At 45.1% G+C, this 72,089-nt stretch overlaps 4 protein-coding genes across 4 annotated transcripts; 1 reads left to right on the top strand and 3 right to left on the bottom strand.

Annotated features, from left to right (window-relative positions):
• Positions 1–9,226: 9,226 nt before the first annotated feature.
• Positions 9,227–10,285, bottom strand: OR1G1 (olfactory receptor family 1 subfamily G member 1; the record flags this gene model as incomplete). The annotated part of the gene is made up of 1 exon (XM_081162035.1): positions 9,227–10,285. The coding sequence occupies one exon, from the start codon at positions 10,283–10,285 to the stop codon at positions 9,227–9,229; it is 1,059 nt and encodes a 352-aa protein (XP_081018161.1).
• An 8,690-nt stretch (positions 10,286–18,975) lies between these two features.
• Positions 18,976–19,905, bottom strand: LOC308568966 (olfactory receptor 1A1-like; the record flags this gene model as incomplete). Its single annotated transcript, XM_081162286.1, has 1 exon — positions 18,976–19,905. One exon carries the CDS (start codon positions 19,903–19,905, stop codon positions 18,976–18,978), a length of 930 nt encoding a protein of 309 aa, XP_081018412.1.
• Positions 19,906–40,652: 20,747 nt separating this feature from the next.
• LOC308568830 (uncharacterized protein) lies at positions 40,653–70,425 on the top strand (the record flags this gene model as incomplete). Its single annotated transcript, XM_081162034.1, has 2 exons — positions 40,653–41,605; positions 69,435–70,425. The coding sequence occupies 2 exons, from the start codon at positions 40,653–40,655 to the stop codon at positions 70,423–70,425; spliced, it is 1,944 nt and encodes a 647-aa protein (XP_081018160.1).
• Positions 47,734–48,681, bottom strand: LOC308568958 (olfactory receptor 3A2; the record flags this gene model as incomplete). The annotated part of the gene is made up of 1 exon (XM_081162266.1): positions 47,734–48,681. The coding sequence occupies one exon, from the start codon at positions 48,679–48,681 to the stop codon at positions 47,734–47,736; it is 948 nt and encodes a 315-aa protein (XP_081018392.1).
• Positions 70,426–72,089: the final 1,664 nt, after the last annotated feature.

The raw sequence follows: 72,089 nt of genomic DNA, 5'->3' as shown, positions 1-72,089 counted from the left end.
TAAAAATAAGCATGAGTACTTCTGGTCAAGATGGTGGAGTAAGTGAACACTGTGTTTGCGTCCTCCCACAACCACATCAAAATTACAACTAAGTTATAGAACAACCACACTTGAAAACCACCTGAAAGCTAGCTGAACAGAACTTATATACATAATGATATAAAAAAGAAGCCATGCTGAGACTGGTAGGAGGGGCAGAGACGTGACATACGCTGGTCCTACATCCATGCTTGGTGGTTAAGAGTTGGGATAGATATCTTGGCTGTGGAGGTTTCCTCTGAGGAGCAAAGGGTGCCAGCCCCACACTGGGCTACCCAAACCCAGAGCACCAGTGCTGGGCGGAGAAGTCCCCAAAATATCTGGCTGTCAAAGTCCGCAGGGACTCAGTCAGGTGAGACAAATTGCTACTGAAAACCTAGGCTCCTCTTCAGGAGCCCAAGCACAGACTCACTCGCCTTAAGCTCCAGAAAAGGGACAGGAGCTCAAAAGCACCAGGTACATACACCAGGTACATACGGGGAGGAACTGAATTGTCTGGCTTCAGGGAAGGGCTTGAGGAGCAGCTCTCTCTGGGGCTAACGTTCCATCAGGAGCCATTGTTTCTTTGTTGAACCTCTTCCAACACAGCCCCTACATGCAGGTGGAAATGCTAGCAGGTGCCATTGCTCCCTTGTTGAGCTCTTCCCTTACCCAGCCAGCAGACAAAGGCCGGCACCAAATCTGAGCCTCCATCCACTTGGCTAAAACTGCTCTGTACCCATTATGGTGATTTTCTGAGACTCCACCCCAGGCAATTCACCTGCCAGGCCTGAACCTCTTTCAGAGGCTAATCCATACAGGCAGCCAGCCTGGGCTCCTGTTGGGGACTTTTCTAAAATCTCCCGAAGATTATGCAAACACTGTCAACATTTTGAACATTCATTCCATTTTTCCTTTCAGTCATCTTCATTCACCCAGCAACGTGATGGGGAACATTCTCCAAGTCAATATAGTCATTTATTACCCATTATTTCTTCTTGAATAACCTTATATTTCTGCCTGAATAATTTTTCTTTAATTTTAAAATTCAAAAATTTACCAAGGTCTATTCAGTAGTGTTTCTCTTTCATCGATTTATCTGACTTAGAATGTCTTTTCCAATCTAAAAATTATACCTCCTCAAAATAAAGTAAAATAAAATTATGCTTCCTCTCATTTTAGGTGAATCTTCTTTTGCTCTTTATTTCTGTTATATGTCTTAGAATTTCTACTATTACTATACTGGATATCAATCAGCATTTCATTTTGGTGACTACTGCATCTCCCCTAAAAAACTGGTAGTAAATTCAACCTGCCTCTTTGAAGATAAATGAACAGATTAAAATAGTGTTTGAACAGACTCAACAATCTAAAAGAAGGGTTTCATTCCTAATATTCAGATGAATAACCCTTTTATGCAAGATTTTATGAAAAAGAGGAAAACTTAAAAAATTAACTCATGATATTCATGGCAAGAGGATATCACGTTTGTGAAAAGAGAGTGGTCTACTATCAAGAAATTTTGCATTTGGGTGAAAAATAAGATCATGAAATAAAAAAATATGGTGGAATCAGAGACTGACTCTTGACGTAACAGTGTGAGCAACTCCACTGACCTGTGTAGGTGGGAGGTGCTGTGATGGGAGCCAAAGGAGTCCTGTGATTTATCATTTCTCCAAGTTCCTATCTCCCATACCCCTCAAGTAGGAAACCCTGCTTTGAGGACAGAGAGGGGTCAGGGGGCCCAGTCTTGCTCCATCCTGGGCCTGGCTCTGCCTCCCACTCAGACAGAAGCAGCCTCAGCCCACCTGTGTGCAGGGAATGGGGCAGGATGCGAGGAGGACACTGCGTGTGGCTGGGCCCTGGTGCTGTCTGTGAGAGAGAGGAGACTGAGGGGTGTATCGTTGCAGGCTCCCCACAGAGAGATACGAACTGGCCAGGGCAGGAGCTGGAAAATACAGGAGAGACAGAAAGAGGAGCCACGGTACTTCCCCCTAAGTGCTGTGCCAGTGGAGGGCTGGCGGGGGAAGAGAGTGCCCCATCCAGAGGGCATTAGAACAGGCGGGATGAAATAGCAGTCTGAGCGATGACTGCAAACTTGAATCAAGTATTTAGAGAGGTAGGTGTTGCTTAATTTTCTTTTAACATTAAGATTCCAAATGACAGAGTAACCATGTGGTGGTCCTTTGGCATTTGCGTTAATATTGGAAGGAACCCTTTGGACAGGCTCTAGAGACTTTTTGTACGCAGTTTCCCTACTCTGGTTTTGTCACTCACGTAATTTTCCCCTGGGCTACACCACGAATGGGCTCATTGATTTCTCACAGTACTTAAGTGAGGCTCTGGGATAAAGAGGTCTCTTAGAAAAGCAGAGTTTCAGTGAAAAAGGGGGACTGATGGGCTCATTCCGGAGACCACTCCAAGACCCCCAAGTTGACCTGAGGATGCAAAGAGCACCATGTGACTCCCGGGGTGACCCCACCCTTGAGCACAGCCAGCCCCTCCTCTGCTTCTGCCTTGGAGACAGAGACCTCCACCCCTCGGGCCACAACAGAAATGACTTCCTTCCACAGCCTGGATGCAGGGCCCTGGTGGACACCTGCCTGACAGGAGAGAAGGTGGGAGGCAGGTGAGGGGTCTGGCAGAACTCAGAGGACGTCTGGAGGAATCACCTCTGTATTCTTGTCCTCAAGCCAGGCACCTCCCACCCTCCGGTGCACATCAGAATTGCCTGTGATGCTTTAAAATAAAAAAGTGTATTTTCTGGTCCCCTTACTTCAGTTTTGAGAAGCAAGGGTGGGTTGTTGTTGTTGTTGTTTTAATCACCAGGGGATTCTGACGGTACACTTTGGGAAACACTGCTCCTAGCCTGTAAGAGTCAGTGGGCTCTGAGCATCCGTGTGATCAGTTGTCTCTAGAGACACAAAGCTCTGCAACGAGGCTGAGCCGGGACAGCTGGGTGGGATGGAAAAGGACTCCACAAGCAGCATTAGACAGCTTTCCTTTCGTCCCTCCTGTGGTGCTCCCAGTGCGTGACCTTGAGGAGGGCACAGGGCCTCCTGGGGCCTCCTCACTCCCCCATAAAGCCTTTCTTGCAAGCCTGAGAATTGCCCACAACGACGTATTTGACAGCAGGCTGAGAACTACAGAAGATGGAAAGACTGGAGGGACTGTACGCTACCTTTCAACACTACAGCGAGATGATACGAAGATTTTCAAAATAGGAATCTTTGTGAGACAGAGAAAACGGAGTTGAGAGAAGATAAGAAACGGGGAGAGAGAGAGACATGAGAGGGAAGGGAGTGGAGGGGAAGAGAGGGGGGAGGAGGGGGGGAGGATTCTGACCTTACCCTCTCTGTGCTGGTCACAAAGTTACCTGGTTCTGCTGCTCCCCTTTCCTCCTGTACAGGGTGAAAAGCTGTCAGGACCTAAAGGATTGCGAGGCACTGTTTCTGGCTGGGATCTGGTGACTCAGCCTGTGGCTGAGGCTGGGAAGGAGGGATCCGTGCCGGGATCTCCAGTGCCTGCAGGAAAGGGGAAGGCTGCGGACGCTCTGAGGATCCCCGGGAATCTGGGAGCCCAGCCCTTGATACCAGGCTCATGAAGAAAGGGGCTGAGCTGGAGCCACATCAAGCCTATTTGTGTTTTCGAGAGGCCTCAGGGAGGCAATCCCAGGGGGGCTTATTGAGATGAACCTGGGTAATTGCTCCACTGTTAGCACCCGTAGGCCAAATCTTGGGAAATGAGTCACTTATAAGGAGGCAACCAGTTCCACATCGGCCAGCGGTCCTAACGGGTGCCCGAGGAGTGAGTAAGCCAGAAGTAATGCGGACTTCACAGAACTGCTGCTTCCTGGCTCTGAGAGTGTGGGGGCTGGAGAAATCTCAAGCACTGAATTTGGATTAGGATAATTCCAGATTGCTAGTAGCCCTGAGAACCAAGTAAAAGCAACTGAAAAAAAATCATATTTGGAGGGAAATAATGTCATCTTAGACCTCCAATTATTTCTCTTAGTAGTTTTTTAAATACAATATTCAGCCCAAACCCAAAGAAGCAGACACACAGGAAATAGGATCGAAAAGGCAAGCACAGCAGATTAAAGAAAGCACACAGGGACTCCAGATGATGCAATAATCAGACACAGATAGAAAACCAATGATGCTTACGATGTCTTTGGATATAGAGCCAAGCCAGAAAATTTTGGCAGGACTTTCTACAAACTAAACAAACATGGGTAACCAGCAGTCGATAAAAAATGCACCACCAGCCCTGCAAAGATCCTCTGTGTTGTCTTCCAGACACTGCTCCTGCAGGGCGATCACTCCCCTGATTCCTAATAGCATCAGTTAGCTTTCTCCACCTTGTGCCTTATTAAATGGCGGTTTACCTTTTACACTCCCTTTGGTCTGCGTCTTTCACTCACTGTCTTATATTCAAGGTTCAGCTATATTGTTGTATGTGGTTGTGGACTGTTCACTGTCATGGCTGCATAGGGCTCTGTTGTGTGTATACCATGGAAAGTCCATGTTTAGTTTCCATTCTTTGGCTGCTGTGAACAGTGTAGCTACACATTGCTATTGGGCAGCTGTCTATAGGAGGGGAATTTCTGGATGACAGGGAAGGTCTATGTCTAGGTTTAGTAGATACTACTAAGCAATGTTTTCATAATACACACACACATATATGCATAAAGAATTATACCTAATTATTTCTATAAAAGAGATACTTACTTGCCCAACCTCTAGCATTTTATAAGAATTCCAGTTGCTCCACACGCTCACCATGGTTTGGAATTTTTTCATTCTTTTCATCTGAGCTCTTTATTGGGTGTATAGGACATCTTATCGTGGTCTTACTAGTCATTTCCATGATGACAATGAACCAACCATCTCTTCATATAGTTATTCTGCATAAGTATATCCTCTTATGTAATATACCTTTAACTATTTTCCCCATTTTTCGATCGGGTGACTTCAACAAAATGGCCCAAAAGGACATCCTTTGCTCATACCCTCCTCAACAACACGATTTGGCATCCATCCACAAACAAAAGACCTTTGTGGGAGCTGTGGGACCCAGTATCACAGGCCAATGCCCGTCCTTGCACCAGGTAATAGGCATACAGGCCTTGGTCTTGGTTGTGACCATGCAGCGGCCTGTAAACCCCTTTCAGCTGTGGCCTCTCTCAGCCATGGTCTGGGGGCCCTTGGAGAACACTGTCTTGGACAGTCACCCATAGAGGAGAAATCATTTTTGGAAGCACAGGTTTCAGTGGAAAAGTTCTAGCACACCATTGGAACAAAAATATGTCTTTGGATGCATTGGAGAGGGTAACAGGAACCATCTAACTTCAGCCACATCGACCCTTCTTCAAAGCAGCACAGCTCAGTGCTGAGAGAGACCTTCTTGGCCCCTGATTTCTCCTGGGGTGTCAGGGAGTGGGGGGGGGAGTGCAGGAATGAGTGGCTGGCTTCCTCAGCTCTGTGGGAGGCTGCCACACGGGTCCATTTCTCTGTCACCCCCCCAGAGTACTGAGCCATGAACTGCATGACTTGGGGCTGGGAAGCGGTTGGGAGAACAGCAGGCAGGACTCTTGGAGGGCATTGAAGGGATTCGGATCTTACTAACTGCATCGGAAGCTCCATCAAACAGCCTGTCCATGGACCACAGGAAAACCTCATCAATAGTAAGAAATAAACAACCCAATTTAAAAATAGGTAAATGACCTGAACAGCCATTTTTCCAAAGAAAATATACAAACAGCCATTAGGTACATAGAAAGTGCTCAAATCACGAATATCAGGGAAATGCAAATAAAAACCACTATGAGATATCACTTTACACCTACTAGGATGGCTATTATCAAAAAAACAAAAAATAACAAATGTTGGCAAGAATGTGGAAGAAAAGAAACCCTCATTTACTGTTGGTGGTATAGCCGTTATGGAAAACAGTATGTAAACTGGTACAATCACTATGAAAAATAGTATGGGGGGTTTCTAAAAAAATTAAAAATAGGATTACCATATGATCCAGCAATCCCTTTCTGGGTATATATCCAAAGGAAATAAAATCAGCACCTCAAGAGATGGCTGCACTCCCATGTTCATTGCAGCGTTGCTCACAACAGCCGAGATGGGGAAAGAACCTGTGTTTCTCAGTGCACGAATGGATAGAGAAACTGTAGTGTACATGTACATTAGAATATTTTCAGCCTTAAAAAAGAGGAAATTCTGCCACTTGTGACAATATGGATGAATCTTAAGGATACTATGCTAAGTAAAATAAGTCAGCCTGCAGGATCTTACTTATATGTGGGATCTGAATAAGTTAAACTCATAGAAGCAGGGAGTGGAATGGTGGGTGCCAGTGCAGGAAGGTGAGGGAAATAGAGAGATGTGGCTCAAAAGTTTCAAAATTCCAATTATGTAGGATAAACAAGTTATAGAGAGCTGACATACAGCACTACGGCTGCTGTTAAAAATGCTGCGTTGAATACTGATAATTTGTTAGATTTCATGTGCTCTCCCCAGAAAAAAATGTAATTATGTGAGAAGGTTGATGTGCTAATTAATTTGACTGTGTAATGATTTTATTATGAATATATAAATATCTCAATTATCACAGTTTACACCTTAAATATATGGTGTTCCCCAAAAATGTAATCACATGCTTTGAATAATTATATAGGCAGTGTTTATTAAAATACATTTCATTTTCAAAATTGAGCTATCAACTGTTAAAGTACGTATACATTTTGGGGGGGACACCCTGTATACATAATTTTTTTTTAATCCTCACTTGAGGAGATTTTTTCCATTGCTTGTCAGAGAGAGTGGAAGGGAGAGAGAAAAACATTGATGTGAGAGAGAGACACTGATTGGTTAGGGCCGGGGATCGAGCCTGCAACCTGGGTATGTGCCCTGGGCCAGAATCAAACCAGTGACCTCTGGATGCATGGGACGACCCTCAACCAACTGAGCCACACCAGCCAGGGCAATGCATTTATTTTCAAAATGTAGACTAGGAGAATAAATCACATGCAAAAGTAATGCTTGTCAAAATGTTATTTTTTAATATTAAAAATTCTGAATTAATCCTCAAGCAGTACATAGGGCAATCTTTGACAAAACTATGGTGTAAGGATGTATTGGCACACCTCAAAAAGTATAATTATGACAAATGTGTAAACTGTGTTGTTACAGGACATTCATATACAAAATATAAATATTTTTTAGGAGAGTAACACATAATTTAAGTTAAAAGGTATAGCTAAAAATATTGCTGAGTATTAATTTAAACAGTGAAAGATGCACATCTGTCAATTAATTAGGAGGGAATATGGGATGGCGCAAACCTGTGTATTTTAAGTGAAGTAGGTACATTTTTACTTTAATTTTAAGTACCCAGTACTCATGGTTTCAAAGATAGATGGACATCTTCCCAGCATATGAATCCTGGTAAGTGGACCATCCTGCATTAAACCCTGCAAAGTTCTCCAAAAGACTGATTTAAGCACAGGATCCCTTCCAGTTTCACAGTGCACGTTATAGGCAATTCCTTATCAGCAGTTTTGCAAGTGAATTCACATTATCTGCTGCTGCAGCTGAGCTTTCATTTTAACGAGGACTACCGCCACAATAGATAACATTGATTAAATATATACTATCCACTAGTCATTAAGCCTTTCTGTGCTTACATGCATATCTAATTCATCACCGAGAATGCTCTATATACACTCCTCAAACTTCCTGACACCATAAGGTGGGCTATGCTCGCTTTGAAAGGTTAAGTGATTGCCTGGGGCCATGTAGCTCACAAGTGGCAAAGCCAGGATCTGAACTTGCTTCAGCCTAACTCTATCTCCCACTTTGCTACACTACCTGCTGTTGTCAGGAGGTATCCTGTGAGCTTACATTAAGGCAAGTAGGGGGCAGGTGAGCTGGCTATCAACAATGACTTCCACGGGAGAGATATTCCCTGCAGTGATCACAGCCTATGTCACTGCCGCAGGCAGCCAGATACTGAAAGGGAAACAGACAAGAGTGAAAAATAGCACCCAGTAGCAGCTTTTTATTTTATTACAGAATCTAACTGGGTATGGTGCACCTTATTCGACATATATTTTCCCCAACTTTCACTGACTCATCTTTCCAACAACTTTTGCCAACATCACTTTTTGGTAACCAACAATAATCAGTGTATTATAAAAGTACTGGCCTGAGCTGATCTTGAGAGAAAGATAGGACAGAGCTGGTTAACAGTAGAGCATATAAGTTGTGAACTGGTGACAGTAAACCTGAATGTTAAGAACAATACTTTGAACTTTATTCCGCCAGCAGTATAGAGCCACTTGAGACTTCTAGCAGGGTGGGAGTCATGGTGATATAACCAATGATATTCTTTGAAGATTAATCTGATTGTGGTGTGCAGAATAGATGGAATGGAGACTGGGAAACTTATAGGAGGAGATGTCAATCATTCAGGTAAGAAATTGTCCATAAAATCATTCTTTCCTGGCCCTAGCTTTTTTATTACAATCATGCCCGTGGTGTATAGCAAAGATGCCAGGCCTCATGCCAAGTGGTAAGCACTGGGGCTGCAAAGATGAAATTAACTTGGAAAAGTTTTCCCAAAAATAAAAATGAAATTTTCACATGAAAATTCAGATGTTAAGAGGAGTGGGGGTCTTGGGTGCTTTGCAGTAGGTCTACCTAAATATGTCATCAAGTCCTTCCCAGTCCCGGTTTCTCTTCTTTCAGCATGGGGGCTGCACAGACACAGGGAGTCCCAGTGTCAAAAACACTATTGGTGGGGATCCAAGTCATCAAGGTCACAGTGATGGTGGGGGAAGTTATTTTTCCCCGAGTTTATTCTTGGCCTCATACAACAGGGCAACCAGATATTCCCTTATTTTGGTCATGAGCCATCTCATGTTGTTTCAAAGTATTCAAGCACATTGTTTATTATATTATAAACCTGGGTGGCTATGATTTTAGGACATCATGATTTTAAGAACTTAAGCTAAAGATATTGACCTGATAATGGGTTTGTTCTGATGCACTTCTATAGCTTAGGCATGAGTATTTCAGGTTCAGATCACACATCCTAGAAGTGAGGTCTCCACCTTCTCTCCCTCCCTTGCTCCTCACTGCTAACTTGTGGAAAGTGCAGTTGGGTGGAGATCACCATATTGGATGTGAAGTCACTATCCGCGAGGAGAATGAATTTTCCTAACCCAAATTATCTTTCTCAGGGAAGACTTGATGTCTCTGTTCCTCAGACTGTAGATAAAGGGATTCAGCAGCGGGGTTACCACTGCGTACATCACTGAAGCGACTGCGCCCTTCTGTGCCGAGCGGGTTGAGGGGGGACTGAAATAAACACAAAAGGAAGTCCCAAAGAATAGAAAGACTACAGAGAGATGAGAGCTGCAGGTAGAAAAGGCTTTCCGCTTCCCCTGAGCTGAGGGGATCTTCAGGATGGTTGAGAAAATGTACGTGTAAGAGATCATCAGGCAAAGCATGCAAACCAGGCCTGTGAGACCCCCGGCGGTGAAGATCACCACCTCATTGATGAAGGGGTCTGTGCAGGACAGACTCAGAAGGGGGTTGATGTCACAAAAGAAGTGTGGGATCTCATGGTCCCCGCAGAAGGACAGGCTGTTCATCAAGAGTGTGTGCAGGAGGGAGCTGAGGGCGGTCGTGACCCAGGAGGCAGACACGAGGAAGACACAGAGCCCAGGGCTCATGACCATGATGTAATGGAGTGGGTGGCATATGGCCACGTAGCGGTCATAGGCCATGGCTGCTAAGAGGAACGCCTCGAGCACCCCAAACAGCATAAAAAAATATAGTTGTGAGAGACACCCTGCGTAGGAGATGACCTGATTCTGGATCCACATGTTTGCCAGCATCTTGGGGACCGTGGTGGATGCAAAGCAGGCGTCGGTGAGGGAGAGGTTGGCCAGGAAGAAGTACATAGGAGTGTGGAGTTGAGCGTCGGCGGTGATGGCCAGGATGATGAGGAGGTTGCCCGCCACTGTGACCAGGTACATGGACAGGAACAGCCCCAAGACGACCTCCTGTTGTTCTGGCTCTAAAGGCAGCCCCAGGAGGACAAATTCGGAGACGCTCGTCAGGTTCTCCCATCCCATTTGCCTGTAAGCAAAGAGTTGGGATAATTGAATGAGGTTAAGTCCTGCATTGTGAACTCTGAAAATTATGCAACATGCTAATGTGGATCTTGTAATGTGAGGTGGAATCATATGAAATTTCCAATATTTAACTGGCTAGGACCTACAAAAATGGCAGTTTCACGTAGTTCAATGAAATATTTGCAAAGGCCTGTGTTTGGTGCCGCGGGAAACCAAGGATTTGTTTCTAATGGGAGAGAGGCTGTTTGTTTGTTTGTTTTATTATATAAGCATTAATCCAATACCTATATTTTGGGGCTAGTCTGGAGGTGTTTGTTGGTATAACTCTTGTGGAATTCATGTGGACATTTTGACATTAATCCATCCTAAAACTTTGCTGATCTGATTTCCTTGGGCTGGAACAGTCTCTCCTCTCTCCCTCACCTCTCCAGCTAAACTTCATATCTCAGCGTAGACATCACTTCTTCTAGGAAGCCTTCCCTGACTTATCCTCTTACAACACACTCAGGTTCATGCCCCTCCTGCCCCTGTGCCTGGCCCATCAGAGCATGTGTCACTCGTCCGTGTCATCCACACTCTCACCGCGTGAGCACCGCTGAGAGTCGGCTGAGAAAGTGCCCGTCTCGAGCATCGTTGGAATGTCGCCTGAGCCAGGAGCCTGGCACAACACGGGCACTCAGTAAGCATGTGACTCAAGAACAGAAAGAATAGAATGTAAAATTGGGTAGAGGGAGTCCCAGGCAGGGAAACAGCCCGAGCCTTTCCCTTACTGGTGTCACACGTAGCTTCCAGTTCAGGGAGTCCCGGCCACAGGAAAACGCAGAAAACCTGCTTCCACAGGCATGACAGGCCAACGAAGCACATGCAGTGTCTCTAAGTAAAACGCTGGCATCGAAGCCGTGTTTCAGCTGAGGAACTAACCCACAGGATCAGTTTCCCCCGTACTGTTTGCATCCCTCCAAAGTAGAGCACGGCCTAGGAGCCTGGCAGCCTTAGTCCTACCCACTGACATGACTACCCGTAGACAGTCGCACTGGCTCACTGACCGGGGGCATCTCTCACCACACCCGCTTCCTCTTCCACACCATACCCCAGGGCATGTGCATGCCGCTCCCTTCTCGTTAGAAACCCACCAAGGGCAGAAATGGGAAGCCCAGAGAAAGAGCACAATATGCAGCAGGTTTGGGTCCCCTGAAGGGGGCATCGCCCGTTGGTGGGAAAGGGAAGAGGGATTGGACAAATGGTGCTGGGACGAGCTGGTTAACTCTGGGGGAAATTCATTTAGATTCATCCCTCACAGTGTTTACTGAATAAATCTCAGGTGGCTAAAGCATTGTATCTACAGATATAACTCCACAGCAACCAGAAGAAAATATAGCACAATAGTTATTTGATCTCAGGACAAGGTTGCCTTTTCTAACTAAGAAAAAAAATGGATGCAACAATAAGGGGGAAAATTGGTTTCATCAAATTAAATTAGACTTTTATCCTTTTAAAGGTAAAGATCATACACAGAGTAAAAGGCAAGCAAAAAAGTGAGCAACTGTTTTCAACATACATTATAGAAAGAATATTCTTAAAAGAGTAATTAATTAATAATTTTAATTTACAAGTGAAGGACATCCCCTAGAATAGAAAAAATGAATAAATAATCAGTAACCTTAAGCCACCTCTAGCAGGGGCGGAACTGGATCTAGTCTCAATCGTTTAATTCCAAGAACAGTGCTCTCCACCCTCCACTTGGTCTCCATAATCACCATACCTCATCTGCTAGCAGCTAAAATCCCCAGGATCGCCTGTGTGTGCACCACTGGCCAAAATGTGATTATAACTTATGGTGTTTCCCCCACTTTCTCCCAAGAGTCTCCACACTGCTCGGGGCCTGTGTTTCCTAGACTTTGCATTTTCCATATCCCATAGACATAGCTCTAGATGCAGTGGATGGATGAGTGGGGTTCAGTATATGGCTGCATTGGTTGACCTCTCCCAATGCCCCTTGGGAGATAATCATTTCTGTAGTGTCCTGGCCTCAATAGCTGTTCCCTTTTCCACTGTCTAGGGCTGCCCCTCACCTCTCCCTCACTCAGGACAGAAAGTCTATTGACTAAGGCAGACCAAAAGGCCTCAGAATCTCTATTCTCCTTAATCTTGTCTCTTGACCATTTCTGGCTCAGCAAACACAGAAACCTCAGCCCTATTCCCCCACCAGCTTTCCTCTTAGCTCTCCGAGTCACAGACCAGAGACCTTACTTCCTCTTTTCTTTCTCCATTTGCTAACTTTTAGTCCCAACTACTAGGCCACCTCTTGCCTCATGAATAAAATTACTTTATCGAAACATAAAACCCATTCAATGCATTGTCCTCCCTTTTCATATGTCAGTGGGCATTTTGCAGGCCTGTTATAAACTATAACTCCTACAATTCAAAGCAAATTTGTTCTTACATTTTACATTAGCTGTGTGCTGTTTTAACACACAAATTTCCTGTGGTTGATTATAATTTTCCATGAACTTGACTAGGTTGCTTTCTGGACTGAGGTTCAAGTTTGAAAATAGAAATGAAATTTAGAGAACTCGTGTTTCCCACCGATGAAGAGAGAAACATCCAGAGGGAAGAAGTAAAAGTTATAAGGTTAAAAACAGAGTGAATAAGGTGGGGTAGGGGGGACTGAGTGAGCAGGGCATGTCTCAAACTTCTATTCCCATAACCATTCCAAATATAAACATTTTAATCCTGCCTCCCAAAACAATGTATATTTTGTTGACTAGTGTGTTTATTAAAAACCTCTGGAAGAATAAAGAGGAAGCCAGTAGCAGTGATTACTTTTTAGAGGTCTGGGGACTGGGTGGATGAGACACAGGGGAGGGAGGGAGATTTTCATGTATACCTTTCTGTAGATATTTTTTCTATCATTGGTGGATTTTTTTTTTTTAAATAGGTTGGTATACAATCTTATATTGGTTACATTAGTTTTAGGTGTACAATAGAGTGAGAAGTTTAAGCAAGTGAATGTACTACTTCTTGAAAAATAAATTAAGGAAACCATTCCCCCCAAACAAGCCATGGGCTCATAGGATGCATAAAACAAAAGACAATGCAGAACAGTGCAACCCCTCTTTTCTGGAGAGTCCATAAAGAGCAGAGAAATTTGGCTGGTTGGAGCCGCATCCTTTTAACTTCTTCCTGCAGTGTGGGGGCCTGAGCGTGTCTGTTCTCTTGTTCATGCATGTGTGTGAGTGTGAGAGTGTGAGTGTGTCTCCTGCAATTCTGGGGACCGAGTGAAAGGGATCAGCACGGAACTTTTTGAAGAGAAGTCACTGTTGATTTCCGTGCTCTGTTCTCCTTATAGCACATGACTCTCACGGCCTGTAAGATTTTGTGGACAAGGGCCTTTGCCTCTTTGGGTGACTACAGCAACACAGCGGCATCGCTGCTGGTACAGGACTGTTTGTGAAAGATGGGCTCCCAACTGACCACAGGGTGGGACGGGCAAAGGAAAGAGAGGGAGAAAAAAGGCAGCCAAGTGGAGTCGTGTGTCTTCTGTCCTGGTCCTTACCTAGTTGTGCTTGCTAATCGCTGAGGGTGTTACTGGAAGGCTTCTGTCTGCTCCACATGCAGCTCCCCCACTGTGGATGGTCAGGAGAAGGTGACAGGAACACCATTTAAAGGCACCCAAAGGAAGCTTGCGTCATGCTCTGAATGTGTTGAATAAAGACGTCTTATTTGTGTCTATTCTGAGAAAAAAAAGACAAGAGCTCTGAGTTAATATTATGACCATGTTACTCCGAGTATAGGTCATCCTGGGAAGCTACATTCACAGAACACCACCCAGAGCCTAACAACAGCCCCGTCTCAGTCCTTTCCTATTTATTTCAGGACTTGCTGCCAATGTCTGCCCCTTTCACTTGTTCATAGAACCCATGAGAAGTGCGTTCCTGTAATTCCACCCACACCCTGGGAATTAAGGTTCTGCTATTCTTAGCTGTAGGGTGGGGCAATCTCAAGACTTGTTAAATTGAAGATAATAATTCTGTGAAGTACCCAAAACCCAAGAGGATTGAGAGCACAGTGTGATGTCCCTACTGTGAGCTATTCCAAGAGAGCCTAATGCATTAGGGACCTAAGATACCTCTGTGGTCCCCGTGGGATCCTAGCAATCCATTCACCAGAAAAAAATCTAAATTGTTTTGGTCAATTCTTTTAGCCTTGTGATATTTACCTGGGGCTTTTCAGGGAGACATAGATAGAGGCCTTCAGCACATGAAAAGGGCCAGCTGAGGTGAGCCACTGTTGGCTCAGAGAGTATCTTACCATCTTGTCTACTTCTCAACATGATCAGCTTAGTCCAGGTTGAAGCTTTGTTCATACAGCCCCACTTGTACTGTGTGTGTGTGTGTGTGTGTGTGTGTGTGTGTGTGTCTTTGGGCTGGGGAGACCAGGGGTGTGAAATTGGGCATTCCTTATCATGGCAGGTGCCAGCAACCTGAATCCTATCCTTGCAGATGTTTCATGACCAGATCTATGGGGCAAGTGGAAGCCAAAATGACACCAGCAGATGAAATCTCTTCTTTCTCCTGGAGAAATGGTCACATAATTGTCCCTCTGCTCCAAGGTCATCTAATCAAGCATGCAGAGAATAAAAAGCACAGAATGTGGGTGACTTGGGAATGTGGGTTATTCTTGGGTCTCCTTGGGACAGTGGCCAATTTCTTGTGTGTTCTAGAAGTGCTGCCATGATAGACCCTTAAACCAGTAATCTAATGATTTAAATATATTATTCCATTTTATTAAACAAAATAACCACATAATTCCATGTTTTAAAAAATCTAGTTTAATTTTTTTTCTACCATGAGCAAAACAAAAAGAGTGAACTGGTCCTACAAGAAGAACATGTACCAGGACTTGGAACATTGGTACTTGGTACTCAGAATTCACTGACCAAAGTGGAATGGCAACTGGCACAGCTGAAGGGACAGAAATTGGGAAGAGAGCAATGCAGGTGTTGGAACTAGAAATATTATCTGTGCTAATTCCTTTTCTATACCACTTCCTTTTTTCTTACAATCTGGAGAGGTAAAACGTAGAGAGCTCAAATCCAACTAGATTAGAGCTGATGTTCTCAGATTTGGGAAACTGCCTAATTAACATTAACACTCTAGTGGAACTATGCTTGAATTTGAATTCGTCTGTGAGGCACACCAACAGAGCTAAGTACATAAATGTGAAATGCTAAGGACAAGTTTGGAAAGCTAAGCTGTGACTCTTTTATTTCTAACATTGATCCAACTTCCTATATTGGGTCAATGTATTTCGGTGGTGTTAAAAATGCTAACCTGCTTAATTTAAATTTTAATTTTAATTTTAAATTATAAGGTTTGCATCAAAACAAACCTTTCACGAATACACTGTTAAGGCAAGAGTCACTATTCTTGGCAGTGAAAATGGTTTCTTGGCATCCGTAATGCAAGTAATAGATAATCCAGAGATGTGTACTTTATTGCTACATGGGAATTACATTTAAACCTGAGGGCATTTTTTATAAAGCAAAACTAGACACCTAATAATTTTGGCATATTAAGTTATCTTTACCTTTTTTTTCCTAGAAAACAAATGATGTTTGTATCCACAATTTTTTTATATATATATAAAATCTACTGCTTTAGTGTCAAGGGTGATACCTAAAGTCCAAAAGTAATTTTATTGGTTACTATGGAATACCATCATTTTCCCCCTTAATTTTAATATTAAAAAAATTATTATTATACAATATTTCAAACATATAAAAATAGAAAGATATGGGGAAGGCCCGGGTGTGGGGTGGGTGTGGGGCAGAGGGGATCAATATGGGTGGAAAAAGGGGACATCTGTAATACTTTCAACAATAAAGATAAATTTTTTAAAAATAGAAAGATACAATAAAGCTCCTTTCTTATTTATATTTTTGTATTGCATATGCATATATTATATTTTAACACACATGTTTTATATTGTATAATTCATATCTTATAGGTCAATTGCATACCCACTCCAAATTACTGTAACAATACACTCTGCTGTGCTCTTTGGCTGATACAAAAAGGAGACAAACATATAACTTGCACAATTCTAGATTGTGCAAGTGTCATTCTCTCCCCACTAGAATCCTCATTCTGTGTCAAAATTTAGTCATCCTATGAGAGTCTCAGGCTTGAGTCTCATACCCCTAGATGGTATCATCTATTTCCATAACTTCCCTTATCAACTCCTCTCTGATCCATGCTCTGTTATATCTCTCATTCTATTATTTATTTGGATATCTCTTGAAAACATAACCAAAAGGAATGAAACTTTCTTAAATGACTCTCTTGTTCACTATTTTCATTAAAGGCTCAACCTCAAAACCTAGAAGACACCCTCTTACTACTTTCATACAAACTGCCACATTCTGTTGTTTCTCTTTCCGCATTACCTTGGCTTCTAGATCCTTTATGTAAATGTTCACTGCTTGTTTACATTACTCTAAATTCTTTAGAGCTCTTTACGTTCTTTAGAGCTGCCTAATTAAGCTCCTGACCTCACCACCCCTTCCTGCTCCCTGACTTTCCTCGCTCTATCCAATCTTACTTCAAGGCAAACTCTCATCAGTGCTTCCTGCAGAGCTTTTATTATCATGTATGTATGTATGTATGTGTCAACCTAGCTCTCTATCACCTGTCTACCTCTCTATTTATCTATCTGAATGATATCACCCCTAGACCCACCATGCAACCTGAAAGCTAGGTCTTTGGTAATAACTTACAGCTAACTACATTGTGGCCTCAGTTGCGTTCTCCTAACTCGCCCCTCTTGAAATTCTTTGTTCTGAATCCTATGTTCATCTTGCCTTGCCTTTGTTTTTAAAGCATTTTTTCTTTTATATCTATTCCTAGAAATTTTCGTTTAGCTGTTTATAACCTTATAAAAGGGTATCAATAATAATCTTTTGGTATTTACATTTTAAAATATTACTATGATGTTGCTGATGTTCAGTCAAATTGTAACACGTCTCTGTGGGTCATTCAGAAAAAGAGAGATTTCTCTACTGGCTGGAGGGACTGACCCAGTTACCAAGGGCATTGTGCTGCTGATACACAATGAAGGGGGCCAAGGAGGACCCTGTCTAAAACTATGTCTGGGATGCCTTTTTTAAATTCTTCTTTTTCAAAATAAAATTTATCTTTATGGTTGAAAGTATTACAGATGTGCCCCTTCTCCTCCTTGACCCCCAACACTCCTTCTCCCCTCCCCAGGCCAACAGAGGTTAACAGCAACTACAGTATTCCCCCCCACCAAAATTAGGGAGAAGTACTATTGAGTATTCAGATCCCTCGGGAATAAAAGTCTGAGTCACCTCAGCAGGAGAGAAGCCCAGTGGAAGCTGTTCAGCAGCTCCCCTCAGAGCATCAGGTACGTGGTCATTCCTCCCCCGAGCTCCTAGGTCTGGAAACTCTACCTTTGCTGTTTGTAACTAGGGGGAGTCATTCCTTCCTGCAGTTAATAATCTCTGGTATCGGTCTTCTATCTCCGGTCTCTTTCAGAACACACCTATTTATATACTTCCTTGCATTAGATCTTCTTGGTTTAAATATAGCAGGTGTGATTTCTGTTTCGGAGCTGGGTCCTACCTGCCCTGAACAGACCTACTACCTAAATAGTCTTTTTCAGACTTAGTCAATCCCTGGACTTTGGTACATGAAGTAATTTAAGTTACGTCAAAATTATTCCAGGACAGTATGTTTGACAGAATCAAAGAGAGACAGCTGAGACAGTGATGTTACAGGTGCAATGATTTTTATTTGCATTTAAAGGTAGAAACATGCATATCAATTCTTATGATTATTGTAAGAAATACAGTAGTGGAGGTCAGCTTCCTTTGTCTAAATTAAAGCAGAGACATAACATCCAAGTGGCAGAGCAGTTTAGTGGTAAGGAGTTCTACGAGTTTACACCCTCAGTTCTTCTTTTACAACATCCTCTTGGCACTTAATATTTTACTATGGGAAATAGCTGAAATATCTCATACCATTTGGCTTTTTTTTTTTTTTTTTTTTAGTTTACCCATATTAGGAAAAGTAACCTTTTTGCATTCATTATTTAAACATAATATTGCAGGATTCATTTATTAATTTAATACAAATTTATTAAATATTTCCTACATGTCAGCACTGTCTAAGGGCTGAAGCTACAGCAGAACAAAACAGATCCCCAAGCCTGGCCGGTGTGGCTCAGCGGTTGAGCATTGACCTAGGATCCAGGAGATGGCGGTTCGATTCCCGGTCCAGGCACATGCCCGGGTTGCAGGCTCGATCCCCAGTCGGGGGCGTGCAGGAGGCAGCCGATCAGTGACTCTCTCATCATTGATGTTTCTCTCTCTCTCCCTCTCCCTTCCTCTCTCTGAAAGCAATAAAGAGATATAAAAATAAAAAAATTAAAAAAAAAGAACTATCCGTATCCTCACATCCTGTGACAGTGGCAGGCAGATATTATTTTTCCTAAATGTAGAGGTAGAAGCTGAGCTGCAGACCTTTCCCCTTCACTCTGGTAGCAGTACAATAGCTGGGACATGAGCCCAGTGCTCCTGTGCTGCCACTCTGCCCAAGGACAACAATGACTCCAAAGTGATAAGTTCAGGGAGATGCATCATAAATTGGTACCAATGTCCGAGAAGAAGAATTTTGAGCTGGAAAGATCAAAGATGGCTTTTTGGAGGGGAAGACACTGGGGCTGGATCTCCACGTGCCTCCTGGTTGGTGGCTGCAGCCTCCAGTGCGGCCTCCCGTTGGCTACGTGGAGATCCTCTTGCTGAAGAGTTTCCCCAGGGCGGCCTTTATGTCCTGATTTCTCAGACTGTAGATGAAAGGATTTAACATTGGGGTCACTGCCATGTACATGACAGTCATCACAGCATCTTTTAGACTGTAACTAGCCAGAGGGCGGAAATACGTGCCCATGACTGTCCCATAATACAAAGAAACCACCGTGAGGTGGGAACCACAGGTGGAGAAGGCTTTGAACACACCTTTGGTAGATGGAACATGTAAGACAGTGGAAAAGACCCGCACATAGGAGAGGATGATGTACAGCAATGGCACAGAGAAGACACCAACCCCGAGGTACATCACCCTCACATTAAAGTGGACGTCAGAACAGGACAGCTTGAGCAGAGGTACAATGTCACAGTAGAAGTTGGCCACTGCCCGGTTGCCACAGAAGGACAGACTGGCTGTGAGCAGAGTGTGGAGGAGGGCATTGGCATGGCCAACCACCCAGGACCCAACGACCAGCAGGACACAAAGTCGTGAGCTCATAACCGTTGTGTAATGAAGTGGGCGGCTGATGGCCACAGCCCGGTCATACGCCATCGCGGCCAGGAGATAGCTGTCCGTGACACCCAAGGCGATCATGAAGTACATCTGCGTTAGGCAGCCCCCAAAGGAGATGGCTTTGGTGCCCAAGAGATGGTTGGTTATCATCTTGGGCATGGTTACAGAGGAGAAACAGATGTCCACAAAGGAGAGGTTAGCGAGGAAAAAATACATGGGGGTGTGCAGGCGAAGGTCGGAGCAGATGGCCCAGGCGATGAGCAGGTTCCCAGCCAGTGTCACGGGGTAGACGAGCAGGCAGAGAGTGAAGAAGACGCGCTCCCGATCCTGCCGGCCGCTCACCCCCAGGAGGGTGAAGCCCAGGGGGCACGACTGATTGTCTTCCCTCATGGCTCTGGCATTAGAAAGGGGAGGGGAATCCAGAATTATTAGTGAGGTCACTGTGTATAATGAATGACCTTCCTGACCCACCAGTTTTGACTCAAGTGATAAGTCATCCATCTCTGAAACTGGGTTTACTAAATCCAGAGGAAGTCAGCATTTGGGGGGAGTGTCCTTGTTGATCAGCGACACTAATCGGTAGTCATGTCTGGGAAGCGAGCAATCTGTGAACCAGAAGTGCCCATCCTTCCCCATCCCAGCACCCCCTCCACACACTGAAGTTAACCAATTAATAAGTACTTTTTAAAAATATGTTTTTATTGATTTCAGAGAGAGGAAGGGAGAGGGAGAGAGAGAGAGATAGAGACATCAGTGATGAGTCCTTGATGGGCTGCCTCCTGCACGCACCTGCTGGGGATCGAGCCCGCAACCCCGGGCATGTGTCCTGACCGGGAATTAAATAGAGACCTCCTGGATCCCAGGTGGATGCTCAACCGCTGAGCCTCACCAGCTGGGCAATAAGTACTTAATTCTCATATTGCACACACTAAATATTTTGTTAGGCTTATGAAAAAAGTTTAAAATGTGAAAATGCAATTTATTAATTTATCCAGCCTGTAAGATATCGACTCTGCTCTCAGGGACCTTACAACTTAATGGAGAAGCCAGACTCACATGGCAATTTTATTACATATGATATGGAAATAACAGCATTTTGGAGTCTTTGACAAAAGACTCCAGTGCAAAAGGTATGTTAGTACAAGAACCAACCCGGAAATTAGGTATTGTTTCAATGACCAAAGTCTTAGTGATCCCAAAGCCCAGGAAGTAATAGGTATCTACACTAACACTGAGAGATCATGAATCACAAGGACCACTGTGCTGAGGTCCTAGGAAAAATAAGCCCAGTGAATTTTCTCCCCAAGAATCCCAGTTTCGAATAAGATTTCACCACCTCCTTTGATAGGTTTTACGTCTTTGGAAAACTCTCTAATATATAAAATTGCAGAGTTTTTCTCTGGTGTTTTGTTTTCTTTCTTTATTATTCCTTTTGGTGACTCACCCGACTCTATAGTCACTTCAAGGACTGAAGAGTGAACTCTCAGATCTGTATCTGTCGCCGTGATTTCTCCCATATCCCTGCCGTCGGTCATCCCGCCAACGCGTCTGTCCAAACCCCTTGCTTTGCCCATCCCACCTAAGCAGTCTGCAAGCTTTTGAAAGAAGCGAAGCCATACTTTGTTCATTTTGATCACTCCCAGAGAGTTCACTGTGAAATACTGTTCATTTTATGAACCGATAAATTTGCATTCAATATTTCTAGAGTTAAATCAAGGTTTATTTCTGTGGTTTCCCCCCCCGTGGGAGGCTCACAGGCACGCCTACCCAGCCTATTGTTTACCTCTACATCTGATCTGTGGATTCTTCATTTAAAAGAATATTTACATAACTTAACTTTTCGACCTCTCGTCTCAGAACTTTAGAGTAGCTGACCATCACTTTCTCCCTGAACTATTGTAACGTTTCCTTCACTTCTGGACTATAGATCCCCTCCTCCTTGGCCTGCTTGTACTCTGAGTCGTACTAATGACGGCAGAGGCTACTGGCTACTCATCCAAAGCCGTGCTGTTCTCTTCTTACTGGACACACGCTTAGACGGCACTTCCCAGGCTGCCTTGCACTGCGCTGTGGCCATGCGACTGGGTTTTACTGCCAGTTCCTCCACGTGTTTTATTTCTGGGCTTCCTCCTTGCTCTTTTGCCCCTTGTGCCAGCCAGATAAAAACAGCCAAGAGTCTGAATGAGATGGCACAGTCGCTTGGTTGAAATGAGCTTGTGTCCCTAGTTCTGCACATCCAGCAGAGCCACCTTCCACCAAGGATGCCCACTGGGACTGTTACATAAGAGAGGCTGAAACTTTTATTCATTTAAACTAGTACACATTTTGAGATCGACTTATTACTATAGTATTCATTGTCCTGTACCATACTATTTATTATCCCTTTGCCAGGGTATTCTGAATAATTCACTATTTTTTCCAAAGAAAACTCTACTCAATAGTTAATTCAATATATAATTAGTTCAATCACTAATCCTCGATATCTCCTACAGTACACGTGTGAATTATGTGCTCGGCACAGGGGGTGCAGATCTAAGTATACTTTCCCCAAATATGATGTCCTTCTCTCTGAACCTAAAAGAATTTGGATTTATTTCTTGAAATACCTTTCCTTGTCTTTATACAGAATCATATCTTAGGGTTGAGAGGGTTCAATATAGCTAAAGGGTCCAGAGACTGTGGTTAGTTCATTTGCTGTGGAAGTATAATGTTTTAGAGGTGGGATTCTTGGCAATACGTCAGACTAAGCTGATGTCAGTGGATCCCATTCCAGTTGAAACACATAGAAATTCTAGATAAATTTAAAAATGATAAAATATACATATATCCAAACCTAAAAGAAAGAAATGTGAATACAAAGGTATGAGAAAGAAAAAGCATACTCAGCAAGAGTTGTAAGACAGAGCTGCTGCTGCTGTGGCCCCTGGAGGTTTCCAACTACGAACAAGGCCCTAAAGGCAGGGGTTAGGTTTGTAAATTTCCTTTGGTACAGGAGATGTGCCCACAGATCTGCCTGAAGTAGAGGGTCTTCTGTGGAAAACATGCAAGTCTTGCCCTACTTGTGAAATGACACTAGAATTTTTTTTTGCCTTGTTAGAATTGGAAATGAAAGAACAAAAGAATAAAATGCACAGAAAATGTGAATCTCTCTAAAGAAAACCCAAGAAAATCTCTAGATCAGCCAAGAATTCCCAAGAAAGACAAGTATCGTATGATTTCACTTGTATGTGGAATCTAATGAACAAAATGAACTAATAAGAAAAACTGACAAACTCAGAGAGCAGGCTGACAGATGTGTGTGAGGAAGGGGCTAGGAAGAGGGTGGGGTTGAGGGACTGAGTAGGGGTTGAAAAGGAATTCCCAAGGGAATCTCTAGAGATATCTGCTCGTTTGTTTGATGTAGACCAGTATTAAAAACAATGAACACTGCTCTAATACCTAAATAATAATAAATTAGAAAATACAATTTTATCAAAGTCTCCTCATTCACAGTAGCAATAGAAAATATTAAGGAATCTAGAAATAATTGTAACAAAAGAAGTGCAACTGGTTTCAAAACTTACAAAACTTTACTGAGGGACAAATAAAAGAATGCCTTAAAAAATGAAGCAATAAGCAATGTCAATGGTAAGACTCAATGTGGTAAAATTGCCAGTTCTCTTCCAATTAATCTGGGGATTTGATGCAATCCCAATCGAAATACCACAGGTTTCTTGCAGACATGGAATTTAGCGTGCAGAAGGGTGAGGAGCCATCGGCAGCTAAAACAATTTGAAGATAGAGAATGAGAGGAAGTAATGGTCCCATTAGTCCTGCTGATGTGGGGAATGAAAACTAGACCTATTTATAGACTAGAGAGTCAGACGCAGACCAAGCATTTATTAGCAGACAGTATATGACATGGGTTGGTTTAGAAATGGGCAGGGAAAGGATGGACTGACCACATAATAAAGAATCTTGGGACAATGGGATACCCTCACATGGAAACTAATCCCTAAAGGATTAATTGGGGAAAGCAAAACTTCAAAAAATGTAGAGGAACATGGAAGCAAATCAAAACAACACATGGTGTGCCTCCAACTCATGCAACGCTCTGTGTCAATTATCTGTCAATTACACTGAAAAAATTCTAGAAGGAATTAAGTTTATGATATCAGGCATGTAATTAACTTCTTGAACCAGCGCAAAACACACAAAATATAAGAAAAATGTCTTACACTTTGACTCCTTTAAATTAAATTTAAAACATTTGCATGAAAAGAACACTCTAAAGAAACAGGAAAGACAAGTCTTGGCCTGGAGAGGGATGATGTCTGCTGCACACATTATCAATAAAGCACACACACTGATAAGAAGAACACCAAAAATGACCCTGGCTGCTGTGGCTCAGTGGTTAGAGCGTTGGCCACTGCACTGCAGGGTCATGGGTTCGATTCCCAGTCAAGGTCACGTACCTGGGTTTCGGGTTCTCTCCTGGGCTCCCGTGGGAGGTGGCCAGTAGCAACCAGTCAATGACACATCGATGTTTCTCTCTCTCTCTCTTTCTCTCTCTCTCTCTCCCTCTCTCTCTCTTCCCCTCCCTCCCTTCCACTCTCTCTGAAAAGCAATGGAAAAAAATATCCCCAGGTGTGGGTTAACAAAAAAAGAAGACGACCAAAAATACAGCAGGAAATATTGGGCAGAAGTTTAGAATAGACAAGTCATAGGAGAGGAAAGGATACAGCCAATAAACAAAAGATGGTAAGCTAAAACAAAATCTAAAGAGGAGTAGTGGAGAAAACACAGATAAGTGGGAAATCAGCCTGGAAAAGAAGTTTGTGGTTATACTGTGAAGAATTTTTAGTACATACTTGATTTGTCACATACGAAAAATCAGTACAGTGGATGTTAACTGAGCTACCCTTCTCTTGGTAATAGAAATGTGCAACCTCTTGTTTAACACACATAGGTATTTGGACATCTAAAGTGACTGAAGTATAAGTCAACATTTGAGTGACAATCTGGGGCAAGGACAACCACAAGTTGATTGAAAAGAGAGTTAATAAGTGTAAGAAAAAGCTGCACCAGGTAAGAAGTGTTTGGTATAATCAATGCGAGAACTAAAGACACAGGGAACCAGAGAAGAGAAGCTGCTGAGCACAGGGACTTCACGATCTGCAGTGTTAGACGTTAGGGTGTCATCGTGGGAGAGGTGATTTCTGCTGAAATATCGAGGAGAGAGGTAAGAGAACCTGTGCCTACCCGGAGAGGAGCCAGGGAGTGCATCAGCAGGGACGCTAGAGACTGAGCGGAGCCTTGAGTTCGCGGGAATCAACCTGAGTTCCAGGCAATGGTGAGCCTCTGGGATCCTTTTTCCTGCAAAGTGTTTGTGCTCTGAGTGTGACAGTGCTGAGGACTGTCTTTCCTGGGCCCAAGAGTCCAAACACTTCCCCTTGGCATCATGGCGCGCGCACACACACACACACACACACACACACACACACACACACCATGCCTCCAGGCCTTCAGAAGGTGGGGAGCTCAGGACTGAAATACCCAAATCAACACCGCCTGTCCCGCATCCTGGTTTTTTGGATAAGGCCCCCAAAATAACCACTGTCTGAAGCGGAGTGTCTCTTCTCTCTCTCTCTCTCTCTCTCTCCCTCTTGGGTTCTGGAACCAAGGTGTGAGTCTTAGTTTTGACAGCCCTCTGTGTGACTTTAGGCAATTCAAGTCACCAATTTTTTCATCTGATAAAATGACAAAATAATTCTACTCACCTCTTGAGGGTTTGTGAGGCTTAAAGGAAATAATGTATATAGTGCAGTTGCTGGCTATCTATCCCTTGATGTCACTGTCATAGAGACTCTGTTCTCCAGTGTCCACAGCCCCTACCTAGGAGAGTCAGCTCAGATGCTGTCAAAAAAGGGTCCTGGTCCTGGAGCCTTCCCTGCTCTTCCACAAATGGGGAGTTGCCAGCCAGCTGGTCCACACTTGTTACCATTCCTTGTCAGAGGCAGGCATGTGGAGCACGAGTCCTCTGTTCCTGGGGCAGAAGAGACAGGACTTGGGTGGTTTAGAAAGAGGAGCTCCAAGTTTCCCAGCTGTGGCGCAGAAGGGGTGGACGGAGCTGCCCTGGAGGGAGCCTGAAGATGAGCCTGGTTCCCTCCTCTGGGAAGCACGGGACAGAGAAAATTGTGAGTTATTCACCAGGTTATAAAGTCTCTGGAAACACCACTCCCCATGTACATCAAGCCATAGTTAGAGTAATTGTTGAGACTCGTGACACACTCCTCCAGCTGTGCCCTGAGGGGACACCATGGCTCTCCAGAGTCATCTTTCCCAGAGTTCTTCTAGAAGGAAAAATGGACAACAGGGATTTTGAGAGAGTGTGTCTCCAGGGTCCAAGCTCCAGGCTGACCTAGAAGAGGTCACTAGAAGAGATATACTATCCCTTTTTTTGGAATGTGGGCCCCTGTCCTCTGCTGCTCAGTACAGAATTGGAACCACCCCTTGGGAGGCCAGAACTGTGGTACAACTGAGCTCCTGGCCTGTATCTCAGGCCTTCCTGGTATTACATGTGCAAAGGAGAAGAATTCTGTGTCATCCTTTGTCTATGATTTGTGTTGAAAAGTGTTATGGGCAAGGGTTTTCAGGTTCTTAGAAATGTGAGGGGCCTAGATGTTGGCCAGCTCACCTTGTGTCCGCGTCCCCTTTGTCACAGCCCCGGCTGGTGCTGGTTAGGCTGTGGCTTAGCCCTCCCGTGGCAGAGAGGCCACTTCTTTTCCGTAGAGGACCATGGTGGAGACTGTGAGCTCTGGTTGGGTTTCAGTCCAGGCTCTGCCGGGTACTGGCTGTAACCGGCTTTGGACAGTTACGTGCTTACCCATCTTTATAATTCTCATAACAGCAGCAGCAGCGACACCGTCAGAAAGGTATCCTGTGGATCAAATGAATGAACATCTGAAAAGTTCTTAAACCAGAGCCTAGTGTATAGTTATACTTAGTAATTTTTACCTGTCATTTTACTACCTCTATACTTTATTCTCTCTTATTTTAAATCCCTACCCAAGGACATTTTCTCTATTGATTTCTAGAGAGTGGAAGGGAAGGAGGAGGAGGAGAGAGAGAGAGAGAGAGAGAGAGAGAAACATGGGTGTGAGAGAGGTATTCCGATTGGTTGCCTCCTGCACCGGCCCGGGCCAGGTTGGGGAACCTGCAATCGAGGTTCATGCCCTTGACCAGGACTCAAACCCAGGACCCTCCGTCAGCAGGCAGATGCTCTAACCACTGACCCAAACGGGCCAGGGCTTTATTACCTCTTTACTATCTATAACACGGCCTATTAACTGCCTATTTTACTATGAGTCATGCAATGGTCAGACAACTCCCCAAAATCTTCCTCAGCTTTTCGCATGGTAGGTGTTGGAATGTCTGTTGAATGACATTTTCCTTCAGTTGTGTTTCGAGTCGCAGCCTCCACTTTGCTCTGTTGTTACTCGCCCTGTGTTCAGGTCACGCTGCAGTGCCCAGGACATGGGCTCCCCAGACATGGGTAAGATGACATCTCATGATACTATTTTCTTCCTGGCATCCACATTTTGCTCCTTATGTTCTTCTCGAAATCTCTTACTCTTTCCGTGTTTTATTTTCTGGGTGCCATTAGGGGCAAGGAATTGTGTGATGGCATCAAAGGAACCGTGAAGGAAATGAGGCTTCAACCTCACCCATTGCAAATATTTCTGTATTTAGTGACTACATGTTTGATTAGCTCTGAGAGGAATCTCTAATCTCCCATGCCCTAAAGGGAAAATCCTGTGGATGGTGAGAAAGGCTAAATTTAATTGTTTGAAAATTTCAGGCTTTGTTAAATCTCTTCTAGTTTAAAGACACTTGAAGAAGAATGTTCTCTGAAATATTATATGCAGAGCAAGAGAAGGGGAGCAACACCTTAAGCACTTGGAAGAAAAACTTATATTTGAAAGCCATTAAGGAACGAAACAGAATTTTTTAAAAGACAAAATTTTCCATATTCTTAAGACATTGAAAATAAGAGGGAATTGAAACAGAAGCAAATTTAGGTTAAAATGAAATTTTCATAGAAGCAGCAGACAGAGTGGGTAAGGAGCATAAAAATAACTTAAATTGGCTTTTTAGGAGGAATTGATATTTCAGAAAATAACAACATTCAGGACGGAATTCAGAAGTCATCTTAACTTTAACTGAGACTGTCTGTTGTCTTTTTTCATCTACAATAACACATCTTTGAAATGTCAGAGTAATTTTCCTTTTTCTGGACCCCTAAAAGCACAGGCACTGCTCTGCAGAGACCACAAATCCCCTCATTGTGACTGAGTTAACTGTTGGCTGTTAACTATCCTATATCCACCTATATGAAAGAAGTATCTGTCTATCATTTCACTTTTTATACAACCCCAGAGGTTTCCCAGCTTTGCTTCCTCCCACCTTCCTAATCTATCAGCAGTGGATTTCATGGAACCCTCATAAGTCTCCCCTTTTGATTATAAACTATAAAATAAGGTGTAAAACTGCCATTTTCCAGAGCATTATCTCAAAGCGTTGATATTTTGCTTCCCGGAAATTGTCGACATTTTGGCTCAGATAAACTCACAAAAATTCTTCACATGTTGAATGTTTCTTACGTTGACATTTACTTGGTGTAGTGCAGCAGGAATCCAAAGAAGTTCTCCCAGGACCACCCCGCTGACCAAGACCCGGTGCCTGGATCCAGCAAAGGGCCCATTGAGCCCACTGATTCCCCACCCATCATGTGAACTTGGGTGAATTTTCCCTTGGATCCAGGACCTTCCCTTGCTTATGGTAGAGGGCCTGACTTTATTTGAGCTGTGATTTCAATCCTCAAGGTGGAACTAAGGTTAATGGTGAACAGAACCCAAGCTAAGGCAAGACAGGAGGAAAAATGGGTGACTGGTCTTTAACTGTGGCTGTTCTATTGGAATTGCTTTCTGAGGGTCTGAGGCAAAAACATTCACCCTATAAATGAGAGCTGAACTGCTTCAGCTCCGAAGATAAAGGGTCACATCCTCCCTGCAGCCCAAATATTGGGTGTTCATAGGCGACTGAGAATCTTAGTGGAGGTGTCAGAGGTGACTCCTCATGATGAGCGGGGGGGTCCTTAGGGAAAGTCCAGCTCAACTCTAATTAAACTGACTGGCTTCTCCTGGGAGCACCCATATGGTGGGTCAGTCAACACCCGAGCCCTTCAGGCTGTTTTAGACAGTCTAGAGGGAAACCAAGGCATGTAGGAGGGTTGAATGGGACTCCAGGGGTGAGAGCTTTGTGGGGCACCACCCATAAGCAGCACACTTTCACCCACTACATAGCATCCTTAGAAAATTTGCTCAGACTCTGCATATCTTAAAAAAAAACAAAAAAAACCCCCACTAAAATTAACATGAGAAGTTGTGCCTCCAAGGCCAGGAACTCTCAAGCCCCAGACTTTATTAATACTCCTGATAGAAAACAGAAATGAGAAGAATTAGAAAATATCAACTTAAAAATGGCCAAAATGCAGTTGTCTCTAGGTGCCTAAAATAATTTTTGCATTCAAAAAAATTAGAAAAATGTTGGCTCTAAAATTAAACCGAATGAATGCAAAGCGTACTTTGCATTGGAAATTAGAAGCTTTAAGGAGAAGCACAGATACATTCTTTTAAAACGGATGTTAATTGGAAATTTTAGGACTGTCTCTGAAAACTTCTGAAGCTAATAAATGCCAACAGCCCACCTTCCCCCTTCCACACCTCCTCCCCTGGACCCTCTGCTCCCTGGGCTTCCCCCCCCTACTCCCCTTTCCCCTCCCTTCCCTCCCCTGGGGTCTCCTCCCCTACACTCCCTGCTGCCTGAGGGGAAACTGAGGAGGGGAATTCTAACAGCTCACTTTGGATAAAAGCTGGTCTCAGCCAGAGGGGAACCAGCTATTGTTCCCAGGGTTCTCCATGACCCTGAGAGGTTCACAAAGAAATTTAGCTGTGGTTGCTCCAAGGGTGGTTCCCCTTCTCAGGGACAGTTTGGGAGCAGTTGAAATTACCATAAAACTGGAAGCCATGGAGGCCCCTGTAGATACTGAAGCTACTTTATTTGTTCTTCACCACACCCAACTAATTGCCTTCTCCTCTGGAGTAAAGCTTCTATACAAATGGCAGAAATATTTAATCAATGTCTGTTTAAATCCAAACCTGCTTCCTTCCAACTAGGGAATGTTATGGGATATATATCTGTCTTTACTCATCAAATCTGCCTCCATTCACTGATAGAGTGAGATGGGGTTTTTTTAGTTGTTTGTTTTTTTAATGAAATCAGTGATGCTCACATACGCTTTTTCCAGAATGAAAAATGAACAAGATGCTGTACCAAAAGGAACCTCCCAAGAGGAAACACATCTGGAGACTGGTTGAAGGTTTGCTAACCATCGTTTCTTTATTATTATCTTCCATGAGAGCCTGAGATACGGCTTAACAGGGCACCCGCCCTACTCAGAATGGCCCAAAGAGCCCAGAGACTTGCAGAGATGCCTCTAACTCTCTGCTTGCTCCATAGATCTTTCTGTAAATGGGCAACACGGCCACAGTGCCTTGAGAGGCCCTTTTTGGGGGACATTCTTGCCAACTAGGAGACATATGACCCTGAACCCCTCAAGAAAAGGTTAATCTTCTTTTGTAACATGGCCTGGTCCCAATACAAAGTGGGCAATAGAGAGGTTTGGCCAGTTAATGGCACCACTCATTTTAATACTGTCTTGCAGCTGGGACCTGCTTTGCCATTCCCCAGGGAAATGGACAGAGGCTCCATATATCCAAAAGCCTTTATGGCTCTCAGAGACGGCCCTAAGCTGTGTAGTTTCTGTAAACTAGAAAAATGTACCCAAATAGAAAGAAACATTCCCAATGTGCATGAATGGGTTTGTCAGTCCTTTGCCAACATTTGGGTGGCAACCCAGTGCCTGAGCTATTGAAAATGACTGTCCTTCTTTTACAAATGAAGTCTTCATAGGGCCAGAGGTGTAGCTTCAGAAACAATTCAAAGCCCACCGAATCCTTTTACCTTCCCCAAACCTCCCCCATTCATCTCAAGTGACTTTTGATAATTGACATTTTGAAACCAAAGTCCCAGGACCTTTGAAATGCAAATACCTGACTTCACCAAAAACCTAGTCTGGGCCTTTGTTGGTTTGGTTTGGTTTGGTTTGGTTTGGTTTGGTTTGGTTTGGTTTGGTTTGATTTGATTTGGTTTGGCTTTGTGGGGGGGTTTTATGTTTTTTTTGTTGATAATCCTCACTCCAGGATATTTTTCCCATTGCTTTTCAGAGAAAATGGAAGTGTGGGAAAGAAGGAGAGAGAGAGGGAGGGGGGGAAGAGAGGGAGAGAGAGGGAGAGGAAGAGAGAGGGAGAGAGAGAGAGAGAGAGAGAGACTTCTATGTGGGAGAGACAACCGGTTGCTTACTGCTTGCCTCCCTTACGGTCCCTGACAAGGGGTGGCAGGTGAACCTGCAATCCAGGTTTGTGCCTTGACTGGGAATCCAACTCATGACCCTTCAGTGCCAGGGTTGGCACTCTAAGCACTGAGGGACTCTGGCCAAGGCTTGGTCATTTTTTTTAAAATACAAATCTCTGGAAAGTAAATCTTCTCAAAATAGGGTGGGGAAAAACACTCTTATCCACCTAATCAAATCACTTTAACTTATTTCAACTCTTCCTTTCTAAAATAGTGAATTTTAATTAAAGTTATTGAATACTTAGATATTTAAAATAACATAAAATACTGAAACATTGATTGCTAGACAAAGTTTACTCTTGACTAAAGAAATACACAAAAAGTGTGAGATAATATTCTAAAATACTAGATGGAGTCAACACTATGCAGTGGATGAGAGTAGGAGACTTCAAGACATGAGAGATACTGAGGAACTTGTCCTGGGGTAAGGGGGAGGGAATATAGATACTCCTAAGAAATCCATAAGGGTAAATTTAAAAGCTTGTTTTAAGTTAAGGGAAAGTAAGCTGGCTTGCAAAATAAAATGTGTACATTTTAAACCACCCTCAAGAAAAAGGACCTATTAAATGGGAGGCAGTAAATGATTTTAAAAATCAGAAGAAAAATTGGCAAATGGAAGTTATTGTTTGCCTTGCTAGACATATTATATCAGCACCTAACAGATAATGTTCAGACTTTCAAGCAAAAATCAAACATTAGCATGTACTGTGTCACATAGGAAGTCTCAATCAATTCTAAAGAAGAAACACATATTTCTTCTCTGTGGATATGTTCATGAACCATAATGCATCATGCAAACATGTTCTTAAACCATAATGCGTTAAGGTACAGAGTTACTAATAATGGATAGCATTAAATTACCCAATATCTGGACATTTAAGAAGGTATTACTAAATGTGAAGAGAAATATATTCTACATAAAGCCTGGGCTCAAAGGAAATCATGAGTGAAATTATGGACTACTTAGAACTAAAAAGCAATGAAGAAAACCTCCAAATCAAAAGCAGTAATAAAAGAGTCTTAGTTTTAAATAGACTTACAAGGAAAGAGCCACAGGTGTAAAGAAAGAGCTAAGTATCCAAATTATATGTTAGAGCGAGCAACAGAGTGACCTTAAAGAAACAAGAAAGGGGGAAAAACGATAATGGCAGAAATCAGTAAAATAAAGAATTGTGAAACGGCCTTCAACAAACTAGAAAACTGGTCCTCTGAAAAGATTGGTAAAAGAAACAGATTTCTAGCCAGACTGACCAAGAAAAAAAGAAAAACACTCTGCACATAGTTCCAACAAGTGAGGTGAAATGGACCAATTCCTTGGAAGAAACAACTATAAAACCTTTCTCAAAAGAAAGATGTAACTGGACTAGTCCCATTAAAGAAACTGAATGTGTAGTTAAAACATTCTAATGAGGAACCCCAAGGCCCAGGTGGCTTCCTGGAGAATTAAACAGAATAAATGAACGCACACTGCACTAAAGAGGCTACAACAGATGTCAAATGCCCACTTGAAAAGTCCAACATCATATGCCATTAGGAAAAGGTTCATTAGACCACAATGAGACCAACTAAAATAAAAGATGGTGACAATACTCAATGCTGATGAGAATGTGGAGAAACTGCGTCACCCATGCAGGGCTGCTGGGAATGTGAACCATTACAGCCGCTCGGGAAAGCGATTTGCTTGTTTCTTATAAACACTAAACAGGCAACTACCATACAGCCCAGCAACTGCACTCCTGGGCATCTGTCCCAGACAAATAGAAACTATGTTCACTCAAAAACCTGTGCACAAATATCTACAGAAGCTTCATCTTCAAACTTACAAGCTCTCTCTTAATTCCCTTGTTGGGATTAATATCTAGAGTTTGTAAGAAACTTCTGTCAAATAAAGGTGGGAAGAAAACCCAGAACAGAACTGGGCAAGGTATGTGAAAAGGGGGATTTCATAAAGGGAAACGCAAATGGTTAACAAGACATGAAGGGACGTTAGATCTCACTTGTAATCCCAGAAGTAATGAGGCCTCCTTAGACCCATGGGAAGGAGATCAGAGCCTGAGGATGGGCAGCGAGGGTGAGGTTCTGGGGAAATGGAAACATCGCGGCTGCGACGGGAGTGTGAGCTAGCTCGGGCCACCAGGAGGGCCGCCGATAAGGACTTAGCAAAATAAAATTAAATATGGTCTTATGTATTTGAATATACATATATATAATTTTGCTAAGTCCTGATAGTTGTCCTGATGGCCTATATTAGCATCTATACTATGAATACATACATATGCATGTACATATAACCATTCTTCCTTCTCTATCTATCCACCTGTCTGTCTGTGTATCTGTCTGTCTGTCTGTCTATGTACCATCTACCTCCTGTTACCTAGAATCCCATTCCTGGGCATATGGCGCACATGACTTGTCTTAAGCTCCACAGAGAGACATGCAGCGTTGTTTGCAGCAATGTGAAGGTAGGTGTTCATCGCCTGGGGAACTGGATAAATAAAACCTGGTGGGTACATACATTCCTTAAGAGAAGCAGCACCCAGACTAGGGCCCACAGCCCAGAGCAAGCTAAGGCCGGTGGAGAGAAGCACTTTCTCTGTGCCTGTGATCCCATCACCATCATTTCAGGCCTGTGCCCCACTGACGCTGAGCAGTCCTCAGGTGGCCCCACTGTGCCAGCCCTTCTCGTAAATCTCAGCCAGCGAAAGGAGTGGCTGGTCCCTCCCGGGCACCCAGCAGGGAACACCCAGGAAGCCTTGGGAACCAGCCCAGGAGAACCTATGACGTAGGCATCTCATTTTCAGGCTTGATCGCTTTTGAATAACATTTGCTTTGCTGGGACACAGATGGAGAAGCAGGTCTTCTGCGCCAAAGGCCCCTCAGAGTTTAAGGGCGGGAACCCGGCTCTTCAGGGCAGCATCACTGGGCGGAAACGGACCGCTGGAAACATTTGCTAGAACAGGCGGCGAAGCAGCAGCTGCCATGAGTGGGCTACAAAACCTTACCACGTCAGTTCCATCTCAAGGACATCACCCTTGTTATGAGTCTTTCCACTGACAAGAACGTCCCCATGAGATGTTAATTGTATCGTATGCTAACAGACTAGCTAGTAAATTCATGTGACAAGACAAAATGTGGCAAAAAGTGCTGTGGTGGAGCCTAAAAAAAAAAATGGTTCTCGGTTTACTTCTGTTGTCATTGGTCAGTAAAATGATAACAGGAAAAACAAGACAGAAGCACCACTCTAGGTGTACGTATGGCCACATGAATGTTTTTGGTAATTTTTTAAAAGTGTGACTGTTACAAGACTAGAATATGAAATAAAATATAATTACTTGTGTTACTAGCAAATCTTAAAATGTGGCCATTGCATGGGTGTGTTAATGAGAACATTAGAGTGACAGTTGAGACCATTGAACTGGTTCCATCCCAGTTTTTCCCTCCCCTAGGTAATGACTATCATCTACTCTGCGTTTGTCATTCTTATGTACGTTTTTATGATTTTACACAAAAGTTGTACAGCTACAAAAATAATTAGCATTGTTTTGTATATTGAAAATTTTTATTTCCATGGCATCACCCAGGATGTATTCTGAAACTGGCTTTTTCACTCACATCAGGCTGTGGGATTTGTCCGTGTCCTTACACATACTCCAGCCCCTTAGTGTCCCAGCTGTAATAGGTCTTTGCTATAACTGGTTGGTTCTGCTGTTGAAGGACATTTAGGATATTTCTAGTTTTCACCATTATCAACAATGCTCAAGTGGACTTTCTTGGACCCTCCCTTTTGGGCACTGGAATGAAGGTTCTCTAGAGTGTGTTGCTGAGAGTCCTTTCTGGGAGGAAGGCCCTGCACCCCTAACTCCCCTGGTGGGTGCTGTTTCAGTGGCTGCTTCAGCCCCCCCAAGTCCCAGCTGCTCTGAATGTTGCCTGCTCAGGCTCATAGCCGCCCTTTCCCTGGCCAGAGGGCTTAGGTGCTCCCCCTCCCTGCCCTGGGATGTAGGGCCACGGCCCGTGGGCAATAACTGAGTGGCACTGGGTAGACAAGGCTGGCTCCTTACCTCCAAGTGGGAGTGATTCCCTGGGTACAGTTCGGGCCCCAGGTCTCCTCTCAAGACCAGGCTGAACGTAATGAGCTGAGTCCATATCTCTGCTCAGCTCCATCGTCTTCTGAGGCCGCTGCTTCAGTAACTGCTTTCCCAGTTCCCACAGGCCACTCTGCTTCCAGGGAACCTGGGCCCAGGTGACTAATATCGCCAAAGTCTCTCCACAGTGGTTGTTCCAATCCCCATAGTGAGGGAGAGACGTGAAGACTGAGAGACACTCATTGCAAGGGCTGGGGTGGGGCGGGGAGGCTTGGGGATGAAAGAGCTCTGTGACTTCAACAAGCTGAACGAAAGCCAGCCTGGCTGAAGTTCTGGGGACAGAAGACTGAGAATGATACTGGTTGAAGTTGTACAAATATGTAGGAGCGAGAAAAGTAGACCTCATAGGCCGGTGTTCATGTTTTTCCTAATTGTAATAGGAAGTTCGTTAAATGCTTTATGCAGGAAAGTTATAGGGGTCAATTTATACTTTAAGAAAATTACTCTGTGGGTAGGAAGAATGGGTTCAAAAAAGATAAGAGCAGCAGGGAGTTGAGTATCCACACATCAAGGAGAGTGGACCATAAAAATTATATTGTTAATGCAGAAGGTAAGACACACAATGGAATCTATAGCATAATACTATGTATGCATATAAAACATGGAGACATACAAAGATATGAATTCTCCAAGCATACATGCCTATTTTGAAGTGGCTACCTATGTGGAGGGAGAGGAAGGGAACAGAGATTAGAGCTAGTAAAAGACACAAAAAAACCAGGAAGATGTCTTGCAAGGAATGGTGGTCATAAGGTGTCATGAACTGAAGCATATGATTCACTCAACTCTGCACCAAGTAAACAAAAATCAAAACAACAGTAACCACCCACTTTCCTACCCATTATTTCCCTCTCCTTGTGGAGACCCATGTCTGGGATGGGAGATAGGTTTTCTCAGAGACCTTCCAAATAACCCAAACTTTTACCCACTAAGTGTGTTTAATTGATGGCAGAGACCTTCCCTAGTGATTAATTTAGCATCTGAGTCAAGGAACCTGGAGAACAGAGGAAGGAGAACCTCCCTGGAGCCTCATTAGTAAGAAAATAGATGGGAGCATTGAGGCAGTCTCATGCCTGATCCTGGTGGATACTTCTGATGCAACATCTCAGCCTAATTCCTCATTTCCCTGGGTGGGCTCCATAGAGCCAGGTCTTATCTCTGGGCTCCCAGATAATTGAGGTTAATATGTCTTGTTATTTCCCCTTTGCACATGTTTATGTCTTTGTCCCAAGAGACCTGGGAGCCAAACTTCTACCAGATCTGATAGTTCTGTGCCTTGGTGCCCAGGGCATGAGTAGACACCCATTAGGCATCAATAAATGTCTTTGGATTAAAAGTGATTACTTGAATCCCTGATTGAGGTCAAAGGCCTTGAGATTTTCCTTGACATTTTTCTTCAAGTGCCCACAGAATCACATGGCATGCTTTGCAAATGTATTTGTTAACTGACGTTCAAAGAGTTTGTTGAGGTGGCACCTTTGTTTCTCTGTCTAGCCTTGAGAGACTTAAAATCCTGGTGGATACAAAATAGTGTGTGCTGGCTTTATCCAATGAAAAGCTGCTCTGAGGGGCTCCAGAGCCACCTTCTCAGACCTTGTTTAAGAAAATCCAAAACCCAAATCTACTTCCTGAGAAAGCTCTTCGGGCAGTAGTAGTTTCTTAATGAAGACCTTGTGAAGAGCCAAACCTTGCTGGAGCCTTAGCCACATAATTTTCAAGCAACAAGTAAGGATTCGTGTCTTCTGGGCCCCAAGGAATGAGTGATTCTTACTGAGGAGAAGTCCTGGATCTCAGTCCACGGAGGAAGAAAGGAAATAAAAATCACCTCTAATCCTCTCACCCAGAGACAATCACATGCAACATATTCATATATTTACTTTTAATATTTTTCTGTGCATGTAGAAGAGTTTCCTTCTAGTTGTCATTATCTCATAAGAAATGTCTCCTGCCCACAAACATGCTGTGTAATATTTCATCTGTCATAGGTACCATCATATGCTTAAGCATTTCTTATTTGATAGGCATTTAGCCTCTTTTTATATTTTTTAAAAAGATAAATAATGATATGATAGGCATTTTTGTATGTATCCCTAGAAATACTATTATAGAATCAAATTATATGAACACTAGACATATAATTTCCCTGACTTTACAACTTCAGAACTCTCTACTTTGTTGTTTTGACGTGGCTCAGCAGTCGAACGTCGACCTAGGATCCAGGTGATCGGGGTTCGATTCCCGGTCAGGGCACATGCCCAGGTTGCGGGCTCGATCCCCAGTCGGGGGCGTACAGGAGGCAGCCAATCAATGACTCTCTCATCATTCATGTTTCTCTCTCTCTATTCCTCTCCTTTCCTCTCTCTGAAATCAATAAAGATATATTAAAATTAAAATTAAATGCGGTAACGTGTTCTGATCTCCTGGTTTGGTTTTCTTTCCCCAATTTTACCTGTACCTATGTCTTCCCTTTGTCTCCATTTCCCTGTGCTGCTCAATTGAAATTCTATTACCTATAACTGCTCCTCTTCCAAGTTTATACCACCCAACACTTCTTATGTGTTTAAATACATTCTTGCCACCCCCCTGCTCACCTCTAAGGAGTTCAAACTCTTTCCCCTGTTAACCCTTTATGGACCCTCTTGGAGTTCCCCAAGTCAGAAATAGAGGCTCATCCTTGATTTTATCCTATCTTGTATCTCCAGGGTCCAGGCCACCACTGACTCTTCGTGATTTCACTTCCAAGAACAGCTAGATAATTCTTTTCCCACCTTTCCTGCTCTCGTCCGAGTGCAGGCCACCCTCCCCATCTGCTGGGCCACTGCCCTCTCTGCTTCTCTCCCTGTCTTGTCTTCAGCCTGTTCTCCTCATGGCAACCAGAGTAACCCACTCACCCTAAATTGAACCATCCCGCCTCACCTGCCTAAGATACCTTAATGACTTCTCACTGTAGTTAAAACAAAAAACAGCAGGACTCACCGGCTTAATCTGCCCCTATTATTCCTCCCAACTTGTGTCTCTCACAGCCTTGTTTACTAAACACCAGCACTGGCTTCCATTTGGTCCTTGAATACACTCTTCTGTGCCTTTGCAGATGCTCTTCCTTCTCTTTGGAAAGGTCTTTTCCCAAGTCTCTGAGTAGCTGACACCCCCTCAGCTGTCTGATCTCAGCTTAAACGTCTCAGAGAGAATCTCCCGGACCAACTAATCTAAGAGCTTGCCTTCTCCTCCCCACCCCCATTACTCTTTATTTCAGATTACTGTTTCCTTGCAGCACTTATCAGCTTGTGGTTATTTCTTCTCTGTCTGCTTTGAGAAGATCTCTCCTGTCCTGGTCTACAAGCTCCAGGAGGGGAAGGAGTCATATCCATCCTGTTCATGGTGGTACCACAGCACCTAGCCCAATGCCTGCCATCAATAAATAATATGGGGAGGGGGAGAGAGAGAAAAGAAGGGAGGGAGGTAAACCTCCAGGCACAAGTAGAGCTGAGGTTGTTTGGGTGAAAGGTGTTGGGAGTCTGAGCTATTCCTAGAAAAGGTGCAGGTTGTCAAGACTGAGTGCAAGGACTTCAGCAGCAAGGAAGAGGCCAAATGTACAAACTGGCCCCATGGCGTGGCTGGGTGGTGTCGCAAGACAACTGTGACCACCTCATAATTTGACCAGTAGAGGGTTTGTCAGTGTTAGGTTTGAAAAGTGGAAGACATTGAGGCCTAGAACAATTCAGTGAATTATTCCATCTGGTCGTGGAAGCAGGAACAGGCCAGAAATTATTTATACTCTCTTCTAGCTCTGCATCGGGGGCATTACTCTGCCCCAAATGAGGAATCCAAACTGAGATGTTTCACAGCTACCAACTGTGAGACTGGATGCGCTTTGTTTGAAATCTGTTTTAAGGTAGTGAGCTCCCCATCAAAGAGGAGATATAAAGACAACACAAGATGTTACCTGGACAGGAATGCTAAAAATCTAATTCCTCTATAGAGAAGATATGGAGGGGGAGGGGTAGATAGACTCGTTTGAATCTGATGTCCTTTCAGCTTTGAGTCAGTGGTGCTAGGAGTTTGGTCAGAGAGGGGATGGGCTGAGCAATCTATGGTTTGGGAGATCCAAGCCCATCCTATCTTTCTCAAGTCGGGAGAAGCGAGGAGGAAGTTTGTGGAGGCCATAAAGTGAGGGTAAGAGGAAGGAGAATCGGGCATATCCCAAGACCCTTGTTCATTGGAGCAATTACCCACTCTCGTCTGAAGAAGCTGTCTTGGGATTGCTTCCCTGAGGCCTCCCCCAAATTATGAATAGGCCTGACACAGTCCTCACTCAGCCACTTCCTTCCTGAGCATGAGGCTCAGGCATCAGCTCTCAGGTCCCCCAGCCTCCCTGGGGCACCCACAGCCTTAGGCTCTGTCTCCTTTACTGCGCAGACCAGGGATCCAGGTACCAGTTCCCCGGCTTTTACCTTTACCTGTTCCAGCCCTGAGTCCCACAGCATTCCTTAGCATCTTCTACGTCCTGACTGTGACTTTTTGTTGAACCCAGGAAAACAGTGGAGGCGGCAGAACTGTGGACTCAGAAACCAGCACAGAGCAGTGGGTAAGGGCTGGAGGTCTTGGGCTCATCTCTCTCTTTTCTCTTTCTCTGGTTTTCTCTCTTTTCCATTTTCTGCCTCACACAAACACTGTACTTTCACCGGATGATTGTTTACATACCAATGTATATATTTATAATAGGAATGGTCAATTTTTATTGAGTGCCCACCACAGGCCAACTCTTTGTGTTAAGCACTTTATTACTTAATTTTATCCTTGCATCTAATTTTTCACAGGAAAAAAGCAAGTCTTCAAGAGCTCAGGTAACTTGCCTGAGGTGTCACAGCGAGTGGCAGAGCTCAGCAAGACTTCCAGCCTCTGATGGCACAACCTTAACCATTGCCCTATACGGCCCACTGGGAACACCATCCCTTTCGGGTGCTATTCAGTGTGTGAATGGCCACTTCACTGAAGTTGCTTTTTATTTCTAGCAGCTTTTCACTGGATTATCTTAGATTTCCCAGATAGATTATCCTATCAGCAAATACTAGTAATTTTTCTTTCTTCTTTCCAATATTTTTACTTTCTCCCTTTTGTCCAATTGATAATAGCCATTTGTTATAATGCATACACTGTTTTAAATATTTTAAAATATATTCAATATCATAATGTAGTAATTTTTAAGCAGTTCAAGAGTATTGTGAGATGATAGGGTTTGAAATACAACAGGACATTATTCCTGTATATTGAGTATGTCAGATTAAATTTAGCTGGATTGACTAAGTTGCAAAAAGATTTACCATGTTATGGGTTTGTGCCTGTTTTTATCTTGTTGCTAATCTAAAAATATTATAAAATTTAGTCTAAGTTAGGTTAATGCTAAGAATATAGCTGATTTTGCTTCTGTGAATGTCCTTGTTCAATTGAGGGCACTTAGTAAACAAACATTTGTTAGTGCTAATGTTGCAAACAGTTGGGGAAATGGATGGAGGCAACCAGAGTAGAGTCTCTGACTTCCTGCTGCTGGGGATCTCAGAGAGCCCTGAAGACCAGCGCGTCCTGTTTTGGATGTTCCTGTCCATGTACCTGGTCACGGTGGTGGGAAATATGCTCATAATTCTGGCCATTGGCTCTGATTCCCGTCTGCACACTCCAATGTACTTCTTTCTGGCCAACCTCTCCTTCACTGATCTCTTCTTTGTCACCAACACAATCCCCAAGATGCTGGTGAACCTTCAATCCCAGAACAAAGCCATCTCCTATGCAGGATGCCTGACACAGCTCTACTTCCTGGTCTCCTTGGTGGCCCTGGACAACCTCATCCTGGCCACGATGGCATATGACCGCTACGTGGCCATCTGTCGCCCCCTGCAGTATACCACGGCCATGAGCCCTGGGCTCTGTATGATGCTTCTCACCTTGTGTTGGGTGCTCTCTGTCCTCTATGGCCTCATCCACACCCTCCTCATGACCAGGGTGACCTTCTGTGGGTCCCGGAAGATCCACCACATCTTCTGTGAGATGTATGTCTTGCTGAGGCTCGCGTGTTCCAACACTCAGATCAATCACACAGTGCTGATTGCCACAGGCTGCTTTATATTCCTCACCCCCTTAGGGTTCATGATCTTGTCCTATGTCTGGATTGTCAGAGCCATCCTCCTAATACCCTCAGCCACTGGGAAGTACAAAGCCTTCTCCACCTGTGCCTCCCATTTGGCTGTGGTCTCCCTCTTCTATGGGACACTTTGTATGGTCTATCTGAAGCCCCTGCACACTTACTCCTTGAAGGACTCAGTGGCCACAGTGATGTACGCTGTGGTCACCCCCATGATGAACCCTTTCATCTACAGCCTGAGGAACAAGGACATGCATGGGGCTCTGGGAAGACTCTTCCTAGGGAAAGCCTTCCAGAGGTTCACATGAGGGTAATTTGGGGCACAGAAGTGAAGACTTGGAATTTGCTCTACCATGTGAAGAGCATTATCCTGTGGGGAATACAGGAGTAAATAGGACATAGCTCCTGCTCAGACGAGCTCATAGATCAGTGATGAAGAAAAGACATTTGTAACCCAGTAACCCCAGATCTCACCAACCTTGGCAATAACTAAGGTCATGCTAACACTAACACTAAATATTTGCAGGATCAAATCCTTGACTTGCCTGACCACAGGACCACAGTGCCCCCTTCCAACCTTTCAAAATATAGCCAGTTATGGCCTGGGAGGGATCTCATGTTCTCTAGCACACACTCACTATGCCCTTGAGCTCTAGCCTCCGCTAAGGAGCCATTTGGAGAAGACACCTTGCACTAACCCCACTGCAAGTGTTCTGAGTGAGGCTGCCCAGGCTCCTGGCTCTCTGCTGGGCACAACTCCCACTGCTTCCATCTCACCCACAGTCTCTCTGGACACAGCCCTCCAAGTCTGGCAAACCTCATAGAAAAGTTCTCTCCTTTGCTCTGGGTTGATTTTTGTCTCCTGGACCTTAAACAACAGTGCCTGTGCCTTTCTCCTGCTTTCCGGTTCCCTGTGGGAAGACCTTATCCCTGGCAGCCCATCCTGTCTTCTATTACTGAGGCTGCTCACTCCATTGCCCCCGCAACCGCTCCACTCCTCACGCAAACAAAACTCTCAGGGTATCGACACACATTCCTGAAGAGGAGCGAGGAGGCAGCAGACAGGGACGAGGTGAATGGGGGACCCGGTCTCTACTCAGGGGCAGCCTGCCCTGGGCAGTGCAAGGGCCAGAGAGGGAAGGGGAGCTGATGGGGAGGTGAGTCATCGGGTGGGGACAGTGTGAAGGGAGAGCAATCCTTTACAGGGGAGTCGGGGAGCCAGCCCTGACCTCGACTTCCACAGACACGGCTGAAATGACCTTGGGGTCCCTTCATTCCGTGGATGATGGGGACTGACCGTCAGGGCCTGGAATTGGGTTCCGAACATGACCAGCAGCTCACAATGCCCGGGGGTGAAGGCCACGCTAACACCACGTCTGAAGGGTCATGGTCTGGACACAAGGTCGGAGAGCCTAGGCTGCCTTGTCGGTGATGGGGACTCGGGGAGGCTTCCTTAAGGTGCCAGCAGCTGCACAGAGATGAAGGAAGGCGAAGGGTCACCCAGGAAAGGGGGCAGGGAAAATAAGATGCTCCCGGGGAGGAGGCCTGGGGCGGAGAGGAGCGTTGCTTTGGGGCAGGCAGCTCTCCGCATCCCTAGGGCGTCTGAGGAAGTCCCCCCACCATTTCTAAGCATCGTTTTCTCCTCTGTAAATTGAGAAAAAGCCCTTGACTCAGGGGGTAGCTGTGTGGGCATTAAGAGAGGGAAGAGCCAAAGCCCTCGGCAGGGGCCCGGCGCATCCAGCGCAGTTGGCGCTCGGCCGGGGGAGCTGGGCACAGGCAGTGAGGAAACAGCCCGGCGCGTGCGGGGACTGTCCCAGCTGAGTGTGACTGGTGAGCAAGCCCGGAAGCTGCAGGGGACACAGTGGGGCCACCAAGGCCTCGTTGGAGAGCTTGGAATATATTCTGTAGGCGATGAGAGACCACTGAGTGTTTACTATTGTTCACTTTTATTGTTTTCATTAAACCAACAATATACATTATTGTCGGAATATTAAAGTAAAAATAATCCAAAATCTGTACTTAAATTTTACACTTTGATCTCTGCTGAGTATGTATTTTTCAGAATGAATTCAAACTGTTTTCAAACTTGTTTTTTTACATCATAATATCTATGTTAGTAAATATTCACTATATTACTACCTAATGCCTATGCAGTATTTCAGTGTGCAAGTCAATAAATATATCAGAATTCACTTAACTCCCTTCCCATTACTCAATATTCAGTTGCGGTCAGTTTTCCCCATCTTTGCAACACGGCCATGACTGTCTTCCCCTTGTTCCCTTGCCTGATTGTTTCCTTAGGAGAAATTGGTCAAGTGGACTTGCTGGGCCAAAAGTTTTCCTTGTTCAGAGCGTTGACACATTTTCCGAAAAGGTCCCCTAAAATCCACCCCTGCACCTCCACCAGGAGGGGACCCAGCTGTTGCTTTGTTTGCGTTTCTTTGCCTGTGAGGTTTCAGAAAGGAGAGGAAGCTTCAGGAACCCTTACGGGCACCAGGCAAAAGCGACATTGTGTTTCTTTAGCGGCACTGTGCCAGTTAACATTCTACCAAAAACAGGGGGGCTTCTTTCTCTCTTTCAGACAATCACAGAAACAGCCACCTGGAAGTGAATTCTGAGTCCCCACCTGCCCTCAGAAAGCTGAGCAGCCCTCTGAGCTGCCCCAGCCATCCACAGGCCGACCGCTCTGTCTCCTTCAGACTCCGGCTGCTAGAATTTAATTCAGAACATCCAGAAGGTTTTTCCTGTCACTAGTGTAAAGAATCTCATTACACTAACTGAAGGCACGTGTCCTCATAGAAAAACATCATCACTGTGGCCAGGCCAGGGAGCTGTGCCGATCCCCCCTCGGGAGCCCTGCCCCACGCTCCCCGCACCCCCCGGATGCCAGGCGGAGACTGGCAGCGGCTGGAAAGGGGGACAGAAGTCAGCGCAGTCAGGCCCTTGTCAGAGAGGAGGCCGACTCCTGCTCCCACTCGGACACATGGGGGGCTCGGGGGCCGTTCCTCTCACCCTTAGAATCGGGAGAGATGAGCAGCCTGAAAAACAATCACCCTTCAGATCCATCAGATCATTGAGGTCACACGAATATAAAATGACTCTTTGCTGTGGCAAACCTCTGAGATTTTAGGGGCTTTGTTAGCACAATACAGCCGAGCCGAGCCTGCCTGATAGAGGTGGAAAAAATGTTTTATGCTCAAAGTGAGACACAAAATCAAAAACATGATAAGAAAAGACAGATTTGACCATATAGAAAGGTAACACAACTATTTGGCAAAACACACAAGGAATTGAGACAAATGGCAAGCAAGAGAAAATATTTGCAAGTCACGTGAAAAAAAGCTGCTATCAATAAGGATTAAGATTTCCTAACGAACAAACAATCCAATGGAAAAGAGGGCAAAGGCTCTCAAACTGCAATTCCAAACGAAGGAATTGGCCAACAAATATGTGAAAAGAGACCCAACTGCAGTTTTAACTAGAATTAAAAATTCATGTAAAATTATTGCCATTTGTCCACCTTCCAATTGTAAAAATTAAAAACATTTATTTATAACAATCCTTGATGGGTAATGAGGCATTATCACAACCTGGTGGTTGTACAAATTAGTGCAAAAGTTTTGGACAGTAAGAGGCCAGTATATGTGTGTGTGCATGTGCATCTCAAACTTTACATTTGTATTTTTTAAAATCTCAGTTACTCACAGGAACTAATCCTAAGTAAATAATTACAGAAATTTGGAAAGATCTTTCTGTAAAGATACTCATCACAGCGCTGTTTGTGCCTGCAAAACAGTGGGAAAGAACCCACATCACCTCAATAGAAGGTGGATTAGGGGAACACGGTTTACGTGCACAGTGCTGTACCTGCAAGCATTCAACAGAAAAAGGGAGACTTCAGTGCTGGTCATGACAAAGATTATATTGCATAACGTGCAGGAAAAATAAAAAGCAGATCACAGCACAGGAATGGTCCTCAGGATGTGAAATATGCGTGTCACATATGAGTAAAATCTCTGGAGCAGATGCAGCATTTCCAAATAATTTTTAACAAAAGATATTTACATTTGTGGACACAAAGAAATCCCAAAAGAAAAACACCTCCCACTTGTTAGGGAATCTCTCTGGTCTTGGAGGGGAAGCAGAGCGTAGAAAACAATTTCCAAGGAAAACACCCTTAAAAGTTTGGGGTAAACATTCAGAAGGAAGCATGCCAAGGTCTGGGGGCCCTAGATTCCCCTTTGGGGTAATAGAGGAGAGGAGTTGGGACAGTGCTAAATGCTCAGAGGCTGCATGGAGTGGTGACAATTGTGGTGGCAATGCTCTCGAAGTATTTCCTGGGTTCAGCCTTAGGAAGCAGTTCACCCAGACTATTATAACCTAACGGAGTTAAGTGTGAAGAACCGTGGAGAGGTGACCTGGTCCCGGGTCCTTAGGGGACAGGTGAAACCAGGCCAACCACAGAAGGGAAGTGTCTAAGGTCACAGAGCAGTGGTGACCGCCCACATGCCTGGTTTTCCTTAACAAGAATTTTACCCTTTGAGAGAAGCTCATTCTCTTTAATCCCAAAGTGTCTGGAGAACCAAGAGTATCGGACAGAGACATACGTCACCTCTGCCCCTGAGGCTGTATTGGCAGGCCCTGCCCGCGGAGCAGGAGCTGACGGCTCTGCCGCCCGGGGGCTGTGGACTCCAGCCCTCAGCACCACATCTTCCCTCCCGCTGCCCACCCGTCTGTCCTACCCTGACCTCTGACACTGCCTGCTGCCCAGAGGAAGGCAGGAGGGGTTCCCGGAGGACTTTGCCTCACTCTGCCTTTGGCAACGGTGCGGCCTAACAGGAACAGCAGTGGTGCCATTTATTATGTGCCCGCCGCTGACGGGGGGCATTCCATAGCGGGCATCTTGTCATCTCCATCCCTGTTCATGCCGCATTTTCTGCACACCCGTCCTCGGCCTCAACGTTCCCTAGTCATTCTGTTTAATTCTCCCCTTGCTCCCATCCTTTCTCAGCCCCTATTCTCACGTCCTTCCCCTGCTTTCTGTTCTTTCCTACCCCGCTGCTCACCGCCCCGCCCCGTCCCTCCCGCACCCTCACCCCTTCAGTCCTGCGCTCCCAGTCCCATCCTCCTGGCCGCTCTCATGTCTTCTTTCCCACCCTCATTTCAGCTCTTTCTTCCAGTTCCCTGGCTCTAAGGAGAGATCAGGGAGAAGCCAGGATCCAGGGGTAGCCAGGGGACAGTTTCGGGAGTGATCCAGCGGAGAGGCCGCAGAGCAGAGCTGCCAGGACAGGGTGAGCAGCCCCCGGAGGCTGGAGGGGAAGAGGCCAGGGGCGGCGGGCGGAGCTGAAGCCTGGACGACCCTCAAGGGGAGGGAATTCTCTGGGTGGAGCTGCACAGATGTACTAACAAAGCAAATTCACAGAGAAACACCACTGCCAGGGACTGCATTACAGATATTTTCTGAACGAGGAGGTTTGGGAGAGAAAAGCAAGGCTTTGGAGGAGGGTATATTGGACATTCTAGGGTGAAAATTCTAAGGACCTGGTTGGAATATAAGTGCTACTGCTCCAAAGGCTGATCATGTAGGAGAGAAAGTTGACTCAATGAGACAGAAAGAAAGACAGGGCAGAGGATGCAGATGAAACTGCCCATTTTGACCTGAAGATATATCATGTATGTGCTAATGCAGCTTCTGTTTAATGGGCTATTTCCCTCTCCTGTCCCCTAAGCATCCTATGGGATTTTGTGTTTGTAAAGAGAAGGAACTGATTTTCTTGGAGGTGAAAGCTGAACAGTAGAATAATCCTTGGCACTGGTTTAAAACAGCTTCCTGTACTCTAACCTACAATGAATCTCACATTTCCCATGAGAAGAAAACTTCAAAGTGATATTCTTGCTTATTAAGGCTGTCATTAAGCAAATAATCCTTCCTTGCTGCCCAGAACTACCTGGCTTGCAAAGCTTCAACTCGACCTGGAACGCGAGCATAGCCAAAAACAAGGGAACAACTTCCCAAGGGGACTAGCTGGGCACATCATAACCTCATAGCCCCTTTCCTACTGCTCTCCCTCTATAGCAGATATCACCAGGTGATCTATCATATGTCATGCTTATTTATTTCATTTACTTTCTCCCTTCATTAGAACGAGAGTTGCATGAGTGCAGAGACATTTGTCTATTTTGTTCACCAGGAGAGTGCCCTAGGAGAGTGTTTGGATCATAGTAGCAATTCAATATATATTTATTGTATTAATAAATGAGTAAATCATGTAGGGTTTCTTTGCAAGACAAACACACCACACAAAATTTTCCAACATCAGGACCTATAAGTGAATGGTTCATAATCATTTCTCCAGGTTCCTGCTTTCTTGGAAATTTTTCCACAAACCAAAAAAAAAGGGAGGAAAAGCGAGATCTTACCACCCCTCAGGTCAGTAACCGCCTCCCCACAAGGACCCGCCACAGAGCACCCTGCACATCAGGGTTTCTAAGGCTGTAGATAAGTGGGTTCAGCATGGGGTTGATAACTGTGTTGAAAACTCCAACCCCTTTGTCTTTGTCTGAAGCCGCCTCTGAACCCAGACGCATGTAGTTGAAGATACCAGTTCCATAGAAGAGGCAAACCACAGTGAGATGGGAGCCACATGTGGAGAAGGCTTTCTTCCTGCCCTCCACTGAACGGATTTGTAGCACAGCAGCCACCACGTAGACGTAGGAGGTGATGATGAGAACCATGGGTGCCCCTGCCATCAGGAAACCCACAGCGAAGAGCAGCAGCTCATTGAGCTGGGTGCTGGAGCAAGAGAGCTGGAGGAGCTGCGGGACGTCACAGTAGAAGTGATTGACCTCATTGGGACCACAGAAGTTGAGTGTAGTTAGGGCAATAACGTGGGTCAGTGCATTGGTGAGGGCGCAGGCCCAAGATGCAGCCACCAATATCCTCTGGACTGTGTGGCTCATGCGGATGCTGTAGGTGAGGGGCCGGCAGATGGCCAGGAATCGGTCATAGGCCATGGCTGTCAACAGGAAGCAGTCTGTCCCAGCCAGAAGGTAGAAGAGGAAGAGTTGGGAGACACAGGCATCGTAGGAAATTGTACGCTTGTGGGACAGGAGCCGCCCCAACATTGCAGGAACAGTGACACTGACACATCCAACATCCAGTACTGATAAGTTCCCCAGGAAGAAGTACATGGGGGTGTGGAGTTTGGGCTCCACCAAGATGGCAGTCAGGATGCTGAGGTTGCCCCCAACTGTGACCAGGTAGGCAAAGAGGAAAAGCACAAAGACCACGGGCTGCAACTGCTCTGTTTCAACCAGGCCCAGTAGAATGAACTCGGTCACAGCAGTCCCATTGGTCCCAGCTTCTGGATCCATGAGTCCTGTAAGGAAATGCCCCAGGTGTGGAAGCATCGGTCTGCTTAATGTATTTATTCAACACAAATGTTTTGAACCACCTATATTCAAAACTCCCCAATAAGTTCCCAGCTTTCCAGGTGATGATTTCCCCATTCCCACCACCTCACTCACTGACCTCCCACCACCTCAAAGCCTCTGCCCTCCTCTCAGCTGAGATGCCCCAAGCCACCATCACCTCGTCCCTCCCACACTCTCCTTATTGAAAGGGTCAGAATACTTGGGAAAATAAATTAAGATAAAAGCAGTCTTCTTCTTTGAATTGAGTAAGATTCAGATGGAATTTCCCCGTTTTACTCTGAGGAATTAGCTCAAACCAATGAGCAGATTTCAAAATAAAAAATTAATGACATCTCCAGAAAAACTAGATGGCATTTTAAAACATAACTGGGGTTTCAAGGCCTTTAGAAATATTGAAGCTCAAGCAAAGATGTGGCAAGAATCAGGGAGACCATCCCCATGACTGTGGACATCAGACACTCTGGCCAAGTTCATTTCTCCAAAGTGAGGCACATACTCTGAAATATAAATTCAAAATCCCTCCTGTTCTTATTGTTAATTAGGCCCTTACACTAGACTTTGAATAACAGCTTCATTTAAAGTGATTTTTTCTCTTTATAGTATCTGCTACCTGGAATAAAAATTGCAACATGACCTACAGGGTGGTTGCCTCTACGGACAGTGAGTTTTCTGCATTGTGAAGCCTCTAGCCTTCCACTTGCCCTTGACCTGGGCCTGATAGATTGACCGGTAGCTCTGACGGGAGGTCCTCAAATGAAGCGAGCACATCGTAGAGCCAGACTGAGCTAAGTTTCTCAGCTCTTATAATAAACTCCTGGTCAGAAACTGTTCATGTGTCTTTAATGCCCATGGGATAAGCAGAGCTTCACGTCCCCTTGCACAGAATACACTGGAATCAGAGGATGGAGTCTGGTGACTGTAGCAACAGGGGAAGGGTGATGAGGGCCTGAGCTCACAGGGATAAGAAGGTGGACGCGTGGTGACATCTAGAACAGCCTTAAAGGTCTGAGAGAACCTGATTGGTGAAGGGGGATCATTCTCAGGTGTGATCATTATTGATAAAACTAGTAACAGAAATGCTTTGCCAATTGACAAATCAGTGCATGGATAGCAGCTCTTTACATATACTTACATTAAAGACAAATTAACCACTTTCTGTTTTTCCCTTTGGGTTCATTTTAACACAAGCATTACATTTGGACCCTGCCACTTTTTACCTCTTTGCTCTTGCTGTGTTCTCTACCTGCAACGGCTTCCTTCCAACTCCACATGGCCAAGGGTATCAAGATTTGACTCAAATACTGGCTGCTGAGTGAATTCTTTGCAAAAACGTCCCCATCCCAAAGGAAGACTCTCTCTCCTCCACTAAACCTTATTTCAGGGAGCTTATTACTGTTTACCTTCCAGCCAAGTCACTTCTCTAAAAAGCACGTCTCCCCTGCTTCCCTGTAAGCCGGATTCAGTTTCCCAGTCGCAGTACTTACCATAATACTTCACGCGTAGTAGGTACTCAATATTTCTTAAGTAAATGATGGTTCAAGTGTTAGAGGATGTCAGAGGAGAGCTCTAGTATGAGCTGGAGTTGTCATGGAGGACCTTGTGGACATACTGACTTTGGGCGAGACTTTTATGAATCAGTAGGATGTAGGGGAGGGGGAGAGGCAAGTGCAGGGTGCAAGGCTGCTGCAGGGACGACTGCTTTCCTTGCCTGTGATGGGACAAGCAGGTAATGTAGCGATCCACACCCCAACATATTTCCTTTCATGTAAAGCACCCAAAGGAATAAGGCCCTTAGGAGGGGGATACCTTCCAGACAAGCAAGTTATAGCCAGGGAGAGGGGAGCAACCAAACAGCTGCTGCCAACCCTCAGATGGCCAGAGGTACAGCTTGTTTGAAACCAGGGGATTCTGTGATGACCTCCGATCATCCAGAGACATCTAGAGCGTCTGACAGGGTCACTATGATGCCCATCATGAGGAGCCCTCCCCTATGACCACTCTAGGGGCTTTGTAATTAGCCCCAGGTTCTCCTCATTGAGCTAAGACAGTTTCCTACTTTACTCTGGACCACCACCCACTTCCTCCCTGCTCCCAGTGATGCAAAGACTCAACAAGGCCTGTGACTGGAAAGAAAGTTCTAGGCGGCCTGATGAAGTCGGTCCTGGGCAGTGAACTAGACTTGGTGAATCCCTTCATATGCTCTCCTAAGAGTAACAGAGAGCAGGTGGCTTCATCCAGGAAAGGGGGCCATGGGCAAAGGGCCAGACAGGAACCAGGACCTCTGCGGTATCATCCGAGATCTTTCTCTAAAAGGCTTCCCTTTCTAGGGGCATCAGAGGCACCATGTGTCACGTTGGGTTCCAGCCGATGGCAACAGAAGAGCAGAGGAAGGAAGCCTGAGAGCACTCACCCTGGTGTGGGCATAGAGGCCGGTGAGTTCCTTCAGGGACCAAGGTGAGGAGCTGTGCAGGCTCAGTTACCTCCTCGGAAGGTAGGGCGCTGTAGAAAAGAAAATGAGGAAAACCAGCTGATTCCTTCTCTATCCGAGGGCTATATTCACTGGGTGATATCCCCTGGGGGGTCCAGAAATTAGCCCTCCCAGGAAAGAGGGCAGGTGGGGAGAGATACAAGCTGTTTTGAAAACAACTCAAGCCCTTCATAAGTATAGCAACAATGCCTTACACCTTCTGGCATTTAGACTTTCTTTTAAAAGGCCTCACCTCTGCCCTGGCTTTAGGGCAGGTCCTTAGGGCAGGTGATTTAAGCTCCACTTCATGGTGGGTTGCTGAGCCCAAGAAGACTTGTCCATCTCCTCCAAGTCACCCAGGAAGCTAGAGGTGTAATTGAGACTAGATGCGGGTTTCCTAAGGGAGGGGTTTTCTTTCTCAGAGGCCAGTCCCAAGTAAGGTGTTTGAGCAGAGACAAGCTAACTCCCAGACTTGCTTTAGACCTGGGGATGGGGAGGAGGCCCCAGAAGAGAGGCAAGAGGGATAAACTTTCTCCAAACCAGTTTTCTAGTGAGATTTCAGGACTGTGGTGCTTTCCCCTCAGGGCCTTGTTAGTGGGGGCTACTGGGACTGTTTCTTGGGGTTCCTGTAATAGTTTTGGGCATGGTGGTAAAGAGCTATACTGAGCTAGAAGGGCCCCTGGGAAACTGCCTACCAATGTGATTGTCTAGGCCAGACTCTCCTGAATTTGACAGGCAAAAGTATCCCTGCCCCTTGCTAGAGGAAGTCAACTTCCTTTTGCCTGAAGGCCATGCAGATGCCTTACAAGGTGGTTCTTGTCCACTTCAACAACTTCTCCCACTTCTCCTCAGTGCCCCCAGAATAATTAGGGTTAGGTCTCAGTATATTCTGAGAAAGAATAGCCTGCCTATAAACCAAGAGGAAATAATTTACTCACTGAAAAGAATTCTCATACCTGGCTGGGTAGGCTGAATAATGGCCCCAAAGATATCCAGGCCCTAATACTTGAATTCAGCTTCATATGGTAAAAAAGACTTTGTGGATTCTTAGGGGGTCTTCAGCTGAGGAGCTCATCTGAGATTAGCCAAGAGAGTCCTAAAAGTAATTGCAAGAGTCCTTATAAGAGAAAGGTAGAGATATTTTATTACAGAGAAAAAAAGGCAATATGATGATGGAAGCAGAGGTCGGAGTGATGTGGCCACAAGCCCAAGAATGCCAGGTGCCACTAGAAGCAGGAGGAGTCAAAGAATGGATTATGCCCTGGAGCGTCCAGGTAGAACTTTCCCTCCTGACACCTTGAAGTTAGCTTTGCAGGACTCATTTTGAATTGACCGCCAGAACTATGAGAGAATACATTTCAGTTGTTTTAAGTCACCAAGTTTATGGTAATTTGTTACAGAAGCAATAAGAAACTAATACACTGGCTAATATATCCTTTCAGAAACTGGGAGCAGTATGGGAGTGGATCATGGGGAATGAAGGAATAGGTAGAATGTAAGGCTGAATGGGGAGGGCTCATAGACATGGGAACACTTTTCAGAATTCAGGATTTAACATCCTCGCAGAGATGCCTGGAGCTGGTCCCAATAAACTGCTGAGATGGCTCTTTGAAGTTGGATATTAGTTATAGGGCCTCCGCAAGAACCACAGTCAGACCAAGTTTGGCAGGCCTACCTGTGGACCATGTCTTTGTCCAAGTCACTGGGTGGGCAGAAGTGTTCCTAGCCTGTGCTTCAAAGGGTAGGAGCTGGGTTAGGGGGTCACTCCAAGATCTTCAGTTCAACTGGGATCAGTGGGCCTGCCTCTGGGGACACAGAAGAAGCATGTGTCTTCTGACAAGCAGGATTTCTGGCCCATGACTGCAAGGTGCTGAAGCCAAGTTACAGGGCCATTTCAGTGTCTACAGTTGTCCTGAGGTTGGAGGGCCTGTCTCAGGGGCGTGGGTGAATGTGTCTTCTGCCTTGTAGTTGGGTGGGCAGGTCTGGTAGCTAGGAAGAGCTGGAGCTGGATCACAGGCTACTTCAACATCTACAGCTAGGACCAAGGTTGGTGGGCCTTTTAACGGGGCTGCAGCTGAGTCTATAAGGGGGACAGGGCTGTTTCCAGGTCTATTGTCAGGACTACTCTCAGTAAGTCTGGCACCTGAGCACAGGTCTGCCTTCTCAACACTGCCCTTCTTGGTCTTGGGTTCCACCAGGGTTTCACAATCTCCTACCTAGATTCCAAATCTCCCACAAAGACACTTTGGTCTGATTGTGGCTACCAAGTATTGTGGCTCACTGAGGAATATGAGTGGAGACCTTTTTTCCCTGCCATCTTATTGACTATTATGATATATATATATAATAGCACATACATCATATTTAAGGTCAAGTTTACATTTTATGATGGTGGGCAAGTTTTATCAACTAGGGAAAAGTTAACACATACACAAAAATAAATTCTTTTGTATTAAATATTTGACTTAAATATAAATTTGAAAGCACTAGAAAAAATCACTGACAAATATTTATACAGCATTTAGACAAAAAAGTTATTTTTTCTAAACATGGCACAAAACAAGATAAATTTCACAAAAATGTCAAACTTAATTTGGGCAAGAGACACCCTAAACAAAGATAAAGACAGATAGGAAATTGAGGAATATATCAGCAACATAAATAGCAAAGAGATACTATCCTAAGACATGAAGTGTTCCCACCAATCACCAAGATAAAGATAAACTACCCACAAAGGGACAAACATATGAACAGGCAATTTTGAAAGAATAAATACAGATACTAAATAAAAATATATAAACATCTATCCAACCATAATAAACAAAGAAATTCAAATTCAAAAATCATGCAATAGTTAATCTAATTTTCAGAGTTTTTTTTATAGCATCCAGTGAAGTCAACAACTGGAATAACAAGCATTCTCTATCTGCCCTTACAAGTTGCCCTGGAAATTTCTCAAACTGCCGATCAAGACGTCAGTGGTGCACAATTTTTGGCAAATAGAAAGGCAGAACGATTACCAATTTTTAACTCCATTTCCTTGAAATGGTTACACACACACACACACACACACACATACACACGCATAAATTACTTTTGTGAATTTAACCAGTGAAAATAATTTCAGGAGTATGGAAAGATATATCAATAAGAATATTATTCCAGTATTATTAGCAATCACATAAAAAGAAAAAAATGGAAACTCGAATTACATCTATATAGGTTTGGTTAAAAGGATATAATTTACACATGAAATAGAATATTATACAGCCTTTAAAATGCATAAGATAGATTTGTTGCTTGAAATGTAAAGAACTATATTGTGTAATGTGAACAGGGACAAAACCAATGACAAGGTAGTGAGGCCTTTTGAATGTTTGTGGGCGTGTTTGTGAGTGTGTGTGTGAGTGTGTGTGTGTGTTCATTGGTTGGAAAGGGGAAACAGCAACTATTACCAATAGCTACTTTTAATGGCAGGATTATGGTGCGAATGGTAAAAAAGGGCAGTGATGACAGTCTGTATCATTTGAACTTTTACAACATGATATACTACATGTGTGATTAAATTTTTAAGTAGCAAAGATTCTAACTCGGAGTTATAAAGAAGAAACAAATTCCAAAGGAAGGTGAAGAGTCTCCAAATGGTTAAAGAAACCCTGTGACCCTGGAGGGCCCTTCACATGAGTTCCCCCCTTTCCTGCTCAGTCACACCGAGGAGTGGGTCCCACTAGCGTCACAGAAGCATAATTGGTGACTTTTCTATTGTACTAGGTAGGAAGAAATTATATTTTTAATTTCACAATTATCACGCTCACACTATCAGTGGAATACGTGCTGCCTTAGAGAGGCCTCCCTGTGCCTTTAGTCGTACGGAGTGTGCACTGTCCTCACATCTCTGATGGCGGGAGTTTAAGCTCCTCCTTTTCCTGGTCGTGTTTTTCTTAACAAGGCCATGATAAACGTCTTGTACATACATGCGTCTGTGTTTCTGTCTCTTTATAGTTTAAGACAAATCCCCCAAACTGGGGCTGCTTTCTTTCTGAGGTGCTCTTTCCCCAGTGCTGGACAAGACTGGCTTTTTTTGTTCTTCGAGTCTCATCTAAAAAGACACCAAAATATATACAGGGTTTATCTATCTCTACATGGTAGAATTTAATATCATTTCTATTTCCTCTATTTTAATTTTAATTTTTTATTACATATGCATTGTATTCCAAAGAAAAAAGTTATTTTTTCTCAGTTTTTATTTCAGCTTTATGGAGGTATAATTGACATCACAATAAGTTATTTTGATCTTTACTAAATTTGAAATGTGTTTGCTAAGATATAAAAACTGATCTAACTATTCCCCCCAAAAATTGGACAGCTGTCCCAATGCCATTCAGTACATGAAGCGGCCTTCACCCGTTGTCATAATAGTCCACGAAGCTCCACATGCACTTGGCCCTGTTTCTGACGTCTCTGTCCAGGCCTATGGATCTGTCCCAACAGCACCAGGACCACACTGTTTTGAGCCCTTAACATTTGGCAGAGCAAGTGTCTCCTTGTGATCTCTTCCAGCATTGGCCTAGCTTGCTTTCATGCTTCTGTTTAGAGGAATTTAGATTAGCTTCTGTTTCTTAAAAAGCCTTTGAGAAGATTAACTTTGAATAGGTTACTAGTTGAACAGGCGCCTTTGCAATGGGTCATCTTTCTCTTTGGAATCTTGGCTGTCTGTCCATTTATTACCTTTTCACTTTGTGCCTCTCTGGAGACTTTGAAGGTCCTGCCTGACTAAGTTAACATTTTACTGCATATATCCGCTTGGCGATGGTGTGGGTGGGATTGTTCCCGGTATATTTTCACTTATTAGTCCTGATTCTTGTTTCCATGTAATCAGAACAGCCAATATTAGTTGAGCGCTCACTGCAAGCACCCTTTTTGTGTTGAGCACCTTACTACTCAATTTTATGCACACCTGACCCATTTTTCAAGTGAATGAATGGAGGCGAAAAGAGCTCAGGTGCCTTGGCTGAGGCTTCACAGCCAGTCAGTGGCAGCGCTCCCACGAACCCCAGGGTTCCAATAGGCCGCTCTTTTCTTTTCTTAATTACTTATTTATTTTTACTTTTCTTTACTTTTTAAATTACAGTTTACATTCCACATTATTCTGGATTAGTTTTAGATGGGCAGCATATTGACTAGAAAATCATGTACTTTACAGAGTGGTCCCCAGTGTTTCAAGTGCGCACCGGCCCCATGCACAGTTATGACAATGTCACTGGCTGTCTCCCGAGGCTGTGGTCTGCTTCTCTGGGACTGTGCTGTGAGCACTGATTTGTACTTAACATCCCATCACCTTTTCTTCGTCACTGCTCTATACAACTTACAGGGAACATCATTCCTTTCAGATCAATTCACTGTGGGAACGGCAACATTACTGGAATCCCATTTTATTTCTAATGGTGTTTCAGTTGATTGCCTTAGGTTTACCAGATTTATCATTCTATCAGCAAACAATGATAATATTTTTTCTTTTGTCCACTTGCATAATATGCATTTCTTATAATGAATACACCTATTTTAAATATAATTTTCAACTCTATACTACCATACTCTAACATACTAACACGTCAAGAGTGTTATAAGACAATAGGATTTTAAATAAGTCAAGGCATTGTTTCTATAATATGAAGGAGGCCAGATTAGAAGTTGCTGGAATGATTAAGTTACAGAAAGCTTTCTCTGTTATTACTTTTTTGCTTATATTTTCAAAATTTTATAAAATTTATTCTAAGACATTTTTAATGCTAAGAAAGTAGTTCATTTTGCTTATGTGAATGTCCTTACTCAACTGAGTACCTTTAGTAAATGTTTGTTGGTGCTAATGTTGCAGACAGTTGGGCAAAGTCTTGAAGGTAACCTGAGTGATCCTTCAACAGCAGAATCAACCAGTTATAGCAAAGACCTATTACAGCTGGAACACTAAGGGGCTGGAGTATGTGTAAGGACACGGACAAAACTCACAGTGTGATGTGAGTGAAAAAGCCAGTTTCAGAATACATCCTGGGTGATGCTATGGAAACAAAAATTTTAAATATACAAAACAATGCTAATTATTTTTGTAGCTGTACAACTTTTGTGTAAAATCATAAAAATGTACATAAGAATGACAAACACAGAGTAGATGATAGTCATTACCTAGGGGAGGGGAAAACTGGGATAGAACCAGTTCAATGGTCTCAACTGTCACTCTAATGTCTCATTAAGACACACCCATGCAAAGGCCACACTTTAAGACTTAGTACAAACACAAGGGATTATATTTTATTCTATATACTAGCCTGTGCAGTTGTAACAGGCACATTTTAGAAATTACCAAAAATATTCATGTGGCTTTATGTACACGTAGAGTGGTGCTCCTGCTTTTGTTTTTCTTATTTTAGGCTCCACCACAGCATTCATGCAACATTTCATCTTGTCACATGAATTTACTAGCTAGTCTGTTAATTAGCTTAATAAAAATTATGATGATACATGTAAAGGGCTTTCAGTTGTCTGGGTTGCTTATTGCCCTCAGGCCCTCCTTGTCCCTGTCTAGTGTTAGACATTTTCTGTTCCTAAACGGTGTTACTGGTTTCATACAGTGGCTTTTGTTCCCCGTATGTAAATGTGGGGTTTTTTGTTTTTTAAAATATATCTTTATTGATTTTAGAAAGAGGAAGGGAGAGGGACAGAGAGATAGAAACATCAATGATGAGAGAGTCATTGATCGGCTGCCTCCTGCAAGCTCCCTACTGGGAACTGAGTCCGAAACCCAGGCATGTGCCCTGACCCAGAATTGAACCCACTCCTCCTGGTTCATAGGCTGCTTCATAGCTCAGTGCTCAACCACTGAGCCACACTGGTCCGCCAAAATTAAAACTGTTTTTTATCAGCACCCGGGGATATTATTTCCATTCCTTTTCAGAGTAGAAGGGGAGAGAGAGAGAGAAACATCCATTTGAGGGAGACACATCAATTGGTTGCCTTCCTCACATGCCCTGACCGGATCCAGGGATGGAGCCAGCAACAGAGGCACATGCCCTTGGCTGAAATCGAACCCAGGACACTTCAGTCCACAGGCCGATGCTCGAGCCACAGAGAGAAACCGGCTATGTCAGAAATTAAAACTTTTTAACTAAAAGCAGTTTATGGTGGGTAGTCATGGCCTAGACAGGCATCTTCCCTACAAAGGCTAATCTTTACTTTAACTGAGCCTGTCTTTAGTCTTTTTGCATCTACAATAACATAGCTTTGGACTGTCAAAGTAATTTCCCTTTTTCCCAACCCTTCAAAGCACAGGCTTTGCAGAGACCACAGATCCCCTCATTGTTACAGAGTTAAATGGTACCAAAGTCTCTCTTCTGATATTCCTAAAAATTTGTGGACAGTGACTTTACATTTGGTCTGAAGGAAGCTGGACCATGGGAATGGGTGGCCAGGGGGGGCAGGGACAGGGACTAGATTCTTCTGGAAACTGAACTCTAGGAGGGATCTCAGGGGAGCAGCAGGGCGGCTTCTGGAACCCGGGCCCCTGTGACTGCAGGGGGCCCTGGAGTTTGGGTGAACTCGGCACCTGCACTCACCCTGGGCCTGTGCTGAGCTCCTGTGGACGTGGGGGGCACCTGGGCCTCCTGCAGGGGGGTGGAGCTGAGGTCGCATCTGTCAGCGCCTGTCGGTTGTCCTGTGGGGAGCTCTGAAGAGACAGTTCCCAGTCACCAGGCAGAAAGCCTCAGAGCCCTGTTTTTGCTGGTTCCAGACCCTTGTGACCCTCCACTCCAGACACACACACACACACACACCCCGCGATCTGCTCAGACCTCCCCTGGAAAGGCAAAGGAGTGACAGCCCGAGGGCCCAAGATTCCCGCCAGCACAGATCAGAGGCCCTTGGGAAGCCCCTCCCACCTGCTGCCCCGTCCTGGGGTGTGACCGTGACAGGCCCTCTGGGTTATCCAGCGCCCAGCAACCTGTCCCTGCCCCAGCGGGTATGTGGGCTGCACAGGGATGGCTCCCAGAGGCTCCCGGCCTGGATCGGTCCCACCCAGGCTGCCCTGTGTTACCTCCGGCGATCTTCTGGAAAACGGCAGCGACGTCGGGGCTGAGGGTGAACCAGCGTCGGCAGACACTAGAAGAACTGTCTCTGCGGGGTCTCCTGAGGCAGGAGCCCCGATCCCTGGGCAGACGGCAAGGGAACATCTCGCACTCTCAGGTGTCTCTCGCCAAGTGAGGGGGCGGTTGGGCTCTTGCTACAAATTGGGTGCCTGGTAACGGGGGTTCCAAGTTCTACTGGGAAGTGACCTCACTTCCTGGGGTCAACTTCCCTGGGTCCCCTCATCTAATACCAGCTCTACAGACAGTCCTGGGGCCGCCGACTGCTCACCCCCCTTCTCCATGGAAAACCATCCTGTGCCCAGTGACACCTGCACACCCCTCCCCACAGCCCCCTGGGAGGTCTGGGTGCAGCCAGGCCCCAGACTTGAGGAGGGAGCCCTGGGCTCAGACTCGGGCTCATTCCTCCCTCTTCTGGGTCCTGGATCAGTCACTGGGCCCCCAGGGCCAGTCTGCCTCCCGCCTGCAGGGGATCGTTCAGCAGGTGCCGCAGGGTGACTGCTCTAGAGCTGGGGGAGGCTGGCACGGGGAGGCAGTGCCTCCAACCTCTTTTTTCTTCCATATGTCACCTCCACTGTGTCTGCGTTTTTTCTAATCCCACTCACAGTTAATACAGAAAGAGAGAGAGAGAGAAATATTTCAGGAACAAATGATGATATAATTTTCTGAAAATATATTATTACAGAGAGAGAGACAGAGAGACAGAGCAATGTCTGTGTGTGTGTGTGTGTGTGTGTGTGTGTGTGTGTGTGTGTGTGCGCGCGCGCTGGGTTTTGCCTGCCCATGTGCATGCCGGTGCTCTCATTCTGGATCAAATTCTGAAGACTGTTTCTGGTCTCAGTCCTATGGATTGATGGGGCTTCCAGCTCTAGAGTGGATGCCTTGGTCTCAGGATACTGTGAAGTGTGGAGGTGAACATTTAGACAAGTCCTCTGCATACCCTTGTGTACAGACCTAAGCCATGGCTATCACTGCCTGTCACACCCGCAAACACAAACCTCCCCCGTGCACCCTGGAGATGGGCCTACCGACGATGACCATGGAGCAGCTCAGCCATGAGCCTGAAAAGGCAGAGTCTGTGATGGTCACTGGCAATGAATGAATCAGTGAGCTCGGGTATGAGGTAGTGTTACTCTCTTAAAGGCAGTGATCAGCGAATAATAAAAATATAGAAAACAGGACCATAAAAAGAAGAGAAATGAGGATATAAATTAAAATGGCCACATCTAGAAAATAGGAGACTGAGAGAAAGGGGAGGAAAGGAAACATTTAAGGAAATGATGGTGGTAGATTTCTCTGGAAATATAGTATATAAACAAGTTAAGAATGAAGGAGCCCATGAATTTCCAAACAGAAGTAATAAAACAATAAATCTCTGAACACACATTAGAGTGGAATTTAAACACACTGCAAGGAGAAAATGTTAAGATTCCAGAGAGAAAGAGAGGATCACATACAAAGGAACAATAATAATATTGAATTTTGATTTGTCCACAGCATACTGGATATACGGAGACAATTATATAATATTTGTAAAGCAGTAAAGAAAATAACTTTAAATATAAACATTAACTGCCCTGCAAATAGTCACTTAAATTTGAAGCCATAATGAAACTATTCTCAATCATACAAGGGCTAAGAAGTCCTCCAAAGATTTACCTTGAAAACACTCTTGAACAAAATATTCAAGTAAGAACCAAAAGTATCCAGGACGATGATCCAAGAGTTATAAGAAGTGGGGTGAGAAATATCATAGCCAAGTTTACTCTTGACGAACAGAATACATAAAAAGTGTGACATAAAAGTATAAAATACTACACAGTGTCAGCACCGTGTAGTGGGTGAGAGGAGGGGTATAAGGCATGGGAGATGCTGAAGAACTTGTCTTGTTGGGGAAAACCCAGAACAAAACTGGGCAAAGTATGTGAAAAGGGGGATTTCATAAAGGGAAACCCAAATGGTTAACAAGATATGAAGGGATATTAGATCTCACTTGTAATCCCAGAAGTAATGAGGCCTCCTTAGACCCATGGGAAGGAGATCAGAGCCTGAAGATGGGCAGCGTGGGTGAGGTTCTGGGGAAATGGAAACATCGCGGCTGCGACGGGAGTGTGAGCTAGCGGGGGCCACCAGGAGGGCCGCCGATAAGGACTTAGCAAAATAAAATTAAATATGGTCTTATGTATTTGAATATACATATATATAATTTTGCTAAGTCCTGATAGTTGTCCTGATGGCCTATATTAGCATCTATACTATGAATACATATATATGCATGTACATATAACCATTCTTCCTTCGCTGTCTATCCATCTGTCTATCTGTCTGTCTATCTATCTGTCTGTCTGTCTGTCTATGTACCATCTACCTCCTGTTACCTAGAATCCCATTCCTGGGCATATAGCGAGCATGACTTGTCTTAAGCTCCACAGAGAGACATGCAGCGTTGTTTGCAGCAATATGAAGGTAGGTGTTCATCGCCTGGGGAACTGGATAAATAAAACCTGGTGGGTACATACATTCCTTAAGAGAAGCAGCACCCAGACTAGGGCCCACAGCCCAGAGCAAGCTAAGGCCGGTGGAGAGAAGCACTTTCTCTGTGCCTGTGATCCCATCACCATCATTTCAGGCCTGTGCCCCACTGACGCTGAGCAGGTCTTCAGGTGGCCCCACTGTGCCAGCCCTTCTCGCAAATCTCAGCCAGCGAAAGGAGTGGCTGGTCCCTCCCGGGCACCCAGCAGGGAACACCCAGGAAGCCTTGGGAACCAGCCCAGGAGAACCTATGACATAGGCTTCTCCCTGCCTGGGGGAGGCAACCAGTCAATGGGTCCCTCGCACATTGATGTTTCTCTCTCTCTCTTCCTCTCCCTCTCTCTGTCCCCGCCCTCCCTTCCTTTCAAGTGCTCTGGAAAGCAATGGGAAAAAATATCCTCAGGTGAGGATTAACTAAAAAAAAATGTACCTTAATCTCTCCCTCACCTGATACAAAAGTCAATTTTAGATTGCTAGCAGATCCAAATGTGAAAAGTTAAACAATATAGCCTTTAAAGAAAAAGACGGAAGAACATTGGCCAATATTTAACGAGGATTCTTAAAATACAAAAAGTAGGCATTATAAAATGAAAATTGATAAACCGTGCTATTTTAAAATTAAACTCTATTTCTCAGCACCCACCATTAATTGAATGAATGTCAACCTACAAAATTGAGGAAGATATTCTTGCTACATATCTCTGACAAAGGACTCATGACAAAATACATCAAGAACTCCAACAAATCAACACGAAAGGATAACCCTATAGCAACCTGGACCAGGACTCAAATAGGTAATGTGCACACGGGGGTAACGTGAGTAGAGTAACCCCAGGAAAAGGTGCTTAACTTCATAGGCAGCAGGGAAATGAAAATTAAAACCACAATGAGATACCACTACACACCCACCAAGGAGCTCAAATTAAAAGGGTTTTAAAAAATATCAAAATATGTTCAAAACACAGAGACACTGGAACTCTCAGACCCTGCTACAGGGAGGGGAAATTTTGAAAAGGACCATAGAAACTGTTTAGCACTATCTTCTACGCTAGACATAGACCTGCCCTGTCATCCAGACATTCCCCCCCTACAGACACCTGCCCGACAGCAAGGAGTGGCTGCGGTGTTCACAGCAGCCAAAGAATGGAAACCAAACATGCCATCAGGGGCACGATGGACTTTCCATGGTATACACACAACAGAGCCCTATGCAGCCATGACAGGGAACAGTCCACAGCCACATACAGCACGTAGCCGAACCTCGAATATAGGACAGTGAGTGAAAGACGCAGACCAAAGGGAGTGTAAAAGGTAAACCCCCATTTAATAAGGCACAAGGTGGGTAAAGCTAATTTATGCCACTCGGAGTCCGGGGAGCGATCGCCCTGCAGGAGCAGTGACCACAAGACAACACAGAGGATCTTTGCAGGAGGAGTAAAGTGTATTTTATCTGTCTACTGGTTACCCATGTCCGCTCCGTTTGTAAAAAGTCCTGCTAACATTGTCACTTGGTTCTATATCCTATAATGGCATAAACATCATTGTTTTCATTCTAATTGCTGTATTATCTAAAGTCCCTGTGTGCCTACAGCTATTGGCTCTTGCTTTTGAAATCTTACTTCCTTGTGGATCTGCCTCTCTTTGGATATTGCATTTGAAAATATGCTGAAGAGAAATAATTTGAGGTGTAAGCTGTTGTTACGTCCTCCAAATAGGATTTGTAAAAATCTCTTTCATTCAGCATTTGGAGTCACTGGCCATCGGGGATCATCCTAACCCACGTTTAGTGCCTGAGGCTTCCCAGACCTCCAATGACTCAAAGCCAGGCTGCACCGCAGGAGATGCCCTCACAGCTCCCGGCTTACTCTGACCTCAGGGCATCTTCTAGGATTGCTGCCCATGTGGAGTTGGTTTGCTCCTCGTAAACAAGACTCATTTCTCAAGAACCTTGCTTCCAGATATTAACCTTGGAGCAATTATCCAGGTTCATTGCAACGAGCCGTCTGGGGATTCCTCCCCACCCCCCCTCCACCCCCAGGCCTCTGCAGAGCTGTTCACTAGGCCTGATGAGGTCCCAGTCCCCTTCCTCCTTTGTGAGCCTGGGACCCACGCAGCAGCTCCCAGATCGCCATCCCCACCAGGGCGTAAACAGCCTCACCTTCTGTCTCCATTTTGCAAGGTCTGCTCATCCAGGCACCAATCGCCCTGCTCCTACCTTAGCCAGAAGGACAGTCATCAGGTCCTACTCAGAAATCAGCGCCTAGGGCCCTTCACATCCGGACCGAAATTCATCCTTTATAGGGTGAAAGTGGAGGCGGCAGAGCAGAGGGTAAGGCCTGGGCATTTCTCACCAGCGTTCTCGCTCTTTCCTCCCTCTTCTCCTCTCCTCTCCTCTCCTCTCCTCTCCTCTCCTCTCCTCTCCTCTCCTCTCCTCTCCTCTCCTCTCCTCTCCTCTCCTCTCCTCTCCTCTCCTCTCCTCTCCTCTCCTCTCCTCTCCTCTCCTCTCCTCTCCTCTCCTCTCCTCTCCTCTCCTCTCCTCTCTTCTCCATTTACTCTCTCACACCCACATACTTTGAGAGACCTTCCTATAATAGAATTCCTTATTATTTAAGGCAATATAACAAGACCCCCCCCCCATCATTTTAACATTCTGTAGTTTTCCAAGTGCAGTCGCTCAGCCCACTGCAGCCTCATCGCCTGCAAGAGGGCTTCATGGTGAGAGCGGGAGGCCCAGAGACCGCACGTCCCCTCAAGGGCACACAGCCGGGGAGCACCACAAGGGACAAAAGGGCCCGCTTTCCAGTGCCAAGTGTGGGACTCTTTCCCATTCTGCCCCCCACTCTCCTCCCTCTCCATGCAGCCCCGCTTCACAGGAGTTTGTGCGTGTCTAAGGCCACCTGACACAATGCTCAGGCCCCACAGGCTCTTCCAGACTCAGAGCAGCATTTCCCGAAGCCTACCGTGGGAATCCCTGCGCGTTTGCTGACAAAGACTTGGTTTTCAGAACACAACCAGCATTTCAAGAAGGAGGGGAAATGCCCTGCCTTTTACTTTAAAGCATCACAGACGATTCTGCCGTGCATTGGAGGGTGGGAGATGCCTGGCTTGAGGACTAGAAAGCAGATATATTGGGTCCTCTGGACATACTCTGAGTTTTCCCAGATCCCTCACCTGCCTCCCACCTTCTCTCCTGTCAGGCAGGTGTCCCCCAGGGCACTGCATCCAGGCTGTGGAAGTCATTTCTGATGTGGCCTGAGGGGTGGAGACCTCTGTCTCCATGGCAGAAGCAGAGGAGGGGGCTGGCTGTGCTCAGGGATGGGGTCACTTCAGGAGTCACATGGTGCTCTTTGCATCCTCTGGTCAACTTGGGGGTCTTGGAATGAGCCCATCAATCCCCTTCATCAGTCACCTCTTTTCCTGAGAGGCAAACAGCCGTCCGTTTGAAGCCTCCGGTGCTCAGGCGCTCTGTGTTCTCTCGGTGCTTGACTAACAGAAAGCAGACACCCAGCTCAGGCCTCCTGGTCAAAGGCTTCTCTCTGCCACCTGATCGCTCAGTGACACTGGGCAGATCTCTTCAGTTAAAATCCTCACTTAGGTACTGAGAGAAATCGAGAACCTTATTCATGGTGTAGAACCAAAGGAGAATTATGCGGGTAACAAATACCAGATACAGAAGCTGTGTCCCCAAGAGTGTCTCCAGGGCCTGTGCTGAGAGTTACCCCGTGTTTCACTCAAATACCAAAGGAACACCGTGTGGTTCCTGTCTACTTGGAATCTCCAGGTCACCCCCCATATCTAATGCCCTCTGGATGGGGCACTCTCTTCCCCCACCAGCCCTTCACTGGCACAGCACTTACGTCTTCAGGGAAGTACCGTGGCTCCTCTTTCTGTCTCTCCTGTATTTTCCAGCTCCTGCCCTGGCCAGTCCGTATCTCTCTGTGGGGAGCCTGCAACGATACACCCCTCAGTCTCCTCTCTCTCACAGACAGCACCAGGGCCCAGCCCCCCGCAGTGTCCTCCTCGCATCCTGCCCCATTCCCTGCACACAGGTGGGCTGAGGCTGCTTCTGTCTGAGTGGGAGGCAGAGCCAGGCCCGGGATGGAGCAAGACTGGGCCCCCTGACCCCTCTCTGTCCTCAAAGCAGGGTTTCCTACTTGAGGGGTATGGGAGATAGGAACTTGGAGAAATGATAAATCACAGGACTCCTTTGGCTCCCATCACAGCACCTCCCACCTACACGGGGCTCCCAGTTGGAGAAGGGCTTCCACATCCAGCATTTCAGCTCCTCTCCGAGCCCACAGTGAGGTGGCAGCTCACTCAGGTTTCCTGTGCCGCAGAGCATTGAGGGTGTGGACTTTACAGGCAGTAAAAGGGTCGAATCCCAGCTTCATGAGTTACTGGGTGAGCAACAATGGGAAATTTATTAACATTCTAGCTCTCAATTGCTTCCTCTATAAAAATGAAAAATAGGAATAAGTAGTGCTGTTGTGTGGAATATATATAAGATCTAAATATAAATAAGAGCTCTTAACACATTGTCTAACCAAGTTTTCAGTATAGGGTAGTTTTTGATCAAAAAATGATTGTGTGTGTTAAGCTGGGGCATTGACTTTTAGAGAGAACTGGAAGGGAGGGAGGGGGAGAGACAGAGAGAGAAACATCGATGTGAGAGAGACACATAGATTGGTTGCCTCCTGCACACTCCCCAGCCAGGGCCGGAGATTGAACCTGCAACCCAGCTACATGCCCTTGACCAGAATGGAACCTGGGACCCTTCAGTCCGCAGGCCAACGCTCTAACCACTGAGGCAACCTGCTAGGGCTCAACCCTCATGTCATGATTCTCATGCTGTGCCTGGCTCTGTGCCAGGTCCTGGGGTACAGGAATGAAAACTGCACTGTCCCTGCTCTCAAGGCTTTCACAGTCCTGTAGGAGGCAGGGGAGCTTCCCTGAATCTTAAGCAAAATGTACAGTGGATGATCATTAGAAAACATAAAGTCGAAAAATAAGGCAAAGGCTGAAGTGGTACCTCTGCGGCAAGAGCTGATGTCACCAGCAGGAAATGCTTGAGTCACATAAGGGGTCTTACCAGACCAATAGTGGAAAAGCAGAGCGGAGAGAGTGCATTTGGTGAAAGGAACAGCTGGGCGGATGGAGCGAAGCATCCGGTGACCTTGTGGAAACTGCTGAAATAGAGAGTGCAAGGTAGGGGAGGAGCAGATCCACTGGGGGTGAGGCATCCTGACCACCTGGCCACACACCTGGGGGGCTCTGGAGGAAATGGGGAGCTCAGCTGCTGTAGGGAACACAGGTGATGAGATCTGTCGTCTAGAAAGCACAGCTTGTGTGGCAAGGAGGGCGCTCAGCCAGCGCCGGGCCCTTCACATGAGTTCCCCCCTTTCCTGCTCAGTCACACCCAGGAGCAGGTTCCACTAGCGTCACAGAAGCATAACTGGTGACTTTTCTATTCTACTAGGTAGGAAGAAATTATATTTTTAATTTCACAATTATCACGCTCACACTATCAGTGGAATACATGCTGCCTTAGAGAGGCCTCACTGTGCCTTTAATCGTACGGAGTGTGCACTGTCCACACATCTCTGATGGCGGGAGTTTAAGTTCCTTCTTTTCCCTGTTGTATGTTTTTTAACAAGACCATGATAATTGTCTTATACATATAGGCGTCTGTGATTCTGTCCTGTTATAGTTTAAGACAAATCCCCCAAACTGGGGCTGCTTTCTTTCTGAGGTGCTCTTTCCCCAGTGCTAGACAAGACTGGCTTTTTTGTCCGAGTCTCATCTAAAAAGACACCAAAATATATACAAGGTTTATCTATCTCTATATGGTAGAATTTAATATCATTTATATTTCCTCTACTTTAATTTAAAATTTTTATTACATATGCATTGTTTTCAAAAGAAAAAGGTTATTTTTTCATTTTTTATTTGAGCTTTATTGAAGTATAATTAACATACAAAATTTAAACTGTCATCACAATAAGTTATTTTGATCTTTACTAACTTTGAAATGTGTTTGGTAAGATACAAAAATTGATCTGTTTCCCAAAAGAATTAGACATTTCTCCTAATGCCATTCAGTATATAAAGCGACCTTTACCCATGGTCATAATAGTCCACGAAGCTCCACATGCAGTTGGCCCTGTTTCTGACGTCTCTGTCCAGGCCTATGGATCTGTCCCAACAGCACCAGGACCACACTGTTTCGAGCCCTTAACATTTGGCAGAGCAAGTGTCTCCTTGTGATCTCTTCCAGCATTGGCCTAGCTTGCTTTCATGCTTCTGTTTAGAGGAATTTAGATTAGCTTCTGTTTCTTAAAAAGCCTTTGAGAAGATTAACTTTGAATAGGTTACTAGTTGAACAGGGGCCTTTGCAATGGGTCATCTTTCTCTTTGGAATCTTGGCTGTCTGTCCATTTATTACCTTTTCACTTTGTGCCTCTCTGGAGACTTTGAAGGTCCTGCCTGACTAAGTTAACATTTTACCACATAGATTTGCTTGGCGATGGTGTGGATGGGATTGTTCCCGGTATATTTTCACTTATTAGTCCTGATTCTTGTTTCCATGTAATCAGAACAGCCAATATTAGTTGAGCGCTCACTGCAAGCACCCTTTTTGTGTTGAGCACCTTACTACTCAATTTTATGCACACCTGACCCATTTTTCAAGTGAATGAATGGAGGCGAAAAGAGCTCAGGTGCCTTGGCTGAGGCTTCACAGCCAGTCAGTGGCAGCGCTCCCACGAACCCCAGGGTTCCAATAGGCCGCTCTTTTCTTTTCTTAATTACTTATTTAATTTTACTTTTCTATACTTTTAAAATTACAGCTTACATTCAACATTATTCTGGATTAGTTTTAGATGGGCAGCATATAAAGTAGAAAATCATGTAGTTTACAGAGTGGTCCCCAGTGTTTCAAGTGCGCACCCGGCCCCATGCACAGTTATGACAGTGTCACTGGCTGTCTCCCGAGGCTGTGGTCTGCTTCTCTGGGACTGTGCTGTGAGCACTGATTTGTACTTAACATCCCGTCACCTTTTCTTCATCACTGCTCTATACAACTTACGGGGAACATCATTCCTTTCAGATCAATTCACTGTGGGAACGGCAACATTACTGGAATCCCATTTTATTTCTAATGGCGTTTCAGTTGATTGCCTTAGGTTTACCAGATTTATCATTCTATCAGCAAACAATAATATTTTTCCTTTTTTCCAGTTGCATGACATACATTGCCTATAATGCATACACTAATTTTAAATATCATTTAAAATCTCTATACTACCATACATTCACATACTAATCTTTAAGTACTTCAAGAGTGTTATAAGACGATAACAATGCCTTTTAAATAAGACAAGGCATTGTTTCTATAATATTGAGGAGGCCAGATTAGAAGTTGCTGGAATGAATAAGTTGCAGAAAGCTTTCTCTATTAATACTTTGTTGCTTATGTTTTAAAAAATTTATAAAATTTATTTAGACATTTTCAATGCTAAGAAAATAGTTGATTTTGCTAATCTGAATGTCTTTACTCTATTGAGTACACTTAGTAAATGTTTGTTGGTGCTAATGTTGCAGACAGTTGGAGAAATGCTTGGAGGTAACCAGAGTGGGGTCTCAGACTTCATACTCCTGGGGATCTCAGAGAGTCCTGAAGACCAGCATGTCCTGTATGGGATGTTCCTGTCCATGTACCTGGTCACGGTGGTGGGAAATGCCCTCATCGTCCTGGCCATAGGCACTGATGTTCGACTGCACACTCCCATGTACTTCTTTCTGGCCAACCTCTCCTTCACTGATCTCTTCTTTGTCACCAACACAGTCCCCAAGACACTGGTGAACCTTCGATCCCAGAACAAAGCCATCTCCTATGCAGGATGCCTGACACAGCTCTACTTCCTGGTCTCCTTGGTGACCCTGGACAACTGCATCCTGGCCACAATGGCATATGACCGCTATGTGGCCATCTGCCGTCCACTTCACTATGTCACAGTCATGAGCCCTGGGCTCTGTATTTTGCTCCTCTCTTTCTGTTGGCTGATCTCTTTCCTCTATGGTCTCTTCCTCACCCTCCTCATGGCCAGGGTGACCTTCTGTGGGTCCCGGAAGATCCACCACATCTTCTGTGAGATGAATGTCTTGCTGAGGCTCGCGTGTTCCAACACCCAAGTCATCCACATGGTACTGATTGCCACGGGATCTTTCATCTTCTTCACCCCCTTAGGGATCATGATTCTGTCCTATGTCTGGATTTTCAGAGCCATCCTCCGAATACCCTCAGCCTCTAGCAAGTACAAAGCCTTCTCCACTTGTGCCTCCCATTTGGCTGTGGTCTCCCTCTTCTATGGGACACTTTCTATGGTCTATCTGAAGCCCCTGGAAACCGACTCTATGAAGGACTCAGTGGCCACAGTGATGTATGCTGTGGTCACCCCCATGATGAACCCTTTCATCTACAGCCTGAGGAACAAGGACATGCATGGGGCTCTGGGAAGACTCCTCCTAGGGAAAGCCTTCCAGAGGTTCACATGAGGGTAATTTTGGACAAGGCATTACTGTGAAGACTGGGACTATCCTGTACCATGTGCAGGGCATATCCTATCAGGGTGACAGGAGTGATTAGACATAGTTCCAGCTCAGAATGATCTCGTATATGTGATGATAGAAAAGACATGTATGTGTAACCCAAAGCCGCCCAGACCTCACCAGCATTGGTAATAAGTCAAGTCACACAAACACAAATACTAGAAGTCTGCAGACTCAAATCCTTTAACTTGCCTGGCCACAGGACCACAGTCCCAGACTTATCCAGATATATCTAGTTATAGCCTAGGGAGACCACTTGTGTCCTCTGACACCCATACGCTCATGTTCCTGAGCTCTGGCCTTTTCTAAGGAGCCTGCCGCATAGAAGCCCTTTCTAGAAGACACTGTGTGCTGCCCCTCTGCAGGTGTCCTGGGTGAGGCTGCCCCTTACCTGCGGCGGGGCCAGGTCAGCTCCCTGCTTTAGGACTCACCCACAGGCCCTCTGGACACAGCCCCTGTATTCCAGGCAAATATAAGGGGTAAACCTGCCAGTATCCAGAGCATTTTCTCAATCCCTTGAGATTTTGCTTCCCAGCAATTGCCATCAGTTTGGCTTAAATAAACTCATGAAAGTTCACTACGGGTTTGAACATTTCTCATGTTGAAAGAGGTTTCCCAATGGTGTGTCCAATGCCTTTTTCTCCTGTACACAATGCACAGGAATATTTTGCAGTTTTGGTACAATATCTGCAAATAATTCTGAGACAATTGAACCAACTTGTTTGCCTTGGATGTCCACGTCAAAGACGACTTGGGGGTTACTGGGGTTGGAGAGCTTGGCTTGGGGGAATGGGTGTGACATTTTGATTTGCAGATGAGTTTGGAAGTGGGTTTGTTGCCAGAGAAATCAGTAGGTCCTTTTCCCCCAAGTTTAGTGGGAGTAGTGGCTCTTGCAATACCTTTAGAAAAGGAATTTTCTAAAAGTCGAAAGGGAGAGTGAATGGCTTTTATTGGCGTGGAATTCTATTTCTCGGGTTGCAAAGCCCCTTAACACAGTCCTGGAAAAGGTGCCGCTGGGGCTCCAGCAGAGCCAAAAGCAGGGCCAGTGTTCAAAGGGTCATTTCCACATTGGAGCTGGGGCCGATGGAGCATTAGGCTAGTTAAAGTCCGTTAGTCCACTGCGTGGAGTCCACGTGGCTGTGGGCCCTGTGGGCAGGTGCAGGGCCCCGCAAGTCAGGAGTCAGGGGCGGGCAGCGAGAGAGAGAGATAGGGGCTCATTTGTTCAGCAGCTTAAATATCAAACCTCCCCACCCTTGCAGTGGCCTCGCCTCCCTGGCCACGGACTTGCTCCCAGGTACCACTGACAGGTAGCCCTCCCCGGGTCCCCCAGGCTTGCTGGGCGCGCCTCTACTGTCCAGGCCCTTCCCCCAGCTGCTGGCGGGGACCGGACCTGAAGGGTGTTCACTGCAGCTTCCTGGCAGAGCTGGGGGACTGGCAGGCTACACCATTCCGTCTCCCCGTCACCCCTTCCTGTCATTGAATAACCAGGTTATTATAATGGGACCGGGCTCAGGGCACCTCATGGCCACCCGGCAGCCCCCAATGTGCTTAAAGCCCAACCCCCCCCAACCCGCACGGTCACCTTCCGGGACCGAGCCCAGCCCCCTCCT

This window comes from Miniopterus schreibersii (genome assembly GCF_964146895.1).
Source record: "Miniopterus schreibersii genome assembly, chromosome: 16".
Classification (NCBI taxonomy): Eukaryota; Metazoa; Chordata; class Mammalia; order Chiroptera; family Miniopteridae; genus Miniopterus; species Miniopterus schreibersii.
Note: the sequence above shows the minus strand (reverse complement) of the source record. Positions and strands in the feature narration are given on the sequence as shown.